Genomic DNA, 72089 nt, shown 5'->3' with positions numbered 1-72089 from the left:
CGCGCACTCCAACCGAGTGGAGGGAGGGAGGTTATTAACTCGACCGCAGCGTAATACTTTGCTGGCCGTGGGAAGATCTCAGGGAGCCCTTCCCGATGTTAAGTGACGTCGTCGCCTTCCGTAGCGTGAGGGGGTGGACACGAGGGTGAGGATGATCACGTGGGCGAGGGAAAAATTGATGGGCTCTGTGCGAGCTACAACGCCGACCATAATTCATCCCCTTTCCCACCAATTTTTTGTTCAATTTCAGCGAATATATTTGACTTTCAATTTCAAGTTTTTTCTTGGTTTTCAAAAACGTCATCATTAGTGCCACGACCTCAAAACCCTCCGGGGCTGTATTGCTTCATTGGTGTCTATGTTACCTTTATGCCATCATGGTTTTTTCTTGCTGATTCTCCCCGATTTCCTATAAATTCTTATCTCTAATGTTCTCCCCGTTACTTAGCTCTTTTTTGTTCCATTTAAGCGAAAAATTATATTTATAATTTGTATTTTTTTTAAAGAGAATAAACATGAATATGTAAAAATATTAGCTTATGGCTGCGTCAAATCAATCTTAGGATTTTGACCAATAATACGATGAACATTTTTCGTTTTTCAAAAATGTCATCATTAGTGCCACAACCCCAAAGGAGTTTTGATATTTCGCTTCAACGATTAACTTCTTTTTTCTTTATTCCCTTATGATTATTTAATGATCCTTCCTGATTTTCCATAAGTTCTTATTTCTCACTCTCACCCCGTTTTTTTAGCTCTTTGTTTAAAATTACTACGAAAAATTTTGATTTTTAATTGGGAATTTTTTCGCTCTTCAACATTATCATCATTACTGCCGCAACCCCAAAGATGTCTTGTTTCATCATTTCATTTGTTTATATTTGGCTGTAGTAATATCTATCACGAATCTTGGCTAGGAAATATTCTTTAAATACAGAATAAGCCAGCGTTTCGTCGAATGTATTCACCACCACAAGTGGCTACAGCAAAGAACAAATGGCAAAAACGCAGGCAACATGATAAGCATGGACATTTGTACAAATTTTAACAATGATGGTACACAAAAAAAACATAATATAGTGTAACGTTTTTTATTTTCTTCTCTTCAATTGTACAAGCAAATATTGTTATTACACTTTTAAAAACAAACTCGGGAGCAAAGAGACAACCGTACGCTACAACTATTACAATCCAACTACCCTCAATCCCGCGCCGTCAACAACAATCGCCCCACTCTACCTCTGCTGCTCATTATTGTCCGCTTCATTGTCGTCCTCCCATCAATCGTCATATCCAGCCCCATGACACTTCCTATCCCACTCCATTGGGAAACCATGGTCTTTTATTGAAGTCGTTTCCTCAACCTGCCGCACGTTTGCCGGGGCGGCGCCACGTATTCTGGAGGGCAAGAATTAGCGGGTAAGTTAATTTCCGTATTGTTGAGCGCATACTACAGGTGAGTGGAAATAGTCATTTTTGTAATTAATTAAGATTTAGTTTTCATTTATTTTCGAATGTTAGTCTTCTGCATTATTTCCTTATTGTTCTAAATTAATATTTCGTGGATATATATCGCGGATTTACTGAAAAAAGGAAAATGCCGTGGACGTGTGTGGTACCGCGTTGCACCACTGGTTATGGCCACAAGACTTCGGGGATTTCGCTTTTTAGAGTCCCCAAGGACCCTGAGAAGCGATGAAATAGCTGTACGATTCCTTTTCTTGGTGTGCTAAAGCTCCAAAATTTATACATATTTTAAATTACAGGTTCTGCTGTTCCAGTGGTCAATGTCATTCACAGTGGAGGAATGAAGTAACACTGAGAAAATGCAAGATGTGCGACGGCTTTCATCAACTATTCATCATTCTCTCCGACTAAATTGAATCACTTAGAATGATTAGTAATTAGAAATAGAAATTAGTAATAGAAAGAATTAATAGAAATGTTAAATTGTGAGTACTCAAAATTTATTTTTCATGACATTACCTTGCATTGATTGTATAAATAATCTCAGTTTCAATAGCATTGTGTAATCATTCTGGAAATGTAGATTTGATGTGTGTGTACATTATATAAGTTGGAAAAATGTGAATCGTTTTCATTCTTAATACCTCTTTCGATGATTTCTTTTAATGCAGCTGTTATCGATGGTGCGTGCAACTCTCATGAAAAGTACATTTACCGCGTATTAGCAGTATTAGCCTGTGGTTTTGTCGTACTAATCATCTTATTTTTGGGCGAGGGATAATATTTCAGATTTGCCAGCACCTGAAAGTGATCAGACATCCGCAAATCCCTCGGATTATATCCATTGCACTGTTTTCGTGGAAGTTTATTCGGAAATTATTTGCAAAATCCCTTTCGTTCTTATCTTTCATATGGTATTTTACTTCCTTAAATCTCAAATTATTCCTTTGGTGAGTAGGCAAGCATCATAATAAAATTGCCTTTAACGGTAATAATGGTACTTCCGGAAATTATTCACCCTGTTCAACGATTAAATATGCCTATTCTATACCCGCAAAACGTCCCTAGGATAGAATCATATTTTTAGGTTTGCTCTGCCCTGCCATTATATTATTATCACTTGATCGAGACTCAGGAGATTAAAAACATTAACATACGTCACTTCATAAGAAGTATTTCACTTCGGCCTTGGTAAGAAGCCGTTTGCGTTTCTGATATTATATTAGTTATTACTGTTTGAAAGCAAGGAATAACATCTACATTCTTATAAGGCCGTGGAAACATGCCGATGAGCTCAGAGGCAATGGTGCGTACGTAGCTTCTATGACAACTTATATTAACGTTTACCACAAGATAGCTATAAATAATTATTTCCTTAAAAATACCTTTCCTCACTACATAAGGTTTTAACTGCTGACAATCTTTCGTTATGGCTGTAACTGATTTTACAAAGGTATGGAAGCAGACGAAGCTGAAATCCAACGCCTTCCATTTTATTAATACTCACGTATGAGAACGATTTCTACGTATTTTTCGCTATAAGATGTTAAGTGCATATGAACTTGTTAACTAGTAACCACTGTCGATGTGTTTATATTCATTTTTGCCATAAATTAGTTCATAATTACTGAAGTATTGTATACAGATACGTATTAAACTTGCCCTTCAGGATAGGTGGCGCCCCTACCGGCCTCAACGGGAAACGGCTTCATTAAATGACCATGCCTGAACGGAGAGTGTCCAGACCTTCTCATATTCTAAGACCGTGGTCATATCCAATCCAAAACAAAACAACTCAAAATAAGGCATTACAATAGACTATGTAGCATAACGCTGGCCTCGCCATTTTTTCTTTTACCACGTCATGGTTTAAGATAACAGTAAGGGAGCCACCATATTGGGAATTTGAGAATAAACAATGGAAATAAGGAGTGGAAGCCGAGCGCGGAGGCATTGCAGATCAAACGGCCGGATTGTACGGACGTGCAAAGAGAGAGCACGCAAGTTTTTTTTTTTTTGGTAGAGGGAAGTTCCAGAGTGTGGCATCGTGCGAGACATAGCCTACGTAGAAAAGGAGAATTGACCAAGGAGATGGAATTAAGGAGAGGAACGGGGGATTTTACAACAGGACGATACCCAAAAAGCTGAGGTCCCGCCAAGGACGAACACCACGCAGGCTGAGAGGATTTTCCAGACCACAGAGGGATTAACCAATCTGTGTCGTCGAATAATTGTGTTGTAACTATAAACTTTTATTTTCATATAAGATACAAGAAGCCATAAGGCAAGAGGTTTTAATCGGCCAAGAATTAAGTTTGTGATTGGTATCCCTTTGAATCAAGTAATTGGATTTTGTGTAAAGTTTAAGTGATGAAAGATAAAAAGGTGAGCTCTACGGCCTCAAGGTCAACTGGGGAATGATAAAACTCCATTGGCCGTAACGAGGGGACCGAACCATGAACGCGCTAATTTTCACCTTAAGTTCCTGGGCTGCCTCATACTTCGAGGATTTTAGTTTTACTGCGTCTGAAGACTTTTCACGGGTTTCAAACCCGGGACCCTTCGATCAGGAGACAAGCCGCTAGACCAACACGCCCTTCCGGAGGCATGCGGAAAATCTGTTCCGGAAAGTGCACCATTGGGGGAGACCTTTGAAATATGAGAGAGAGAGGCGTGGCTGTAGTTGGCGTCGGGGTCGGGCGAGGGCAGCGCCTTCTGGACTTGGCTTTTGTTATTTTTCCGCGAGTGAGCCGGCGGGCGGACGGGAATAAAATCCAATTAGCACGCATCTCCCCCACCCCCTGCCACCCATAATACACCCCTCCCTCCGTGTCGGGCGACTCCTACACCACTCCCCGCTCATGTAAATCAGAGACCAGTGAATTTGGAACAAAGCTTAAATTTACTAGCCCTGTCAAGAATTTCACTTTAATACAAGGACTAGAATCTGGCTTGAAATCAGTCAGGTGTGTTCTGGAGCAATGGTAGAACCAATTTTTCTGATCTGGGATAGACATAAAACTGATTTTTCTGATAAAACTTATGATACCATTCTGTAACAGATATGGACTGATTTTTCTAACTTTGAGGAGATGAGGATCTGATGTTCCTGATCTGGAACAGATAAGGAACTAATGTTCCTGATCTGTTACTGTTATAGAACTGAATTTCCAGATCTGGAACTGATATTACGGATCTGTTACTCATATGGAACTTATGCGTTTGCTCTGGAACGAATACGGAACTAACGGAGGAGGTAAAAAACTAAAATTTCAGAATTGGAAAAACTTTGAGCTCTATAAAAATAACTGATACTGTGTTATGCATCATATTGAGCATTCTGATAATGAGTTGGTGGAGGTCGGAATAATATTCAAACAGCCGACGTTCCTATTTTTTTACCTATCTTCACACCTAATGAACGCCAGGATCAGTGACGTTACCAAATCGATACCTCCACTGCAAAAACGCTCAACAATCGCCGACCGAATCAAATCGTAGCCACCGTCGGTGGCTACAAACAAATCCGCTCATCTAGTAGCCCAACGATACGAATCCGCTCAGCTGGCAGTGTCCGGAGCATAAACGCTCACCATCAATTCTCCAAGCTTCGGAGCTGAGCGTTTATGCTCCGGTTACTATCAGCTGAGCGGATTCGTATTGTTGGGCTACTAGATAAACGGATTTGATCCGGTTGGCGGTTGTTGAGCGTTATTGCAGTGGACGTATCGAATTAATAGTATATAAGGGTGTGGATGAAGTCTAAATCCAAGCAAATATCTCTGATTTACCAGCTGTTCTGCAGTGGCTAGTCTGGTTCCTGTCTCCTGTGTGTATCATGCCTGTTTCGGTTTAAAAGTTTTTCTCATTTTCTTGTAAGGGCTCGGTTTCATAATGCCCGATCAAAATTTTGCATAGCGGGAAAAACCGGAGTGAAAACATTCTTCCATTGAAGGTCATGTGTTTCACTAAACCAGGCACTGAACCAGGTACCTTGCTTTCAGGGACGCCGGCCTACAAAAATTATTGGGGGGGCCCTAACCGAGAATCTTGCCCCGGGAAATTTTATAAGTAGTGAGTTTTAAGTTTCTTAAGCATTTTAGAAGAGTCATATGATCAAAATAAGAACCCTGATAACTTGAATCTCGATATTTGGACACTCCGGGGAAAATCGACAACCCTGACACATTTTTTCCTCACACCCATAACGAATTTTTGAGGGGGCTTGGGCCCCTTCAACCCCCATGGAGTCGGCGCCACTGCTTGCTTTACGACAGCTTTAAAATATTTCCAAGTCCAAGTTAAGGATGTACCTTATTGGCGTGATATTCGGAGGAAAGGACGGATAGCTGAGGCCATTTGCGCTGTGAGGGAAGGTTAAGGAATGGAGGATGGAGAGAAACCCGGCGTAGGCACAAGCCTGCTCTTTTTGGAACTCACCAAAGGGATTACGGATTATCGTCCCATACAAAGGAGAAGTGCTGTGCTTGAAGTGATCTCTACATTACACTCCAGCAGGGATCGGGAGGCCTACGACAAATTTCTACCATCGCTGGGATTTGAATCTGAGACCACGAGTGGGAAGCCTACTGTCTGGCGTATTAACAGTTTACAGTCCAATATTTTAATAAATAAAAGATCGTAGCTTTTTTCCGCAAAATGTTTTACTGCGTACAACGCGTTTCGGCTCACTGATCCATCATCTAGTACTTGACTTTCTTCTGGTCTTGTACCAGATGATGGCTCAGTGAGCCGAAACGCGTTGTACGCAGTAATAAATTTTGTAGAAAAGTTCTACGATCTTTTATTTATTTAAATATGTCTAACTTCCACCAATTGAAGCCTGAATCTGTTGAACTTATTACAGTCCAATATTCTCATGTAGGAACAGATTTATAAAAATTCATTAAAATTATATTTCGTATCTGCGATTACTTTTATATCTTTTGTTATATAAATAAAGTATTGAAGTATTGTATAAAGTGAATCTCATGACTTGTGCAATGTGCATTTTTATTGTACCTTTTAAAAATTGGTTCTTTTCAAAACCTCTGTAGTGAATATGGGTTTTATTCGATATTTTCCCTACAGTCACTCTCCAGTAACAAATGATCATCTATTCCAAAGATAAATATGTATTACATTGTTGAACTTAGGTTTTTGGTCGAGTTTATATTTATTTTTCAAGCGATAGCAAAAGTTTGTGACGTTTTCCCATTTTTTAACATGCTCGAAAACGCGCTTAAAAATTTTTGTTCGGGTTTACTTTCATAATACCTCTTACTTAATTTTAAAATAAATAGGATATGCAAAAAATTATATAAATCAGTTACCAAGTTAGTTTGGCCATTAAAGGGTTAAATCCTTGAATAGGCTTTCGCGAAGTGGGGAAGATTCAGCGGAGAGGTTTACGGGAGATGTTTGGTGAACAGCAGTTTCGCAGGCATTGCAGCTAGCTTCTCCAGTTCGATGACGTGCAGAGACATGGCATCAACCGTCTTTTATACACATCCGTCGGAGTCAGACGTCTTCTCGTAGGTCCATATTGGAGATTTGAGACTTATCATTGGACCGTCTTCCCTGGCGTTTACCTTTTTTTCTTTTTCGAATTTGCCGAGCCGATTTGAGCACTCCTTCCCATGAGTTAGATAACTGTTATTCGTATTCCCTTCTGCATACATACTTTCGTGGATTTCATAATCTTTATCGCTTCCTCAGGTGAGGGTGTGGAATATAGGGTGTGTCGATTATCGCCTATCCAAGCCAACGTAAGGGTTGAATAACAGATCGAGAGAGTCTGTTTGGGTTTCAGGGCTGGTAATCTCAGCTACTACCCACCTGGTAGTCCTAGTTTGGCATTTTTATGAAAAAAATAAATTAATGGCTCATTTAATGCTACTCATATTAATAACATTACATCTGTAATCTTTATTAAGGACTATTTATTACGCCGTCAATTTTCCTCCCCTCGTTTGTTGGTTTTCTCTGTGCTATGCGAGGAGCCCTGGTGAGAATAGGTTTGGTCATAATTTAAAAAAAAATATCGATTGTGATAGAACACGAAAAATAAAGACAATTGTATGTTTTCCTTTCTCTATCCGCCGCCAGCATCTCAAATAAACTCGAAATTAGCTACTTCTCCCTCGTTAGACCCCATTTAGAATACGCTGCCAGGGTTTGGGACCCTCATGAAAAAGGCCTAATAACAGAGTTTGAACGCGTGCAATGAAGAGCTGCCAGGTACGCGAAAGGTCGTTACGATAGTCTCATTAGTGTAACTGATCTATTAGATAAACTCGTATGGGAATCTCTGTCAGACCGTAGATTGAAAAATAGACTAAACCTTTTAGATAAATTCAAGAGCAGTGTCTTTTCTAAGAAACTTAGCCATATCTTACGGACGCCAACATACGGAAGATCAGATCATAAAATAAGAGAGATAGGCGGTAGAACAGACAGATTCAGAATGTCTTTTTTCACGATAAATAAGAGATTATAACGGCAGCGTTAGAACCCATAAATAGATGAGGTTTGTTAATTTGTTAGTATGCGTGACGCCTTTTGGACCGTGTGGTGTGCATGTGGGAGTCCAATAGCATGCTGTATGCGGGTGATTGATCACCCCCTGCCAAACACCCTAGAGGTGGCTCGCAGGGTATTATGTAGATGAAAACCACGCCGAAATATCGTCGGTCTCAACCCTTTCGCAGATAAGTTGGTGACGAAACGGACTCATCCCTCTTCAGCTTCTCCTCTGCCTTCCGCGTCGATCGAACGAGATAATTATTGGTTCACATCGTGTGAGCGATTACCTCCCCACCAATGAGATGCTCTCGCTTTAGTGAAGATGGTGAACTATTACTACGATGACGTCACCAACCCGTGCAAAGTAGGCTGTAACATTCTCCTTTTGTTAAATTTAAATCACGTAAGACAATGGCTGAATGAACATTTCTTTCTTCGTAGCTAATATTTCCTTCTCTTCTTCTGAATAAATTTAGACATAATGATTTAATAAATTAAAATTACGGGTTTGAATGAGCCCATTTTGTCACTGCTTTTGCCTTGCCAAAATGTAGTGTTCGTTTAAAATGCAATCGAGTAAGAGAGAAGCTAATAATGATGTGATATGTGCTAATTTAGAATTTTATTTATTTTATAAATTAATATAGAAATAACTCTCAAGTGTCCACCTGGTTTAAACGCTCTGGAGAGTGAAGTATTTACACTGAACAAGTCAAATGGAAATTTCCAAAAATACGCCAATTTATGTTTTCCATCTGGAAATATTGACCCAAAACTTAATTCGCGTATTTATGGTCTATATTCGGAGAGGGTTTTTATGTGCTGCTTTGGAATTCCCCGTGTATCCCGGCTGTTGGTAAATTGAGGGATGCAAAAATAATGTGCTATTTAAAGACTGGAATTTAGGGGTAGTATTGAACCTGAAATAATTGGCTGAAATTCGTAATCGTATAATATATGGGGCTGAAATCAATCCAAGTGATTTGAGGCTTCAATCGACATGTCGAAGCTCAGTTCCATGAGATCAAAAGCTCGTAATGTTTACGTTTCGTTTGATTTAAGCTTATGCTAATAAAAACTTTTGCGGATGAACAGGCGTGGATTAATTAGTCTGGGAAAGGGCTGCAGCCTCTATTTAATGGGTGGACAAACGAAGGGAGGAGTATTGCATGAGAATCATTCACAATAAGGACAAGGTTATGCGGTGTTGTAAAGCATCTTGAGCTAGGAATGATGAAAGTAGGTGAGAAAAAACTTGGACAGGTAGAGCAATTCAACTATTTGGGCAGCATATTGGAGGAAAACGGATGCAATAGTAGGGGCATAAGGAATACAATTTCATTAGCAGAGGAGGTGTTCATGAACATGAAGGAGCTTATGAGAGGATCGTCATCTAATTGTAAGTTTAAAGAATTGGCTGGTGAAGAGTCTGTTCTGGAGTATAGCGTTTTACGGTGTGGAAACGTGGACACTAATGAAGGAGGTATTCGAGATGTGGGTGTGTCGAAGAATGGAGAAAGTGAAGTGGACGGAGATGAGGAGACACGACTATGTGCTGGACATGGTGGGTGAAGAGAGGCAGCTTTTAAATGAGATACCGAGGAAACAAAAGGAATGGATGGAGCGAATATTAAAATGGGGGGTTGTTGAAAACAGTGTTAGATGGTACAATATTGGGTAAGAGAATATGGTTTTTAGAAAGAAAGAAAGGGAGTAAGCCTTATTTTGAATTGAAGAGGGAAGTCAATGAAGGGAGGGGAGATGGCTAGAATACTTCTTAAGTACTCCATTGAAAACTACCTTAACCCTGGAGCGAGCGCGCTGGCGTTTAAAGTACGCCAATCTTCGAAAACAACAGCATTTCAACATTGTACGTACATTCTGGTCTGGAATGGCCTCGTCTATTCTTACAATGTACTTTGGCTGTCGATAGTGCAAGTTTTCAAAGCTCGAAGTATCGTAGCTAATTTATTTGTAGATCGGCAAGAGGAACCGACACCCATGGTGTACAAAGTACGCCGCGCGACCGGCCGTGTATCCCGGGCTCCGATTTTCTTGAATGGCCTCGTGTATTCTTACAATGTCATTTTGACTGTATATAGCGTGAGCTTTTAAAGCACAAAGTACTGTGTACTGCGACACCCATGGCGTATAAATTATGCCGCGCGACCGGCCGTACACCAGCAGTACCACCTGTGTACCTTTATATCTGTATCACCTATAATTATACAAGCTTGAACTAATTTCTAAAAATAAAGATAAATTTTAACAAAAATCGAGATTTATCTTATAAATGCATGTATCGTGGACAAAGTACGCCACGCGCCCGGTCGTGTAAAAATATCAGGCGCGCCCGCTCGAAGGTTAATCGATTGAATACGTTAATAATAACTTTTACAGATATAACCAATTACGGGCATTGTTTTGAAGTTCAACCAGAGAACGCCTACGGAGCGTGAGTTCCAGTTCACTTAAACGACTCATTTGCTCGACAACGGTTCATTTCCATCGGGTATTGGTTATAGCTTCGAGTAATAAACGGGCTCATTGAACGACTCATTTATAGGTTCAATAGCTCTCTGAATGGGGTCATTTTCGTTTGGAAATACAGAATAAACCTCCGGAACGTGAATGTGCTCTGTGACGAGAAGTGATCACTCCGATCGGGATGCTTCAGGAAAATCCTTCAAATATATAGTTGGGCGATTTTGGCCCCTTTCTCTATCACTAGTGCTTAGAAGTCACTTAAGGTGATGGATCGATAAAATTGTGGGGCAAGGCCAATGGACGGTTCAGTGAACTCAATATTAAGTGAGGACACTCATTGTCAGTGATATCTATCATCAGTCGTAAATCCTTATATTGGTTCGACGCAGCTCTCCACTCTATTCTCCGATCCGGTAATTTTTTGGCAACTTCATAAGTTTTCTGCTTAATGTCCTTCATTACCCGCTACATACATATGGGGTGTCCACCGACCGGGAAAATCGGGAACTTTGTTTGAATATTAAGTCTCTAGAATTATCCAGGAAATTTTCATGATATTTTGCTCCAACCTGGATATTCAAAATATTTTATTTCAAATTCATTTCACTTAAAAATTTTACCAGTTCAACGCCCATTCTCTGGCCCAAATGTATTTGTCGTGATGTCAAGTGCAGTAGCTGAATAGAAATTTTATAGCCGCATCGACGTGGAATGTCAGAGAAGCAGTGCTGTAGTTGGGCCGGTACGGGCGGTACGGCGTACCCCCTAAAATCCATACTCGTTATAAGCGTACCGGTTAAACTACCTTTTTAAATCTGTAAAAAATAGCCCTTCTGTAAATTGCCAATGGATTTTACGAAAGAAAAATCGGAAATGATTAATTACTTGTTCAGAATTATCTCGTCGCACAACTGGGAACTAATTTAAGAGTTGGAGTTTGACATTTCAATTGCGGACGGATGTATAATACCATAGAGTAAGTATATACTTACTCTATGATAATACGTGTTCAGCTGTTGGCAATTTTTGGTGAGTACCACCTAATTTTTTTCCCATCTACAGCACTGCAGAGAAGACAACAAAATCGAAATGTCTAGCACTATTAACCTGAGTAAGATTCAAAAGCACGAAGAATAGAATTCTAGGTGACGTCAACATCTTCTTATGAGGTCGAAACAGCTTCTTGGCTCGTATTAAATAAATTTAATTTTACATGCAATATGTGTTAACTAACCTATTCCTTGTAATGGTGTATACATAATTATAATATTGTTTAAAAGCACTGAGGTAATTTTGGGTGTTTTAAAATTCTTATCCATCGCAGCAATCATGTAAGGTTACCCTGGAATTTTGTAAAAATTTCCTAAGAAAATCGGGAATTATGTATGATTTTGTTTTACATACTAATGCGTATTTGCTGCTTCAATATTTGTTGTGGAGACAAATCCATCGTTAAATATAGCAAAAACTTTAGCTTCACAGAAAAAACTCGTCTACTACGGTAGCAAATGTTATTGGTAAACTTGACTTTTTAGCTCTTACAAGTGCGTTTGTAAGGCTAGCTTTTATTTTTCTTAAGAAACAAATAGATTTGCAGTCATCGTCAAGGTGAAGTGCATTTCTACCTTTTCCATAAATGTAGCCTTTTTCCCTTACTGCGAATTTCTCTCTCACAATCAGTGAGATGTGTATTCTTATGTGTAAGTGGTCCGTCTGCAAAATCACCGTAGTCACATATTAGCAAACCATGATGCCTTGCGCCTATGATTCCGGTGATTAACGGAAGTGCTCAGGAGTAAAAAAGCAGGTCTTTCCGATTGCAGAAACCTTCGCCTCACGTGCTCGCCGAGTAGAGCTTTGTACACTTTGAGAGAGTATACTTTGATTGGCTTGACACCCTGGCATCTCATCCGAGGCCTAAGCATCTCCGGCGATCTTCCCTTCCACCTGTCCTTCAATGGTAGTTTTCATTGGTTAGGCCGTCGATTAAATTTTTCAGCCATTTACCCGAAGTTTTCAAAATACTTCTCTTCTTTCCTGCTGTCCTTAGAACTTCACTCGGGCGATTTATCAATTTGATCTCTATATCTTCTTCTGCAGCACCTCATTTCGAAAACTTCCAATCTTGATTTCTCCGCTTTTATCATCGTCCATTCTACATCTGTCATCGTCATGAACACTTATTTTGATGTTATTTTTTTAAACACTCATGCATTATTTACTGCATTATTATGCAAGGTTATGCGGTGTTGTAAAGCATCTTGATCTAGGAATGATGAAAGTAGATGAGAATTATTTTCTTTTGATGGTACACATTTTTGTTATCTGATGGTGGCTCAATTCTGGTCCTATGACCTTAGAGACCACCAAACGCTCCTTCTATTTGCTATCTTTGTTATTCAGCTGTAAAATCAAAATGTAGGAGTATATAAAATTAGTATAATAATTATCATTATTCTTCACTACTATAAAGAAGCAAATGTCTTATTGAATTACTTTTTAACCTCAAGGGCTGTACTCCCAGCTGTAAGAAGACGCCTCTTCTTCGCTTGGGCGATTATTCTGTATAGCATTTACCTAAGAATAGTAATGTAGGTATATTATGGAGTGTCACTGCATACCGTAACCATGGGCTAGGCGTATGAATAATAAAAGTTTTCAGACTACGGACTATTTCCTTTATGTAGGGGTAGCTTTCCCCCCACCTCCTTAAATACGCCTCTGATCACTGGTACAAGAGGTTTTCAGTCTAGAAATATTTACTGCTGAATTCCCATCGCTGTTCCCAATTCTAAAATTAAAAAATCTTACAAATTATTGGTACACTATCGATTGCTGGTAGGTACGTATAAACCTACCCCTTTTTATGCTCTAGCTGGGGTTTTAAAAAAATAAGAAACTGCCTCTAGGGATAACGAAGAAAATGTCGTGCAAGTCATAAATATTTATTTTTACGGCTCCATTAAGCATCATTTCCAGTTGAACTGACAAGTTTTATGATTTTCTAAGCGAATTCATAAAAATATCAGGGCTCATAAAGGTCTTTGAGCGAATGATGGCTCCTATTTTTAGTAGCCAATTTTGTTTTGCTTTAATCTCTCTATATGTGTTTGGTTGGTAAAGGTTGCAATTTTAGTGCACTCAAGAGCTATAAAAGGCAGCGATATGCACAGGTATTTCGGTTCGGATTATTACATCATATTTTGTAGCGAACATTTATATTTGTGGGAAAAAAGATTTTCCTCCCTAGCCACCAAATGTGGCTTCAACTATCATTCCTTTTTATGAAAATAAATGCCCAAATATCTTGCATGCTTTAGTTAATAATATATAATTATTATTGAATTGGGAATTTAATGAATGCCTAAATCTCCAATTATAGAATTGAAATTTACAGCTAGCATGTATGAATACTTCAGATCATTTTTTTCATCATAGAATTATTTCAATCATACATGTATTCCGTAAAATGTGCAATATAGGTTTCATAATGAATGGAGAACGGGAGAATGGAGAACTATAAACAAATAATTAACAAGCTGATTGAAAATATTTAAAAAAATATAAAAAGCAAAAACTTTTGAGAATACGGCGCAATAATTGCGAAATAATTCATGCACTTAGTCTATCCATCGGTGTTTAAATATTTTGTAGTTTTAAATGATTGTTACGGAATAATCATTTATTTTCTTGGATTAAATCCTTGCTTTGAATAAATACGAGTTTTTCTAGTCGGTTGAAATTATAACCGTTTAAGAAGCGCATCAGCTTAATTTTCCCGTAAAATAATATTTTATGCATTGAAAGAATGTTTCCAAAAGAGAAATATCTATTCGTTTTTATAACTCTTTGACAATATAGTCTGTGTACCAAGCGCCTCTTCACAGCATATTTTGTTCTTCAAAATCTGTCCTTGGAACCTATCAATTAATATTCCCACATTAAAATCTACCAGCAATTATTATTTGCAGCTTCCAATTATGCCTTTTAATTTATACTTGTTGAAGAATAACTGAAGGGCTTCTTGGCAAACAGTTCCCATTAAAATTGCAATGAATCAAAATAATTTTTTTCTGTAAAATTTAGTTTAAGGATGAATTAAAAATCACATCCGCATTAAAATTTATTTTAAGCATATCTTTCAGCTATATTGCATTGCTTATCGTTCATTAACTTCTTTAAATTAGGAAAACTCCGTTTCCTTGCCAGATGAAGAAATTTTTCTTTGTAGATATTTGTGACTCATCATTGTTTTCATCATTTACCCTGTTGCATTACATATGCAATGATTATTATGTTAGGTAGCTAGATGAGAGCATAAATTGTGCATAAAAACAACAAATATCCATAATATGTGTATATTCATATAAAAAAACACGAATTTCTGAGCCTCATAACGCATGGTGGATGTTCTAATGTTCGGCTGAATACTGTCACCTTGGTTTCAATTTCATTGCATAAGACTTTCAATTAAGTGAGGCTGCCTTTTCGAGGCATTTTCCGTAGAAAACCGCTGCGAAGACGAATTGACAGTGTCTATTTAAATGTTACATCTGCACAGTACCCTATAAGCTTTCTCAATAGGCTTGTGGCGGGTGTTAGGACACCATCCGTTTACAATTACAAGAAGTAAAAGAAAAGGAGATGCGCATATTCCACCTAGAAAAATTGCTGTCCTTTATTTGTCGGGGGAAAAAATGATTTCCCAAACCTATCCTTTTGGCAAAACATTACTCCTTATGTTTCGAGAATTGTTTGAAATATTAAGTAGTTCGAAGATGATGTTCTCCCTCAGACAGTTATCTATTTTTAACTCCTCAAGCAATCGAAGCCTAGCACATAGCCTCCAAGTCTCTCGCGTACTCCCAGCCTTAATCGTGTGAATGCTGATAGCATTTCCAGTCCCTCTTAATAAGACAGATATTAATATTAACACTTTTATTTATGAAATATACATTACTACTTTGTTTTCTCTCGCTTGAAAAATAACTATGAGAACAGCATTCAGGAAGATTGCACAAATATTGAATTTCATATAGTGCTACGTAATTATTTTTATCCTTTGGACTTCACTCTGATCGGTGAGCGAGCTCGAAAAGTAATAAATAAGCATCAGGTCTTCCAGTGGAGTGAGATTTGAGACCATGAGTCGCTTAACTTTCACTTTTCTGGCTGGAGCGTGAGAGCGGATAAATTAATGAACGCCCTCTTCGGAGCCGAGTTGGAGTCCCAAACGAGAGCTTCCCATGATTCATCGCGATGCGCCATCCTCAATTATTCATTCGAGATCCCGTCTCCAAAAATTGCTGGTGCTGTCTCCATGTAAATTCACTTGCCAACCGGTGGCAACGAAAAAGTACAGAGGGAAGTATAAAAAAAAAACAAATGCATTAATACATAAAACAGCTTTTCTTACTTTCGCATTCGGGGTGTCTTTTGTCCTGCTCTAGCGTTTCATGGAACCATTGCCTCAAGGCCGATTTACAGAAAAAATTAGCAATAAATTTAGCTTAAGCGCTTGACGAAAAATTAACTTCACAGCTATGGAGCGATAACAGATAAAAAAATTAATCCCAACTTCGACACCTTCTGCATAACTAACTGCAAACTGCCATGCACGTAAGGTATTAACATAGAGTTGGGCAATTTATTATACGGATCAATGAATTGCCTGAAGTTTACCTATTAGTTCCATTTTATATCCATGCTGATTTTCATCTCGTGATGCCTTCTTGCTTGATTATTGTTTAGAAAATTTAAAATAAAGGCGGAAAAAAGGAGCATGAAAAAAGTGGACGCGACACTGCTCGTTCTAAAGTTTATCACCAATTTTCCGTGCATATATATCCAGGTTCTACACTGCCTTTTTTTATCAGAACACCGTTATTTTCTTATAGATACTGGAATTTCTCACTAGTTGCTCCCTTCGAATGTATTGGTAAGTTTTTCCATAATCCGACCATAGCAATGAATGGTCATTGCACATAATCAATAATGTTATCTCTTATAGTTTAGTACACGGTCATTTCCCCCATCAGAGGTGCCAAAAAAGGAAAAATCACCTCGCAACAAGTTCATCACTGGTCAACAATCCCTATATTGGTTTGACGTTACTCTTCACTCAATTCTCCTATCAGCTAATGTTTTCACACTTACTTATCTCTTCTCTTTCACATCCTTCTTTACCTGTCCCATACATTTCATTCGAGGTCTTCCTTTTCCGTTCTTGCCGTCTGCTTCTCTACATCTACATCCTCGACGATAGTCTTCATCAGGCCATCATGTATCAAGATATGTAAAAAGTTATTCCGTCTGATTTAGGTTTTTTTTGGAGCTTCTATTCTCTACTACTCTTTTTAGCACTCACTCATAACTTACTCGGCCGATTAATTTGATTTTCGCCATTCCTCTCAGATTTCGCGGAACCCTTTCATAGAGTTCACGGTGCAGAAACGGTCTTTGAATTTTTGCGCTAATGGAGGACGATGACGTTAGAAAATGTTAGATTATAACGCATTAGTTAAATCTACAGCGAAAAGCATGTTGGACACGAATATTCCCTATTCGCAGCGAGCGGCGGATGTCCGTAATAACATATTGTATTATTTCTGCGTTGAGCGACGGTATTTAAAATTATTTTAATGTTGATAAAAATTTCATTTTGCACTCGGAAACGGAATTTCAGCGCATTTATCTGGTTTCCGCACGGATGAATTACATTTGCGGTTTTCTAGAGAAAAAAAAACGGACATAGATATCAAAATTTCGGTCCATGGTAGTTTATGTGGGGCGCCCTTTGACCCAGGTATAACAAGACCCTAGCACTACTCGAGCGCGACCCTTTCCCGGACCTTTCCTCGAGTTCCATGAGATAATCGGGATCCTACGGGTAAGGCCGTCTCAGCGTGAAGTTGCCCTTTCCGAAATGACGTGTCGTAATAAATGTTATGCTTTACTAATTCTAAAAATTGAGAGTTAAATAAATGCTTTTATCGTACAACTCACAATGGACTATTATTTACGTCTTTTGATAGAGGTTTTACGGTAAGAAATAAGGATTTTTCGAAAAGTTATCAGATTTTAGCCGATTGCCTCCGGGAAAATTGGGTGCGCCGAAATTGTGGGAGGGGAGGGGGGAGAGGGTAAGGCGTCATTTTCTCCCCCCCCCCCACTCCACTTTTAAGCTTGTGCACGTTTGTGCGGAAGGGGAGGGGGAAATCAAGATTTAGACTTTTTATGCGCGAGATTCCTTCGAGTAGAACAACACTATTAGCTTTTACACCTTATCGCGATATTACGAATATCATATGTATTCGTGCCGAATACCAGGATGTCATTTCTTCGTGTAACGGAAAAAATTCTCTACAATTTTGTAAGTGTTCATTATTATTTTAAAGTATATAATCCATTGTAGAAATGAACGGTTTCTCTTATACTTTCTTTTTCATTGGTTACTTCGTTTGGTCGATAGAGCTCTTCAAACTCAGTAGTCTTCCTCTTTTTACACACAGATAATTATTTTATTACATACAACTTGATTTTTAAATTTATCGTTTTTGCCGGACCTGAACCTGGTGATTGGTCACTCCCTGCCAAACACCCTAAAGGTAGCTCAAAGGTTATTATGTACTATTAAAATGAAATGGATCGACTATGAGAGCAATGTGGAAATCCTAAGAAATAAAGGAGAGAAGAGAAGCCTCGTGAAAATCTTCGTAAAAAGACAGAACAGCCTAATCGACCATATCTTGATGACCTGATAAAGATAACCGCAAGGGGACAACTGGATGGCAAAAATGGAAAAGGAATACTTCGAGCAAAATATATGGTATAGTAAAGAAGGATATAAAACAGGAGAAAAGGGCTGGTGTGAAAAGATTAGCTGATAGGAGAATTGAGTGGAGAGCTGCGTCAAACCAATCTTAGGATTATTGATCAGTACTTATGATTATGTAGTGGAAATTCATAAGATGCTATGAAATTTGCTTTCATGAGAAAAAAAATGATTTTAATAACGTTGAAATAAATACAAAAATAAGTATTAAGCTCTATAACACCGGCAAAAAATGCATTGAAAAAGAAGGTATTATTTAGTAAGGACTGTGATCTGACTTAGTTCATAATTAAATCATGCCCGCATTAATATTGGTGATTGAGCAGAAACGAATGCTTGTATGATTTTTTTAATGTGCCCCTGTTGCTCAGATCTAATAAGTATTCTTTTTTTAGTAGTTCACATATTCCTTGTTCTTATCACTCTCCTTTTCATTTAGTATTTGAAATGAGTTCAGTATTTGAGTTTTCATCAGCACTTACTCATCGGGAGTAACAAATATACCAATAGTATGATAAATGTATCCGTTTGAATTCTCCTCGGTACTCAAATGAAATCACTTTAGTTCCATTTACTTCAATCGCTTCCCTTGAGAATCTTATTCTTACCAGATTAAAGGGGTTAAGATTTTACTTGTAGCTTGACTTTGTTTATTTATCTAAACATTTAAATCGTAGTAAAAGGTTGAGTATGGATATCCAAGTACTCCCGTTGGGATTGAAGTGCGAAGGATCAATGAAAGCACCCTAGTAGCACCAAAAGGATTATATCTAGAATTAATACGTATCATAGTATACACTGTATACATATTATATCTGTATAAAATACATGCAAATGTCCTCTACCACGCAGATAATATCTAGATATTGTACGTATTATATCTTCTCGTCGTAAATCTGTATATTATACGTATCTTATACATTTCTGATGATCTATGGTTACGCCGTAAGGATATTATTTTTATGTTCTAAAGATTCTGGTATGCATCAAGGACCATGGATCGTAAGATATGTATAAAATATGTATAATATATAGATTTGCAAATCTGTATACCGATGTATTTCGAAATCTTAAATGTATTCAGATATAATCCTTTTGGTTCTACGAGGGCATGACACAGCTAAGCGAAAATATATTTTATTTAAGTTTACATGTTTTGATTTTATTTACAATGAATAATTGTTTTATTCCACCATTTGTTCAGCGCATTCAATGCCGAGCCCAGGAGGCCGCGCTGTCGGCTCGTTATCCTGTTTAATGTGGGGATTCCCCTTCCGGTCCCCTTCGGTTCCGGTCAGGTCTATACCACGCACTCCCGAGTTCTGAGTAGGGCCGTGACCCTCCTCTGGCCCCGTTCACCCTCACTCACTCCACAGCTTGCTGACTGAGGTACCACTCGCGAAAGATATCCTCCACTAAGAGGTCACCTTCAGCCAGCAAACTGCGCTCAAAAGACCCATAGCCCCCATCAACCAGTGGCTGAAGGTGGCGATGGGACCCCGAGCCATCACCACTGCCATCGTGGGAGACGGGTTGAAGCTCCTCCTCTCCCTCGTCTTCTACGTCCCCCAGATAGCCTCCCTCCGAAATTTCGCTGGACGCATCCAACGAAATCTCATCCTCTCCCTCCACAACTCCCTCCATTACTGCCTCAGCCAGGACCGCCTCCTCCGTCTCCTCCTCCTCCTCCTGGCTTCGGCAGCAGTAAAGAACACAGTCCATATTCACTCTTAGCAATGGCTTAAGGAAAACAAGTCCACGACTAAGCAGCTCCAAAGGCCAAATGAGGAACCTGAGCAATGGTCTCCATGGAAGTCCCTTTGTTGCTGAGCGTCAGAGCCGAGAGCATGGGATCCATGGTAACGAATGAAGGGTACTTAACATGGATTGTTGCTTTCACGTGATTGAGATCTTAGAAAATTCATATTCTTTAAAAAAATATAAATGGGTATTTGGATAAAATAAAGAACTAGCTCCGTAAATTAAAAAAAATACCCACTTCAATTTTAAATTGACATGCCTTTGTTATATTGCTTTTTTATTTACTCCCATATGAGGTCATCATGAGAAGTCAGGAGCTAGTTCGATTTTGCTTCGATTGAAGTGGCTTTATATCAATTATTATTATCGGATTGCAATGAACCTCTAAGAACGTGTTTTGGTTGCTCTCATATTTTTAAACGGTAAAAGTAACTTGCATCGTAAGGATTTATATTAATAAATGCTAATATTCTTTTAATATAATTAATTGCTATATAATTTAATTGGAGACTAACTTTTAAACATCGAATTTAGAGAAAGTTCTCTTAATATCACAATTAAATATATAGAGATAGTAAAGTTTTCGCACAATTTTTACTTTTATATTAATCGTGACAAATTAAGATCATTTCGATCATTCCATTACTCTGAATTTTAAATACCATTATTAAATGTTGGAATATTCTAAATTAGATATTATATAGAACTCTCTAAGAAAATTATATGTTAGTTTAAGTATTAAGGAGTATTGAAATAACATTAAGGAGTAACTCTTACCCTGATAAAGTTTTTTCTTTCATTGGAACTGTCCAATAATGTTCGGAGAGCGCAACAATATGGTCATGCATACTACGGAGAATACAGTTGGAGCTAACTTTCGAATGACTTTTGCTCAGAAATGGTAAATCTTATGTTAGAGAAAAGAGCACAACGACAATTTTGTAGATAATTACCTGATCTACAATTGTGGCCTGGTTAATGTTTAATAAAACTCACCGTCTGGCCAAAAAATGTAAAAATCCTATTTTTGTGAACTTTGACCTTCAATAAAATGTTTTGCACCCACGGGGTCGATCGAGAATTTTCAGGATATCGTAAGAGTGGTATTCCTAACGTTCCTGTAAATTTTCAGCTTGCTGGGAATTTATGCAGGGGTCATTATCTATTTTGATCGGGCTAGTAGTATTTCGATGGCTAAGTTCTAACAACACGCTTCTCAAAATTTGGTCGGTTTGACACAGGTATCTTAAACAAAGTGTAATGACATTTAAAAAATAAAATCGAAGAAAAAAAACAACTCATTGCTTGCAAATGTATGCTTCTTTTTTCTGTTTTATGAATTTTTGGTTTTTAATTTCAGCGTACAATTAAAAATACAAATCGTTTCTTTTGCTCTCCTGAAAAATTGCTATTTTTGAGATACGTGTTGTTATAAAATAGCCATCGATATGACCACTTTATTGTTGACTCGCACGACTAATTTCGATGCATCCTTGAGTCATCTTACAACGTCGCGTCGGGTACCCCTAACCGAAATTATATCCACACATGGCGCATGGCGCAAACGTGGCGCATTTCGACCGGAAGACGCCTGGTAGGATCCAGGCGAAACTGCGGTCACCCTAACACAAATAACGCGGTGGCAACCCAAAAGATGGAGAGATCATCTTATCAAGGACGAGATAGCATAAACTATATCCTTTTCATGCAATTAATTTTGTTTCAGTCTAACTCATGATGCAATTATTTCAGGAGTGGCAAGCGGTGACGACAAATATCATCCCAGCTATGGGATAAAATCAGCGGAAATCACTGATGCTTTAAACAAACTGTAAAGTTATTTAAATAGGTTAAACCACAATAAAGGGTAGCTCTTAATTAACTAGATGAATAATTGTACCTATAAATATCCTTTAAAGTACCAAATTATTAAATATATTCCAATGCCCTTTGAAAAAAAAACATTGAATTATTTCGTAAAAATCGCGCGGTCCAAATTTCATTGGTTTATTATTGATTTCTAGAGGGCTGTAAAATAGCTAATTTTGTTTTGAAAAAATATTTCACCTTACCTGCTTTGGAATGTGTGGTATTTGGATATTAAATTCACGTTAATAAATTAAAAAGTCGAAATTGTGATTTTTTTGTCCTACTTTATTTAATTTCAGCCCACTGTGCGGCGCGTGGGTCTAGGGTTGACCAAGTGGTCCTCGATTTTTTAGCCTTATGCTATAGTAGTCACACAAATCTCTTTTAAAGGACAGGTTTTCCCCAAACAAATCGCATTTTTTGGATCGCCATGGTATATATTCTCCCGCTTTTATTTATTCGTCTTTTGCCAACTTTATTTAGCTACCCGTCCCCTTATACATACGTACTTACCTTCAATTTAAACCCGCTGCATTTAATGCGTTCCGTGCGGGAGTTATCATTCAACGAGCACGCAGCACTGAAATACTGTCACCCGTCCAAAAGCAACGAGACCATTACTTTTAATAACTCTCTCACGAGTGATGTACTGAGAAATTGTGGTCTCAGCAGAGGAAAGATTACTTTGACTCTCAGAAAAATGATATGATTATTTAAGATGGCCAGAACTGATCTTTTTTTAATTTGTCGATTTCCAATCAAGAGGAATCGTATTTGGAGGAGGTGACCCACAATATAGGGCATTTGCGCCATGAAGGAAGGAAGGGTATAGAGAAACCCGGCGTCGGCATTAGCCTACTCTTAACGAAAGGCGCCAAGGAGTCCACGGCTTCAAGTCCCATCAGACGGATGAAGTGCTATACCTAAAGTGCCCTCCACATCCACATCCATGGAGGTATCGCGCAGTCCCTGAAAACTTTCTGCTACAGTTGGAATTTGTACCAGAATCCTCAGAGCGGGAATCCAACACCTTCGCCACCGCACCAACCTGTTCCCCTTCGTTCAAAAATATCTGGCGGTGCCTATTGATGCAAATGATTTCTTATGGTGAAATAGTTAGCAAGTATTGCTCCTGATGAATGAAAATGAACTTTGTTTTTCCACATAAATATTTATTTAATCATGACCGCGGTTTCGACGCACTGCGTCATCATCAGGGTAGGAGTACATTGATGACTAAATGTACTCCTCGCCTGAGGATGACGCAGTGCGTCGAAACCACGGTCGTGATTAAATACATATTTATGTGGAAAAACAAAGTTCATTTTCATTCATCATGAGGAAATTCCACAAAGTGACGCCTCAAACCACCAACTTCATAAAGTATTGATCCGTTAGCCAGACTAGGGATCATCTCATAAGTCATACTTCAGTTATCAGCTATGGTTCGTAGCAAACTCACCATCCCTTCCTGTTTACCACCATCCTCTTCAGCTGGCACCATGACGCTTTGTAAATATCCTTCGTTATCTGATTGATTATGCAAGACGTGGTCTTCGTCTTGTGATCCAATTTCAGAGGAGCGTGGTAGTCTAGCGGGTAGTGCACTTGGCTACTGACCGAAGGGTCCCGGGTTCTGATCTCGGGTGAAGCCTTCGGACATCTCCGAACAAAATCCACGAAGTGCGAGGCTGCCCAGCCGTGTGAAATTCAAAGTTTGGGGTGAGCTCTACCATCACCTGCGTACACCTTCGGGTGGAATTACTGAGCGATTTAGTTACCCAGAAATTGCAATTTCCTTGAAGTCGGGGCTGTTCAGTAACCAGTAAATTAAAAGTCACTGGCAATTACCTGCACTTAATTCGATTTCAACACCGGTTTCAATACATTTTGTGTTATATTCCCATATTCACGTGAAAGTAATGCAAAATTAATATAATGATACAAAATCACAAATTTTTATTTGAGTTTTTGTATCACCTTCAGGTCTCAAAACGTTTCACGTGAAGGTAATTAAAAAATATGTTGAAAACTGAATGTTGTACAAAATATATTGATACCGATCGTTAAGTGTAGCTAAATTATTTCTGGAATGCTTCCGGTGACTTTTAATTTACCCTCATGTTATAATTCCACCAGAATAAGTCTGAAACAGTTGCCGCTGTGTGGGAGCTCTGCGTTATTCCGTCTGTACGTTGAATATTCTGCGATGTGTGGGCGCATCGTCTGAGATATCATAAAGCGCGCTTGTTGAATTATGTCCAGAGACGGCATGCGTTCGGGGGGCAAGTGTTGGCTCCATGGCGCCTCATCAAACGTCCGTCCGCCCGCCATAACCCTCCTCACTTCACCCTCCCTGCACTTGACTGCCTCTCCTCCCTCTAACGTCACACCCCTCTCTCAGAGATCCTGGAAATGTTTGCGAATAAAAAGGCGATGTTTGTCAGTCAGAGGGCAAGGTACGGAAAAGAGAAAATTCAATCGTACGAATTTGTGCTCCCAGCCCATCCAAATTTAGCCAAAAGAGAGAGATTCTCGAGATATCGGTTGCGCTGCGATGTGAAATAAAATTTACAATGTGCCTACTTATTAAATATTTACATGTATCATATTTTTCTGTTTCGACTTCACGCTTTTTAGTGAGTATTTCGGAGTTACAGATGCAGATATGCGGAATTATATCATAATTTTTATGATGTAGAAAGATTTTGTACCGAATGATTTGAGACAGAAAGTTTTTTTATACGGGAATATGTAATCTTACTTCATAAATTGGAAAATATATGTTAATTACAGTTAATTACATACTTTTGAAATAGGATTGGATTGAATGGAACTTAATGGAAATTAGGTGAACATTGTGGTCGATGAAGCCTAAAAATCCCCTTATTCTCCTAAAACAGGCTCCAATTGATTATAGGTAAGCAAAAGTAATATTTTATCACAAAAAATATATTTGCACATTTCAGGTCATCACTATAAAGCACGCTCCATCTTTCTGTAACTTTTGACGCATGCCTTAAAGCTTCCGATAACTTATAGACAAAGGTACCTTAAAGTTCAAAAGATTATTTCAAAGGAAGAACTACTCCAAATTACACTAATAACTTTTTTTTTCATATGTTTAACAAACGTCTTCTATGATGAATCGTTCTTGACTACGGTTTTGAATAATCGGGACTGGGTAACCCGTGCGAAAATGTTGCACTTTGACGCTATCAGGGAATAAGTTTGTTAAGGAAACGGTGTAATTGGGTTTTGAATAGATAACAAGGGGTATAATGAAGTACTTTCTTGCACTACTTGTTTTCTTGCAAAAATATACAAAACATCTGAATAAAATACAGGCAAGAGAGTTAGATACCAGCAGGAACAGTCATGACGTCATGCTACTGAATAATGGCACGGAATTCATAAAACTTATTTAATGACAATATAAGAAGTAATAATGTTGTTGTCTGTAACTTTTTGTTATGATTTTCTTTAGCACAAACGTAAATATCACGGAAAAATGCGAACTCTACAAAATGCTATTGTACATACAACTGTCCATGCGAAAAAACGTGTCATGGCAAGTCCGGCTCTCTGAAGAGCCTGACCCTGTGTTTTATTAATTGTCATTGCAAAGGCCACTTTGATTGTGAATTGTTCTCTTGTCATTTTGAATGGTCGGCTTTTTTGAAGTTTAGAATAAAAAAATGTGTGAGGTCGATATGCCTCGAGCGAGCAACCGATATGGAAAAATTGTTTGAAACTTTTAAGTCAAATTAATGGGTAAATAGTGAAATTTGAGATTGAGATTGTATTTTTTGTCTGAAGCTGAAGATTCAAAAGTTAAGAATGATGTGTCATTTATCACTGTTGGTGCAAATTTAACGGAACAAAATACCTTTCTGTAATAATACATATGATTGATTAGTAGCTTATTCGAATTATAAAAATACTCTATTACCCAGTTCGAGTTATTTTTATAAGTATTTTAGCTTGTATTTGTAAAATTTACACTAAAAATAAGGAACTTTCCTGATTTTTGATAGCATTCCCTCAGTTACATTACACATAAAACTATGATTTATATCTGAAACGTTCACACAGCACGGAATATTAATTGGGTTGAAGGTTTTTACGATGAATCTAAGTTTGATTTTCAAAGTTCTGGAAATATGCAATAACAAAATCATTCATTTGATGGTGATTTTTATTGGCTTATATAAAAAAGAGGTTGAGAAATCCATTGATTCTTTTGAGGAAGAATTTTAGTTATTCCTCGATTAGGGGCAGGCATTTAATTATAGGGAAAAAACATACTATATAGGTAATATCTCATGCCTACGACAGATATTACTATCAAATCATTACTATTTGATGAAAATTTAGTGGATATTTAGAGCAATTATAGAATGATATATTTAAAATATTTTCATTTTTAAAACAGTTAAATTATTCAATCCTTTTTTCCCTTAAATTTGTTTTTAACGAATGCATATACCAGCCATTGGTATTTAGTACAAGCAATCTCTTGCCCGTGGAATTTGATTTCCTCTGTTTAATATGCATAAATACATTCGCATCCGTTTTTCCGTCCTCAGGGTTTCATATGGTAGAGAGGAGTATGTTCTCATGTAGATTTCGTTTCATCATATCCGGTGCACCTATGATGTACTTTATGGATATATTGATATTTATCGATTAGTGACCTCCAGATTTCTCCGGGGTATTATGGTCCATTTGCGCACAATCTGAGAAAGTTAATATTAAAAACATAATTTTATCCTTTTGAGTATGAGTCTCAAGGATCACATATTTGTTCCTGAACAGTTTTATTGCTCCCTAGGCGCTATTTCAACATTTGTATGTAATAATATGAATAAAAAATACAGTTGGTTGCATTTTAATGACCCATTTCACTGATATTTTTGTAAACTATTGTTAGACCAACTTTCGAAGTATGAACGCATTTGCCATATTGTCAGTCACATAGAGCTTCCCTGTAGTGGCCCTCCTAAGTCAATAAATAATCTCTATAAAATATCGTAATGTGTGACAGCTTTGGGCAAGGATGACAGCCTGTGGTTCCATTACCTTGCACGGTTGGAACCATGAGGATTTCTAGGAATTCTTTTTCCTGCAATTTTCTAATACATCAATCTGTCTTTCTCCGCTTCTCCGACCTCTTCACACCTCGGATTTGTGGTCTCTCTCTTTCTGACTTAATATAATGCCTGTTGACATCCGCGTCATTAATTTTCGGTATTTTTCGGCGAGGGAGACGTAAACGTATCCAGACCGGAGTTTTACTAGGAGTGTTCGCCAGTCGTCCACCACGATACCAGAGAGTCTAAAAGTCTTTTTTTGAACACCCAATTAAGGATAATGCATATTACCCAAACACTCACGAACTCTCCTGCCAAAACTTCTGGTCTGGAATCTGGATCCACCTCTGTCTACTTCGCCGAAAATAAATCCAGTGGAAGTTTTGCAATGACTTATTTAACTAATATTCCAAAAATAACTCATTTGAATTCTGAAAAGTTCGGGAAGAATTGAAGAATAATATTTAGCGTTAGGCTAACCAGTAACCACCTCACGGAAGAATCTTGAGGTTATTGAGACACCATTATTTCTTCGCTTCAGCGAGAAAGACGGAGACGCATCGTCTGGAGCCATAGCAATGATGAATCAAATAATGTCGGTGATAAAGAGGACGTATTTTGTTAGCTGACTGAATTATTTTCTTTTGCTATATTATGTAATACTCTGCTTTTTTGTTAAAAATGTAACGAAGGGTCAAATTTTGATAACTATGCTCATTTTTTTTGTAAATTAAAATGAGGCAATGTTTTAATCCTCTATCACCTATTTCTAATCGTTTAAGCCATCATGATTAAATGTACATTAATCGAAACATAATTCCCTGATAAGAGAATGGAACCACGGAACTTAAATTTTCTAGACTAACGGGCAGGCCATTGCGCTAAACAGATTCCTCGATTCTAATGGTAATTGAAATAAACCTCATTAAGACGATGCATCCTTTCATCTCGATCGATTTCATTTCATCTGCTTTTATAACACATTTCTTCTTAATAACTGACGTTTACATCTCCAAATTTTCTGAGCGTGTTAGTCAGGCGACTTTCAGCATACAATGTACGTTCAGAAAATAACTGGAATTTTAGTTTTTTGAAAAAAAAATATTAATGCGTCCAAGTGATTTTTGTCGCTTTCAAAATAGTCTCTATTACATATTATGCACTTATGCCAGTGCTTCTTCCAATCCTCGAAACATTTCTCAAACTGCATATATCCATATTAACTCCCTAGCCTTTAGCTCTGACATATATACTTGTAAAACGATAGCCCTTTAAGATTATCTTTATTTTTGGAAATAGGAAAAAGTCACACGTAGTAATGTCTGGTAAAAATGGAGGCTGGGGCATTGTTACAGCATTGTTTTTGGCCAAAAAAAGAGCAATGAAGTGTGCACCAAAATCGCCGAGGTCATAAAAATACGTCTTACCTTAGCGGCTGGCACACACAGAGTATTTTTTTTAGATTTTAGGTTCTCAGCTTGCAATTTATCCATTAAATCTCATTGGGGAATAATTATATATTTAAAAACGTCCGTAATATAATTTTATTAATCGCATAATAGGGTAGTTTCCTTCATCAAAGAAAACGAAAGGCATTGATTGCGATTCGTTACCCATCATTATTGTATTTTCATAATATACAAATTATTTGGTTTTAGAAATACCGGTTTAGACGAATGGCAATGGTCAATTTTATCCTCCTTTTAAAAAGGCCAGATTGGCGCCCATGCGATGCCACTCCACGTGACGTCACAAGGACCTAGTTTCTATACGAGTAGATAGGAGTTTTACATGGTCTGATATTACCAATGCATGCATGAGGCACAGAGCTCAGGGAAGCATGTCTTAATAATCACCCATCAAAATAACCTAAGTTCGGAAAGTTTCCTTCGTTTGATAGGGTATTAATAATCCTTATTTAAGCCAAGCGCTACCTGCTAGCAGGGTACTCCGCTACCTGCTAGCAGCCTGCGTCGTATCAGCGCTCCAGCCTCGCCTCAAGGTAACCTCACAGGGTGGCAGCGGGAACCAGAAATACGTCACACGGACTTTTCCCATCATTCCTACTAAGCCGTCGCGTTTTCGCGCGCTTGAAAATTTTCACTTTTCGTTTAATCGCGAAAAATAGATATCGTCATTCGATAATCTAAACGCGTGAAATGCGTACTCCAGGAGTAATAATCTTTCAATTTAGGCAATAAAAAAATAATAGGAAACCACCCTATTATTTACCAGCTTGCCTCTACTCCACGCATCGCGGTAGTTACGAAGCAAGCACTGTTTTTCAAGAAATCAGCCACCATAAGAGAGTCGACCAAAGGTAAACTGCCGTATTGTGCCTTATAAGTCAATTGTCCTTTGTATGTCCTTTCAATGTCCTTTTTAAGTCAATCAAGATCTTAGAAGAACTACTTTAAAGCTCGACGACGATTATTTACTTCGATTTCTTGCAATCAAGGCTCTCATCCCTTAACGAAGTGGTGTACCGTGCATGACGTCAGACGGCGTTTTGGGTCACATGACTTCAATCGAGATTCCAGGACTTTTAATAAGCACTTAATGAAGTATGTGGTTTACTAGGAAAATTTTGGCTTATATATTTGGACTTGAGAAAAAATTTTCCTTTCAATGAAACTTAGTTGTATGGTGAACAAATGTCATGCATGCTCCCTGTTGAAGAAGGAAAATAAGTTAATTGACAGTTTTGCCAGATTTAGCGGGAACAGTGGTACTACAGCTGTCTAAATAAAACATTTTCAACCAGGTAATTGCATTTTTTTCAATCTCAATAAAATTATTACCGAGCATGATTTTAATAGGTCAACGATGACATTCTACGAGGTGCGTTCCTGAAATACAGAGAATTTTATTTCCATGAAAAAATATTAATTCGTCCACATTATTGTTGTCACATTCAAAATAATCCTTTTTACCTTACTCATGGAAAACTCACCACAGGCATTTGTTAAAATTTCAAAAAACATTGTTTCACTTGATTTGCTGATCATTTTTTGCTTTGCAATCATTAAAAAAATTATTTCTTTTAATAAACGAAAATCGCCGAACTCACAAAACACTTCTAGCCTTAGCGGCTGCCACAGGCAAAGTAAACTATGATTGCAGCTGAAACTTTTACTATAGTTCAGGGGCATGTATACAAATATAAAAAAAAATGACTATCAGACTCAGACAAACAGACTAGATGTATGAGTTGAGTCTTAATGGTGGAGGAAAATCAACACAGTTATCTACATTGGGGAACCGTGAGGAACCTATTCCTAAGCATATTGATATATTACATCTGACCAGAGAGATGCCTGCTTCTGACAAGACAGTTCTCCAGTGTGTAATGGAAGTGGATGGGAGTTCGCCTTGAGAAGCTGGCAGAGAAGTTAGTCGCGTGTGAAGATAATGGCTCTCAGGAGTAGCTGATGAAAGAACTAGTTTATTTAGAAGAAAGAAAGTATGTGAAAGACTTGATGACATTAAAGTCGATGCTGCTGAACTCAAGACTGCTTACATTCTTCATGTTTAAGCTTCAATAGGGCGATGAAGAAGTATAATGATTTCTAAGAGCCTTCCCTAGGCGCCGGATTCCCTGATTCGCAGTTGGTTTCACATCTTGCGTGACCTCTCCGCAGACGTCAGATTACGTGGGATCGTCTTTGGGGTCCGATACATCGCCACCATCGCTCATTAGGCATTAGGTCGCCCGGGGCAATATTTCGGTGGCGCCAACAACAATCCGAAACGCGGTCTCTGGTGACAAGTGAACGCCGCGGTGCGAGCGGGATTTCTATGAGCCCGCCTCCAAATCGCTTCATCATCCCCACAAAGAAGTCCTGCTGGACTCTCCTTAAAAGCTATAAGACCTTCCTCATTCTGGAAGTGCCTCTCATCCAATCTTATAGCGACGGACTATTCATCATTCGCACGAGGTATATGTACGCCGTTAGGCCTTGGAGCGAGGAAATGAGAGAATAGTAATCGGGAAAATATATCGATATTACATCACCCAAACTTACACTCTGTGTACAGCATATTTCAAACCTGCCACGTGAACGGTGGTGAAACGCATATTCATTTGCTAAGGGAACATCTAATCTGTAGAGGGAATAGAATACCAGAACTTCGCTTTTCCGGGCCACTGCGCAGATTAATACTATGGAGGATTTAGTGCTTAAAGGATACGAAGATACCTTAAAAGGATGCCCATCTCCTTTCTCCTCCAATCATTTAATACTTATAAGCCATTAAGACGAATAAAAAGATTTCTCCTTCTGCCTAGGCTTGCTGAAATTTCAATTACTTTGAAACCGGACAAATTTATCTGATTGAAGACGAAATAGTATAACGCTAAGATGGATTCTCGAATCCTAGTCCCCATGTAAGAAGTAAACGACGCTATCCACTACACCACTTCACCTCGGGAGAAAAAGGCCGCAATTTTTTTATTATATAGGGCATGTTAAAAGTACCGCATGAAAAATAATTGATTACAGCCAAACTGAGGCGCATTCAATAAAACCACTGCCAGTTGCGAGATGCGTTCGGCATTCCGAAATTTAAAAGATAAAAAAATGTGGCATTGGAAAAGGCCTAGCAAGGTACGCGGTCTGTTTACACGGTTTAAATAGTTTTCACACGTTTTTTTCCTGAACACCCATGCTGCAATACTTCTTTAAACAAATGATATTAGTGTGTAGCGTAGATCACAATCTGCAATCAATCTATTTTCATATAATATTTCCAAATCTCCCCAAGCGATCCTCTTTCTTTATTTCATCTTTCTTTTCGAGTCTTCCTTCGTTCGGGTTTTAGGCGGTATTATTTTAGCGGGTTTTATTCACGGTAGAGGAGGTGGATGATTCTCGTCTCATTGTTCTACGTTTTAATGCAGAAAGTAAATTCAATGAGCATTGACATTATGGAGGGTTGCAAGAGCAATTAAGGGCGTTTTAGTCTGTCGAGAAACAAAAAGTGCGATTGCGAGTGGGAGAAAGGAAGAGCGTTTTGGATATCTCGTCCTGCGCGTCGGAAAAAAAGCACTTGAGAAGGGGGAAGCACCCAGTGGGGGGGCGTTGGATGGAGGGGGAGGGTTGACGTGAGAAGGGAGGGCGTCATAAATTAAGGGATCGGACGAGACAGGGTAAGGGGGAAGGAGAAGAAAGGTGAGACCCTTTGCCGAGAAAGAGACAAGATGGCGCGGAAAATGGTGGCGAAAAGAATCCCGGAGGCGGAAAAAAAAATCTGATGATGGGGGTGAGGTATGGTAGTTTTCCATTCTTTCCTCCCCGTCCCCCAAACGCCCACAATGTCTTTCTCCTCCCGACGATAACTACTCCATTTTGCCTAAAATATACTTTTGCAAAATAGCACAGTCATAATTTCGGTTTCATGTTGCTAGGAATGGGAAATGATGGCGGATATTTACGGCATTTCCTCTAAAAATGGGGGTATTTTGAACTCGAGATGCCACATTTGACGTAGAATAGGCCTATACTTTACGTTGATCTGAGAAAACACTGTAACGAAAATTTAAAATTTTGAGACACAGGTTAACGTTGGCCAGTAAAATTGGCAAAGGACATTAGGGGATCCGGGTTCGAATCCCGATCAAGGCGGATGATTTTTTTACTCTGTGGATCTTTCGCACGATTGTGCATTGCGGGTGACTCCCGTAAAAGTTATCACCGCGGCTAGTCCCGGTATACTTTAAAAAATAAAGAAGCCTTATTCCGAACCCGGACAAAGGAAGACGTGACCATTTTGACCATTTACTTCAAACGTGACCATTCTGGGTCAATATGACCTGACGAGAATGGTTAAGCAACTTTATCTCTCGTGGCTATCTAATAATTAATTACGACAAATCAATTCTCAATCGCTTCGTGGCTTTTGAATCTAAAAATCATACGATATGATATTATTCTTTTTTATGCGAATTATTTTCCGATAACTTTCATAATTCCCTTTTTTCGCGACCCTTGATTTTAGAACAGCGATGGGTTGGGGGTGAAGAAAAAAGATCATCTGGACGAGTGAAAAAAGGATAAAAACACAGAAAGGGGTCGCTGGGGTGTGGTGGGGGTTAGGGGAGAATAAATCCTCCCCCCCTCCCTTCTAACCCTTCAAAAAAAAAAAAAGATCACATCGCCAGCGTTGACAATTGCCTTTTGTGGGTCTAGGGGAGTCGTCGTCGGCCGGCACAATGCATTTGGGCGGACAATGGTGGACCACGGATATGAGGAGCCATTCTCGGAGATTAAGGGTGACATATTGATGACGCGGCGGCGAAAAGATTTGAGGTGTGGTGAGGCTCTCCTCTTCAAAAGAAGTAAGGAAGGAAGGGATGTGGAAGCCTTCTTCCTCTTTCCTAAGCTTAAGTGCCGACCTCGGAACACACTTACCCGATCTATAACATCCGCGCTATTTATTTTTTTTTGCCCCTCCTATTTTCTCCCGTTCAGTTTGGGGCCAGTGCCAACGCACTTGGTCAACACGCCCCCAAAGTTTATGCGTGCCGCGGGAGGCATGTGCTAACAGTTTTAGTGTAGATTTTCTTCTCGTCAATTGACGCGAATTCCATTGTTGTTCTCGCGATAAATGGCTGATCAATACTCGGAGGATAAAGTATATAAATGTAAGTGAGGCAGGCGAGGTGGAGATGAATGACATCCTGATTTCATGAAAGAGAGAGATGGAAATTTTCCACAAATTTATTTAATGATGTACGAAGCGCTTCGACCAATCAGGTAGTTCTCTAGTACAACTTACCTGAGAACGATCTGGTTCAATGTACTTGATAATACTCATTGTATTCGAGGAGTACCTGACGGTCGAAGTGCTTCGTACATTATGAAATAAATTTTTGGAAAATTGCCATCTTTCTTTTTCTTTAAATCGATAGGGCAAATGTGAGTTATTATGTAGATTTGGATGTTCTAAGAGTGAAGTTGAATTTTATTTAGCCACCACAGATTGGGAATAATTTGCCTTGCCTGGGATTCGAACCCGGATGCACCGAATGGGCGATCTTCCTTCTTATTTCCTTGAATGTTGGCAAGTGATTTTTACACCGCGGAATTTGCGCACTCAACTTGTACCTGCGTTCGAAACGTGGGCCTGGACAAGATTGGATGAAGTGAAGTGGACGGAGAGGTGGAGGAATGACGAAGTGCTGCACATAGTTTTGTTTTTTTCGATTCCTTGTTCCCAATTTCCTTCATAGCTTCTTCGATATACATAATGAAGATAGCTAGTGTTTGGTGAGAGGAAGAGGAACGACGAAGTGCTGGACATGGTGGGTGAGGAGAGGCAGCTTCTAGATGAGATACGGAGGGGATAGAAGGTATGGATGGAGCGAGTGCTAAGCGGGGAGGTATATTGAAAAGAGTTTTATAAGGTAGAATGTTGGGTAAACGATGGAAAGGAAGGAAGAGAAAAGGATTTTTAGATAGAATGAAAGTGAAGAGTGAAGAGGATAGAAAGTGAATTGAAGAGGCAAGCCCATGAAGGGAGGGGAGACAGTGTGACAACTTCTTAAATACTCCATGGAGACCAACCTTAATAAGTAGAACACTTTCAAAAACCTTCATACTGTGCTTGAAGGTGACAGAGAGTTACCCCGCAGATATACCCCACTAGATTTTCCCGAGTCATTCCATTGAAAAATTTATTCAACCTACATTGATGATTTCATTTTTTCCCAAATTATGGTTCTTTTCATTTTCGAAAATGGATCGGGAAAAAATAGAATGATTGCGAGGAAAATAGGGTTTTCTGTGTAATATTTCCTGTATTTATGTGAGGATGTACAGTGTACAGTGTACATTGTACACATCAGCATGAAAGCTATTCGCATGCCGTGCGGTTGATCACCGTTATTTACTTTTTTGATGCAAGGGGAATGAAAAACATACCAGCCAAAAAAATTTATTCCGATTAACTCGGTTTTGGAAAACTTAGAGAAAATATTGTCGATGAAACACGATCCTTTTATTAGCGAGATAATAATTTTTAGTGAGTTTCCGAAAACTGAGATACCAGAGGATATTATCCGTGTAGGTGGATCTGGCCCTTAGAGGCAGATATGGGTAAGGAGTTATTCGGACGTATGACACTGGCCCGTTCTGATTCAGCTTGGGTTGATAAGACCCTTTCCCGGTACGTGGCCTTTGTTTTAGGAAGGTGAGTGACCGGCAACCATTGTGGATTACGTCTGTCAGCCACGGCGTCAAGTCATCCCATCCATCGCAGCCCATTTGCATTCAGAAAGGCAATAGGTTCAAAGGTTAATGGCTAATGGTAATGTTTTTCATTCGACCTTGATTGTGAGAGAAAAAATGGTGCCAACATTCGAACGACCCTCAAACGTTTCGGCAAACGTGCGGTGAAAACCGGTTTTAAAAAATCGGTTCATCGGAAAAACCCAGTTCAGTAAAAACATCAGTGCAGTAAAAAGTAAAGAAACAGGTTCAGTAGAAATCGGGTTAGTGTGGTGGATGGAATACAAGAGAATCAGGACCCAACGGGGATCCTCTGAGGGTTACAACACACCGGGGCCGGGACCCAGAAATTCAACTGATACGCCCGCGCACCCGGGGAGGGGAGTGAAAGGGAAGGATAAGTATGGAGGAGCCGCCGCGATGGGAGCCCTCAGGAGTAGGGATTGGGATGGAAGGGTGGGATAGGATATTCCCTCGCCGCTATAGAAGCGACCAGGGCCCACTACTAGCGAAATCATGATTTAATGTTTCTACAGAAAGGAAACAATGTCCCATGAGGAAGGAAATGTCTACGATTTTCCTTAGATAGGTGGATGGAATACATAGAGATCAGGACTCCTAGGTGGGTCCTCTGAAGGGTACAACGCATCGGGGCCGGGAACCAAGTCCGAGACTTATAAACCCGCGCTCCCGGGGAGGGGTTTGGATGGGAAGGAACAAGGAAAGAGGCGCCGCCGCGATAGGAGCCCGTCGACGCCTCTGGGGTAGGGAAAGGGTTGGAAGGGATGGGACGAGGTTACCACTATAGAAGCGGAAAGGGCCCACTTACTAGCGAAATCCGGCATCAGACATTAATGTGCCAATGATTTTGGAGGATTTTCCTATTAAAGAGAAAAATCCATCGATCAAATCGTTGGATGGAAAACAGTGTACATTGTCGCGGCAAAGAGGGGCCCATTTGGGGTCGTAGCAGAGTCATTTAGATTGCAATCAAATGAAAATACTTAGCCACGTTTATGGTTTTTGGGATCGCCTCATGAAAGAAGGTATAGAAATAAAGCTGGAGGAAAATAGCTTCAATAGATATTCTGGGTACTCCATCAGCAATACCTGGATGCACGTTATACATGCGAATAAGTGAGAAGTTCGCGAGGACGAAAGTCCGAAACTAACGCCATCTAGCGTCACAGAGATTGTCAATCATGATGCAGTTGACCTTTGTTCGTTATTACATTTAATGAACATAATGTATTCTTGAAAAAATGTCATGCAAGAAAATAGATTGTTTCATAAGTAACATATAGGTATGATAAAAGAATTGGCATCATGCTTTTTAGTTTTTTTTATGTATTTTAATTAACTAAATTTATCGTAACAATGAGACTTAGCAACCACAAGCAAATAAAACAACATTCAGCCCTGCGGATGAACCCTGAGTTGGAGCTTGAAACGCTGGCGTTATGGATAAATTAACCCGGTGGGAACCCCGAGAAGAGTTTACCCACGCTTTCTCATCGCTATCATTTGCCTTAATAAATGCAATACAGATATTTTTAAAGAAAAATATTCAGTGCAGTGTGAGATAAAAGATGACACGCACATAACCGCATTCCCAAATAGATTAATGTGTTGCTATTTTTATTCCGATATAAGAGGATAAAAAGACTATGGCGCATTGCACTGGGTTTTACAAAGCAATTGGGAGCTCTCACAGCACTAGCATGAACAGCAATGCGCGTAACGAAAGGCTAAAATTTCTCTCTTCTTTCTTTCTTGTTAGTCTGCGCTGCCTTCGTCTACAATAACCAGCCATAATTACCATGTTCATATAAAAATAAATACTTATCTCAATTGATATTAAAATATTTCCTCCATTCGTTATTTTAACTTTCGGAGGCCCCTTCACGAGCAGACGATATTCCTTTCTTTGCTCACAATCGCCAATTTACCACTGTGATCTCCTGATAATACAAAAATGTACAACATCATTCACATTACTGACTATGTCCACATTCCTCATTAATTCGACATGTCAGTAACGGAAATTTTTTAAAAGATAGCTCTGCAATTTTCGTCATTAAAAGACTGGCAGGACATTCTCAATTGCTTGTTGTATCCCTTCATTTTGTTACGAGACCACGCCCACATCCGCCGCGTGGAGTCCCTGGAGGGAGCCGTTGATTGTCGATGGCTCGCCGACTGGACAAAGGCGTCATCTTGCTCCAGCCAGCCAGTCGGGCTAATTTGCCTCGTTAATTGCAGGGGAGATGCGAGTGCGTAGAGGCGGAAGGAAACTACATATTCATGGCGGGGAATTGGATGGCGCTGTCCGTGATGGATGATGCAGAAACTCAGGAGAAAGGAGACTCAGCTGATGGTGAGCGGATTGTATTCGTCTCTTGTTTTTTTCATTTTGTATGTATGCTGTGATGTGCCACCACAAATATTAGATACAATAGAGAATCCTCAAGTTGTCCAACATGTCTTATTTGGTTACGTCACTTAATAAGACGGGCAAAGTGGAAGTGATGCCGCGATCTCATATCGCGAGATTTTAACCCTTTGAAAGCCAACCAATTTTATAGGTACTATGCTAAAAGCGCCGTGGAATTTTTTTCTGGTTTTGCAGAAGGTTAGGAAAAAAATTGGTGTAAAAAACAACCAAAGGTATATATTAAAAAATTATTGTAAATCTTTAATATATGTGGATATGTGGTTTCACCTTTTTAATATATTATTTGACGAATTTTTGGTAATATGAGTTCATTTTTATAACTAAAAGAAAATATTTAATGTTAAAATAAAATGAATATTGAATGGTTATTGAACTATCAGCATCTAAGAGTGACATTGCAAGAGGTGCGCTATCGCGTTTCTGGCACTTTTCGCGAGAGATAGGTGGAGAAAGATGGCGCTCCCCGGCACTCTAAGGGTTAAGGAGATTCCACCCTGTTCGAACGGCTCAAAATAAATATTTTTCATGAATTTTATAATAAAATGTATATCAATGGCTAAGATTTAACAACACGTATCTCAAAAATAGCAACTTTTCATGAGAGAAAAATAACGATAATTTTTTTCTAATTGTACGCTAAAATTAAAAACAAAAAATTCATAAAACGAAAAAAGAAGCATACATTTGCCAACAAAGAGTTGTTTTTTGCTTGAATTTTATTTTTTTAACGTTATTACACTTTGTTTAAGATACCAATGTCAAACCAGCCAAATTCTGAGATACCTACGTGTTGTTAGAACTTGGCCATCGATATATTTCTTAGGTAACATTCATTGACGTCCAAGGAGTACATGTACACACAAGTACGGAGCTTAGAAAGAACAGAGCTTAGGGAGAGAAAGTACAGTAAATTTGTAACTATTACCTCTTCAAGCTTCATGAGCGAACTCTGCGCCAGTTTCATGAAATCAAAATGACCTGACTTGAATTACTGAATCTATAAGGTAAGAGCTCTAAAGTTTGTATGGTGATATGTTTCATTTAATCACAACGCTTTTAGTGTAACGAAATTTACATCAATTTTTCGTCTCTGTGACGTATAAAGTTTAATGTTATTCAGCAATTTTAATGATACTTTTTAAGGCTGAAAGTTTGCCCCTGCTATTACATTTTCATCTTTGTCCAAACCGGGAATGATTTAAATAATTTTGTCTTTTACCTTGCTAGTATTTTCGTTGTGTTGTACCTTATCTGATATGCATTTCCTAGTTTCAAGATATGACCATGTAACCAATGGCCAAATATCTTGTTTGGGAAATTGATATTACATGTAATATTCCATTGAGTCATTACTATAATAAAGGGGTATAAAATTAGGTTCTTTGATTTATATTTAAAATCGCTGTGAGTTTTTTGATAGCTCTAAGATTGATATTTTTAGCCATTTGTTACCTCATGCATTATTACCTGCCAAAGGGTTTTGTAGGTCGCTTACGACTTTTTTGAATCTGAATGTTCTCGAGACCTCTTAGAAAGCCAAAATTGGCAGGAAAGTATATTATTTATGCTCAACTATGATTACACCATCTTACGCCGCAAGGCCATTTGTGACCACTTCACTTCATCTTACTTTCTAAGTAATATTCGTGTTTTCCAATATTATATGTGCATTAATATTGTGTTCCCGCTATATCTTCCTCTCATAAGTTTTTACTCCTATATAAAGGGTATCTAATTCATATCTTGTTTCCTTTTCCTAACAGGACAGGTTTCTTCCTAATATTCCATCCTTTATTCCTTTTCCCTACTAGCATTACTTTCCTTGCATTTACTTACTTTTCAAACGATATTTTTCGCTGCATGTATTTTTTTGTTTTCTAAAACATTTTCATTTTGACTATTTCAACCAATCAATCCTCGAGTATTCCTCTTTCATATTTCTCAGGATTTTTCCTGCCGTAATGACTCGCGTTTTTAGAAGAAACTCCGCATTGCTGAGCCATGGAATTAAATGAGTGATCTTTGACAAGCGTAAAGTTTACCTCGGAAATCTAATAAAGTCAACATCGCCTGAAGAGAATTGCAATCCAATCGAATCACGTGTAGTAGAGTTTGTGAAATTTAAACTAGGAGGACAGTACGATATCCATGTGTACCATTTATTCTAGAAAATCTAGTCTTTCTTACTCTTATGCGTATCAAATTATTCCTCTACCTTTTTCACCTATAACCTATACCTTTAGATATAATTTCCTCTATAGAAAAAATGTTTGAACTATAAATATATTTATTTATTTCATCCCATTCTAATTCGAGTAAGCAACTAATCAAAACTTCAACAAAAAACAAAAAAATGCAGAAAATGATGCTAATTCCAACCGTGAAAATCTTATTATTAATTTCTTGTCAAGTATTCACATTGCCCTTGAGCAAAGCATTACTTTCACATGATCCTCATTTTCCGCCTTACAATATCCTTTTTTAGAGAGTGTCAGTGGCCGGGGTTGTGACTGAGGGTGGGAGCTTGGTGAAGTGGTGTGGGTGGGTTGGTGGAATGGGGTGGGTGGGAGCAGTAAGGGATAGGGAGGCAGTTTACGAGGATATCTGGTTACACCTCGACTAATTTAAGGAAGACCCACGCAGAGTGCAAAAACTTCCCAACTTAACAATGCTGGAATTTTTTATCCGTATCCTTACGCTCTTAATCAGAGCTCGGGTATGATCTTAAATTTCGAGAAAATATCTGCTCGTTACTTTTGCGAAAAAAAAAACTTAGGGTTAATTTTCGAGAATTCATGGAGGGCATCAAATTCCAAAATTTTTGCCAACGGTAAAGTTACCGTAAGTAGCGCGAATTTCGGCGTTTGTGCATTTCCGCTATGAACTAGACTCTTATTAATACTGGCTAACATCGATCAGAATGTATTTTTGATTTTGGCTTTTATATATAACGATTGAGAAGTTTTATTTGTTATATTTTTCATTTATTCATCAATGTTCATTATTTTTCCTAGTGCACTTGCATTCATTGTCATTCTTAGTGAGGATAAAGATATTTAAGTATCGAATTATCGAGGTTTTCACTTTTTATAAGCTCTTAGGGCTCGTAGTACGTCAGCAGACTGAGTGCGTAGCCACTGATCGGAAGATCCGAGGCTCAAATTCCGTGAATCTTTTACACACCCCAAACAAAATTCATTCCGTTGAAAGGTATACCAGCGAAAAGTTTATTAAAATGCACCGTCGTATTTTTTATAGTAACTACAATTTTTAATGATATTTTTCAATTGCTCCTTCAATTTATGACCTGGGTGTTACTTTCGACCCCAAATTCTCCTTTGCTTAGCTCTTTAATATGATATAATAATCAGAGGCCATGTCAGTCTAATGGGTTCTTTGCAGAATCACTAATATCAGTGATTCCATTTCTCTGAACGCTATATTCAGTGGCTGCATTATCCCAAACCTCGAGAGGTTCGGGTTGGTGTGGTGGCTATAGTATAGGTCTCCCACCTATTAGGCCCGAGTTCAAATCTCGGCCGCGGTGCAGATTTTTCGGAGACTGCCCGATCCCTACTTGGGTGCTTTGAGGGACCTTCAAGTGCAGAACTCTGTCTGTCGGATGGGACGTTAAGCCGTTATCTCCCTGGCACCTTTCGTTTGGAGCATGCTATATAAACGCCGGGTTTCTCTCCACACTTCCTTCGCAACCCTTTCCTACGACGTAAATAACCTTCGCTGTCGGTCACCTCCTCCAAATGCCAATAATCGAATGCGGACCCGTTGTCTAGGTGTCATTGCCTCACCCTCCAACTTGAAAATTCTTGAACGCCCTTATACATAATTTATTCATTTAAATTGTCCGACAACGCATCCTTCACCTCTGCAATTCGATACCTCCACTGTATAAACTCTCAACAATCGCCCACCGAATCAAATTTGGATAAATCCCATTGGTCGATTGTTGAGCGTTTTTGCAGTGGATGTATCGAATTATTCTCGCTCTGAAGAATGTCTACCCTTTTATTAGCCTAACTACCCACCAGTAGGGATTTTTATGAACTTTTGTATCATTTACACTGCCTTTAATGTTAAGTTCCGATCCTCTGAAATACTATCACACTTTTCACTCCACATCCCCACCATTCGTAACAACCACCCACAGCACCTACCTGGATTCCATCTTTCTCTGTCCCAGAGATCACTTTTTTGACAGACTTCCTACCTTTTTGAACACCATTTCGTCAGCCAACCCTTCCGTGGATCTCACCACACCTTTCAGAATATTCAAGAGGCAGCTTCGCAGACCCTTTTGCTCCTGAATTTCAAGCTGCATTGCATTTTTATCGTTTATTTTGTTTAAGCTGGAAATATTAAGTTTCATATTCAATTTTGAAGGCCAAATTTACTGTTTTTAACATTTTTCTTTTTTTAATCTAGAGTTTCCATATAAAATCAAAGACGGAAGGTAAGCGCTAAAATTGCTCTGATTTGAAAATCTGGTAATATACTCTGCTAATTGGCAACAGAAAAATAAAAGTAACAGCATGTGTAACCACTGATAGAGGGTGATAAAAATCAATTTCATCCTCTTGTCCGAAAAGAAATAGTATTTGGAGTTGCAGCCAGCATATGTATTTATTTTATCCCGATGTGCGGCAACGAGGCAGACGACAGACAGCGGAGTTTTGTGTAGTGCATAATCATAAGGATATATTATCGAAATAAATCGCGTTTTTTCATTGATAGCCCTTACCATAGGGGACACCAAAAATTCAGGAATTCATTCCTCGTGACAAAATTCCTACCACTTCCCCTGCTTACCTTTCAGTGAATGATTCTGCTTAGAAATAAATGTGTTTACATAGATAGTAATAATTTTAATAAATTTCATCTTTTAAATAATTTCATTATTAACTTTTTCTCAAGTCATCTGTATCGACTGTGTTGATGTCAAGAATGCATCGTTTAATAAATAAATTTCTTTTTGACTACTTAGGATTCAAGTCCTCCCAAGACTTCACCGTATTTACCGCGAATGGATTCATCTCACTACTATAACGGCGTAAAATTGGTAGAACGCGGAACTTTAAGCATTTGTATGAAATTCTGCCGAAGCTCCTCAGGGTCGTGTAATATATAGTTTTATTCACTATTCGACTACAACAATGAATCACTAAACAGTGTTTAAATGTAAACTTTTAGCTTATACGCTCGAAAGAGCGAAGAAGAACACAGGAAAAACTATGAGAACGGCGAAACGGTCGTGTTCTTCATCTCGTCATGGGAAAAATATTTGATTGGTACACTTCATTATATTTTTAATATACAGAACGACATCATCGCAATACTAATAGCTTTAAAAAAATTAAAATATTACCAATTATTTGATTTTTTTTAATGGCCGAAAGGTTGATTTCATCTTCATTTCATTTCAGAGGTATAGACATGAATATCGAATTTAAGAATACTATGTGGAAAAATTTCTTTCCAAAATTTTCATGTAAGGAAATGCTGATATAGTTCTTAAAGCCTTAAAATAAACCACGGAGACGAAAATCGCCATTTTGGTAGCGTGCATTGTCGTAGCAGGCTACGGAGCAGAGGCAGACAACTCCATGGGGCCTGAGGGGGCCCGAGCCCCCTCAAAAATTCGTCATGGGTGCGTGAAAAAAATGTGTCAGGCTTGTCGATTTTCCCCGGAGTGTCCAGATGTCGAGATTTGAGTTATCAGTGTTCTAATGTTGATCATATGACTCTTCTAAAATGCTTAAAAAATTAAAACTCACTACTTATAAAATTTCCCGGGGCAAGATCCCCGGTTTGGGCCCCCCCCCCAATATTTTTTGTAAGCCGGCATCCCTGCTACGGAGCCATGTTTTTGTGAGACATAAATGGTCAGTCCAAATATGAATATCATGAGAGGAGAAACTTAGCCAAGGAGCCCGAAAGAAAACATTCCGACGGCAAAACATATACTTGGACATGAATTTCCTCAGTGGATTCCTTCCGGTATGGCTTTTCTCCCTGGAGGTTGACCCCCGTTTCTCTTGCCCGGTAGCATTCTTGTCTCTTCTCGCCTTGTTAGCATAAAGTCAAAGCATGCAGCTTGTCTCATGAGCCTGCCTTCCAAGTTTGCACCGACCCAGCCCCATCAGTATAACGGGGTACATGGGTGTCTACATATTATTGAAAACGATAGCATGTACTTAGCTTGGAAATCATACAGGATTTTGTAAATCCTTTTGCCAAACTTAATTCTACGAGAAACTTTTTGGATAAATATTTGATGAAATTTTATTGTTAATGATTTTCTTTATCTAATTACCTACTTCTCACTTGTTACATGAATGCTTCAATCGCAAAAATTACGGATGCTCACTTCTTATTGCAAACATTACTATGGCGCGTCGCAGCGAACATGCTGATAACGATTGAGGTTGAATAAAATTATGAAAGTATGTAAAAGAATAACTCCAATAGTTTATATTCAAGCATTCCCTTACTATTCATGTTTTTCAGTTAATTCATGCAAGGAAAAATGAAAGTAATAAGAAATATTTATTGGGTTTTCCACCGGGCGATGCTTTCGACGCTTTTATAAAGTACCTCTCGAAGCAAAGCCCAAGAAACGTTTTTGCATTCAATTCATCGGGGAAATTTAGAGTCGTTCATAAACACAATTATCCCAGTATATACGTCTCAATTCCATTTATTATAACATAGTTTCTAATTGCATTTTAATATAATTTTCATGATTCACCACTCTGGCAAAAAAGTAAGTAATTATTAGGCATTTAAAGTTTTTTATAAAATCCTTATGATTATTTTTAGCTAAGGTGACTTTCACGAGGCTGTCACAGGAGATAGTATTTTCTGATTTTCATTTTATTTTAGAATGGCCATCCTGAAACTAACGTATGCAGTAATTTCTCAATTTGATGAGAGTAAACTTTATTCAGAATATTGTTTTATTACGACTTTTAAGGCATATATTAAGGTTTTCAATGCATAAGCTCCATCATCCGCTCCTCACTTATCCCTTTTCGTGGATGCTTGTGTTGTAGTACTTGATGAAGAAATTGAAGACAAGGAGGATAACGAGGAGTGTGATTCTGATTCATCAGTTCTCAGCATCCCTGCCTCTACCAGGACCTGAAGGAATATTTGCAGTAATAATATCAAATAAATCTTACTTCAATAGGTGAATGCGTAATATTCGCTATTACTACAGTTAATTTAAATTTATAATTCACATATTTTAATTCAAATTTGCTTTTCCATATATATATTTACTTATTGATTTACTTACTTTATAATGCAGGTTCTAATGGCAGTATGGAATACTATAGTAAAATATGTTCAAGAGTTATGCGGTGATCATTAAGTAGAATATGAAATACGAAACAATAAATTAAATATATGAATGATAATTTCAGGCTTAAATTTGCAAAACTTTTCCATTATGGAAAATAAAAGAATAAGGTTCAATTGATGCATTAAAAAAAACACGACCTTGGTTTCATGACATGGACCTACTTACTCCTTCAAAGTTTATTCTTTTATTTTCTGTAGTAAAAGGGACGCCTTGAGCTTAAAGATATTCCCCGAAAATTCTGGGACTATGCAGCATTAGACGCACCTTTGAGGTGACGCCCTGAGAGAGTTGAGAATGCTTTGGAGATAGTTTGATGACAAAAATTACACTGCATGTTCTATGGAATCATATTTTAAATGAGATATAACACATGGATTATGCCATGTCAACTAAATGCAAAAAAGTAACGTTTTCAATCTGAGCCTCACCTATTCCTTTCAAATTCAGTGCATTCAGTGACCCTTGTAAGTAATGAAAAAAAAATTCCATTCAATAAGAAAGTTACAAGACACAGGTTGGGAAATTTTGTGCAATTTTTAGAGTTTTTATCCATTAATTAACAACTGTCATTCCATCATAAATGTATATGCAGCATTTATATTTCCATTTTTTTTAAAGGAATGTGCTACAGTTTAATTTATGGAAGGTGTCTTCTTGTTTTGGTAAAAATTCATAACTTTAGGCTTATTGATTGAAAATGCAGCCAAATAGACCACTTCGCATATCATTTTAAAGTACCATTCATTCCCTTTTTGAAAATGTATCCATAAATTCTCTACTATTATTACAAATATTCGATTTATACCTATGTATCAATAGATAACCATGCCCAAATTCACAACAATGATGTAGCGTAAATTTCTTTTTGCTAGTTTTAAAACTCTCAAAATGGTTTCTTGCGAAAGCTTCTGTGGTAAATGATTGATATGAGTACATACCTTTAATGGGCTTTATCCCTGCTGAGGGAAGGGAGTCAGATATAAATGGGTCCTAAATATATCTTAACGAATAATTGTTATCAAATAATGACTACAGTGAGCCGAATGTTAAAAGAATCGGTTGGAGTTGTTTGCATCAACTGGCACGTTGAATTCACATTGGAAGGACTCAGTGGCGCCGACTCCATGGGGCCTTAGCCCCCTCAAAAATTACTTATGGGTGTGAGGAAAATATGTGTCAGGCTAGTCGATTTTCCCCGGTGTGTCCAGATATCGAGATTATAGTTATCAGGGTTGTAATGTTGATCATATGACTCCTCTAAAATGCTTAAAAAACTTAAAACTCATTGCCTATAAAATTTCCCGGGACAAGATCCCCGGTTTGGGCCCCCCCCAATATTTTTTGTAAGTCGGCGTCCCTGGAAGGACTCCCATGTATGTATATAATAGAACAATGGAGCTAATCTTACCTTTGGTTTCATCTGAGACATTGGAACGGTTGACAGGGCCGGATCGGCCGTTCCATCCATTTTCTGCCGGAGCAACTCCCTCAAGTGCCTGCAGTAGTGCTTGGTCGATAGGGAGTCCAGCTGATCGCCCCAGATCGCCTTCATAGTTATCAGATCCATCGGTAGGTCATGCTCTTTGTGCGGATCCAATTGGTGGGGAGGTTTGGCGGCATGCGGTTTCAGCTGCTCCTCGTATTCCTCCAATCCCCTGGCTCTCGGCACCGCGCACCCGAATGCCACTTTGGGCTTGGCCGCCTCCCTCAGCAGTGCCCTGTCCTTCTGCACACGATTCCAGTCAATCCTCTGGCTACGCATCAACGACATGGGGATGTCGAGGCCCTTGGAGATGTTTTCCGTGCCGCCCTCTTCACGTAGCACTTTGGTGAATCCGTCAGACCAAGGGGCCGTGAAGGAGATGCGGAACAGGTCGGAGACCCACTCGGGGTCCGTTAGATGGCTGAGGTCCTGCGTTTTCACCAACTTCTCCATCTTGCTCTGCTCCAGTGTGCTGTCCGTCTGTCCGTCAGAAGCCTTCTCCTCCAGTATGTTCTTGGATTGCAGGGCATCCGAAACGGTCGTGTCCACTTCGTCCCAAGCCTTCACTTTCTTGCAGAACTGTGCTGCTATCTGATGTGAGATTAACAAATAACCAAAAATATATACATCAAACTTAATGGTGCAAAAACCCCACAGAGAAAATATCAGTCACAGGATTCAGGATTTTTTCACCTTGACCTTCTCCGTGGAATTTTTGCACAATTTGTGCATTGTGAGTGACTCAGTAAAGTTTTCACCATGGCTTAAACGTGGGGTTTCAAACCGTGGCGCCAACTCCATGGGACCTTTGGGGGCCCGAGCCCCCTCAAAAATTCGTTATGGGTGTGAGGAAAAAATGTGTCAAGCTTGTCGATTTTCCCAGGTGTGTCCAGATATCAAGATTTGAGTTATCAGGGTTCTAATTTGGATCATATGGTTCTTCTAAAATGCTTAAAAAAATTAAGACTCACTACTTATTCTTATACTTAAAGATTCGTGGGGCAAGATGCCCAGTTTGGGCCCCCCCAATATCTTTTGTAAGTCGGCATCCCTGGCTTCAAACTTAAATCTTCATTGAGACTTTTGCGGTCCATGGTTGATAAAAAATAATAAACTTTTTCGAGTATTACTGCTTGGTTTAGGTTTTCTCCCGAGGTTTCTTGATCCCTGCAGATTGCTCCTTTAGAGGTGATTGGGCTGCTTTTGGTGTGGGTTGAAATATATAATCTTCAAGTTGGTTGGTTGGGTGCGATACCTATCACAATCCATTAGACACATTCCCCCATCCACATCCAACCCACCAACTTGAAGACGATATATTTCAACCCACACCGAGAGCAGCCCAATCACCTCTGAAGAAGTGACCAGAAGGGTCGTGAAACATCTGTATAAAACCTGAAACACATGGTATGAATCGAAAACTTATCATACAACAAACTGTCTGAGGGTTAATCATGTGAAATTTTTCCATTGTGGAAATGAAACAAAGCTTACAAAATATCAGTCATGAATGTAAATGGTCATGCGACCTGGATTTCATTACTTTGCATATTATCTCTTCAGGTGACATTACATGGTTTCCATCAATATAAACTCCAAGGAGTGTATATTGGATTGAAATCATGTCATGCGACCTGAGGATAATACAAATTAATGAAATCCGGGTAAATTCATTAGTGAAATATTGTTAGTTTTGTTTTATTTCCATTAATAATCATACATATAAGCAGTAACATGTGGGGACTTCGAACCCCACCAAAACATTTACCCTTGTGGTGATTGCCCGCTGTACTTTACGGACCTTGTCAAAAAATTGGGTAAATTTGAAGTTTATTCTTGAAATTTCAGGGAATTAAGAATAAAAATCAGAAAACAAAACAAAAATATGATTTTCATGAGGCTCTTTTGACAGCAGTTGTAAATTGTAATCAAACAATAAATAAAACACAGCCTGTACTTTCAGTCAGAATTATTATAAAGGCTAATATCGCAAAAAATGTGATAGTCAATTATAATTTTTTTCAGATTTATAGGTGAAATAGGAGCGTTATTTATTAAACTGGGAGTTTTCCAAATTAGGATACTGCCTAAACAAGCAGGGTAAATAGGATATTGATTAGTGGGAATACATACAACACTGTTATTATACTGCACCATTGAATAAGGAATTACTTTTGTGGTAATGCATTATTGCATTCAGTGGCTCACAGTAGAATGAAGATTTCAAATATGCTGTTGTACATTTAATTGGGGTTATGAACAATTAACACTTTGCGTGCCATGGACGTAAAATTACGTCTTTCCATTTAATTGGCTTTGTATGCGTGTAGCTGTAATATTTCGCCCGAGGTACTTTTCTAGTTTACTGCTTAGTGGTTCTCTTTTTCAAAAAATCAACTGCTCGATGGAAAAAGAGTTCACTTTATGTCTTGAGGACGAAAAGTCCTCTGTAGCTACTGGCATCCTCATCTTAGGTGACTTAGTGTGAAAATTCTTTGGGCCAATGGACCGTTTGTTGAGGGTGTATTGACCCTTTTTGTCATCCAGGATTTATAATGCTTAGCTTGGAACAATGCTTTTTTATGATTTTTATGCTTTAAATAGTTCAAATTGAGAGTATTAAAAAAATTATTATGCATGTTATGGCGGTACATCATATGTAGCAACTTTTTATTTTTCAAAAATAGTAGGTTTACATTGTTAAATTATATGTTTAAAATTAGCAATAAATGTTATTCAACTCATTAATAAAGAAGAGCAAAGTCCATTTTTATTGAAATGCACATTGATATAAATATGTTTTTGATGCTAATGTTTTAAAAAATGTACGAATATTGTAAAAATGGCTGGATTTTTCCGTAGGGCTTTAAATTTAGCAGCCGGCACTCAAAGTGTTAATTAGCAATTATTGGCATAAGATATAGCAAATTATTATCACATGTAAAGCCTTCATCTAACATTCCTAACATGCAGATCGTATAATTTGAATAAATTGTGACCTGAATCCATTTAAAAAGCAGGTTTCAATAATGTTCATTTAGCAGGTTAAGAAAATTCCATTGTAAGTATTTCCTATTTAATGTTATCCATTACAGCTAGATGAAATCAAAAATGATATGGGTATAAGATTTAACCCTTTCGAGACGGTGGAGTTCTTGCCTTAGCATGACTGCTGTACTGAGCCCCGAGAGATTCTTCCATCCCCTGTGTACAGAGCATTTTTGTAGGACATTCCTTAAGAAGGGAGTTGCAGATAGTCACACACCCTCAGCGCCAACCTTTTTCGACCCTTCCCAGCGGGAACTCCGAATTATCTCGGACTCTGAGGGTAGTTGGGCTCCCTCCTTTCAGGGTTTATAACCCCAGGGGCGCAGTTAGAAATCAAGGCTAGGGGGGATTTCAGGCGCAACTACCGTATAAGCTTGTGTAAGAGGCGCACCCCTATTTTGAGGATCGAAGCTATAAAGAAAAAAAATTTTGCGACATTTTTTTATCCTATCGTGCGGTGTTGCAGACGTATGCCTGGAATTTCGACAGTTATCGAAATGTCCTCTTTCAGTACTATTTGAAAGAGGAAATTTTGATAACTGCGGCGGCACAAGAGGGAGTAGAAAGAGTTCCGATCCTCTCTTTGCATACGCCATCGCTCTACGTTGCTTGTCCTACTCACGAACAATTTTGTTTAAAAGCTCTCGCAGGAGTATTGCAATAGAATTACAGCCGTGGAAAATTTTAAGGCAAAACACGACAGGCAAATGGCATGAGCTTTCCCAAGAGATTGAACAACAATCGGGGCAATCTCAGCGCCGTAGGATAATAACCACGTCGTAGATTTAAGGCCCCTTGCACACGCACCGATTTTGGACGGCCGGTAAAATATCGGCCGTCCACATTCCAATAGTGAACAATGGGAGAGCATTGGAGCTTGCACACGTACCGACCACACGCCGGCACCGGCAAAATGCCGGTTAGCTGCCGGCTATTGTCACTGTGGATCGCCGACGCCGGCTCAAAAACTTAGCAACGTATCGTTTGACCGGTAAAAATCCGGCGTGTGTGCAAGCATCGCTTCGCCGGTAAAATATCGGCCAATATTTTACCGGCCGTCCAAAATCGGTGTGTGTGCAAGGGTCCTAACGGAACTACACTCGGCTCTCCATCAGCTAATGCCTCTGCCTTTTTTTCCCTTTCCGAGACTCCACAGGAAAATATCAAGTTACAGGGGAACAATGGAAACGTATTTCATCCCTACCCCATTCCACCAACTGACCTTTTACCTCGGTCTACCAGGTTCAATTCCCCGAGTTTCTGGAGGTCAAATGCTACGTGAGTCACCTTCTGAGCTCGAAGATATCTCGATATCTTTCAGCAATTGTATGACACGCACGAGGTTCTAAAAAGATTTAGACCTAACGCGACGTATATCTTACAGCATTTAAGTTTTTTGAGCTCTAATTGATTGACACAAAGATTTATAGCTAAAATAAGGCTACTAATATTCAACATAGTCCAAACAGCACAATTTCGGAAGAAACAAGCGTAGCATAAGCGCATTCAAACAAGACGAGACGGACAGGAAACTCAGGCAACGCAAACTGCGTATATCACATTGCTGCGCCGTCGCCCCTTCGCTTTTAAGGCAACGACGTCATATGCAAGATCGGACGTGTTCTTCCCTTGCTCCTTCGCTCGTAGCGTTAAATACGGAGGGGAGGGAGCCCTCTTCCCCTCGACCTCTCCTTCAGCGCTCTTCACTTTCATTTAGCATTTCAGATTTCTTCTATCCACCATTAAGTCCAACAATGAGCACACTCGTTCGAATTTTTTCAACCGCAGGTTTTGACACCAATATTACTATATGCAGTATAAATGCCGCGGGATGCCCACTCGTGGTAATAAATTTAGCGCGCGCTCCGGGGCGAATCACCCCGCGCGATATTTTCAATGTTCACCTCTGGGGTACCGACGTGACGGCGCGATGCTTGCAAGAAATTCAAACAGGAGCATTTTAAAAATACGTCACTAAGGGAGAAACTCCCCTGCCTGCCGCTTGATTTTGACCCAGGGTTTCAGATGACTGACTCACGCTGAAAACCAAGGCCACTCAGTTCCCCTTGAACTTGCAACCGGTGAAGGGGAGGGGGGGAAGATAAGAAGTTTGTGTAAGAGGCGCACCCCCATTTTCGGCTGCAATATCTGGGAAAAAAGGTGCGCCTCTTACACGCGCTTATACGGTAATACTGGGGTGTCTGGGGGTGTGGTATACCCGCCAGGGTAATCGGGAGGTGCGGGGGCCCTCTGCCAGAAAAAATTATGGTAAATGGTTCAAAATGTTGTTTTACGGCCTTCTAAGGGATATTTTGTTAATACTCAACACTATTCTCTAAGCAATATTAATCCAATTAAGTAAAATAGACTTAACTTAAAAATTTCTCTGAGCTCTGGGGGGGGGGTTTTATCCCCCAAAACCCACCCCTCGCTGCGCCTCTGTATAACCCTACCAGTAGCATTGGTTTGCGGTCAATCAGGCTCTGCTTATATGAATTAGCTATGTGGATATTTGTTGCTTGAACGTAAATTGCAAAATTCAAATTGAATTCCTCGTTTTATTCTGAGAATTGTTTAATTTTGAACGAGTCTTTACCATCACGATTAACGCATTTAATGCAGCAACAATTTCCATGTTGATGTTTATACTGAAATCGAGATGTGAGTTAATGTTTATCATAGAATTTCATTTAAAAATTGTAAACACTGCTCAAAAGACAAATAATTCAATTCTTAGTTTATATTTTTTGAGAAAGGACCAAATGTTTATTTTGCAAAATGACTGGATGCACAATTGTATGACCGCGGTCCCTTACTGCTAAGAGAGGTAATATAAGACGAGGGGTCCGGGTAACTGTTCCCGGATTTCGAAGGTGAAGCCTAAGCCCCGCAGTGTTGGCTCCCGAAACAAAGACATCGCACACCCTTGACCATCATAAAAGGGGGAGAGCTGGGAACGTATATATTAGGCATTCTTTCACCTACGTAAGAAAATCTTCAAAAAAATTTGCGGCTTTCGTCACGGGTCAAGAAACGTCCAGACGTATATTTTCGTCTTTAGTAGAGAAAAGGTTAATGAAAAGAAATAATAGTGAATAAACTGCATAAATAAATGGTGAAAAGTTCAAATATAAATACACATGAATTGGAAATTACCCTGTGTATTTCTTCTTCATTTTCTTTTTCAAGACTTTCCAGCTGCATTTCTTCAATGTTAATGCATTTTTCGGCAAGCCTCTTTTGCTCCAATATGTACTTCTGGTATGGACTTTTTTCATGAATTTTAGGCAAATCACTGGATGTTCTAACAAGCATTGGAGGAAACAAAATATGTAATGAAATGATTAGAGAAATGACTCTCGGTTGAATCTTAAAATAGCAAAGCTTCTTCATCCACAGTGATAACTATGAACTTTTTATTCAATATAGGTACCTATGTGTATAACACAGGGGCGTAGCCAGGAAAATGTGGGGCATGACCCAGAGGGTTATGGGGGAGGAATTTGGTGGATATGTGATCATTTTTATCTATAGAAATACATACATATGTAACACATTATGCTACTTTGGAATTTAAAATTACACAATTGATGGTTAGTCAGGAAGCTGTTTTGCTAAAGCCTATTGGTGGAGTAGAATAAATTTATTCTACAGGTTAATATTTTTATGCTAAAATTAAAAATAATTAAAATTTGTCTAGGGCAAATGCCCCCCTATTTCCCCCTGGCTACACCACTGGTATAGAAAATTTCAAAATTCACCTCTTTGCAGTCGGTGTTGCCTTGTATAGAGTTGCAAAGCTGATTGTAGAGGGTGCTATTTGACTTCTAGAGACACTTTTCTTGCCTCCATTGAGAGTCTGGGAGGAATTATTGTCCTGTGACAGGAAGTTCACCCATGATGTGTGTAATTTGCACTCCTGAAGACCCAGAAACATGTGAGAGAGTGGAAAAGGAGTATGACATTAACCCTTTGCAGTATTTATACAACTAACACGTTCACTACCGTTTCAGTCATGATCAAAATGTATACTTCATCCTTACGCCATTTTGATCATAATGACTGAAGAATGAGTCACTTTTTTGGCCATTCATAGCACGCTGTTACTCTCAGCTACTTTGGTGCTGCCTGTATGATGTGACCGACACATCAAGGGTGCAGCTAGGAATTAAGGCTGGGGGGGGGGGGGGGTTTGGGTGCAACTAATGCCAGAGTTTGTGGGGGTATGGAATACCCACCAGGATAAGCGGTAGGTGGGAGATTAATAAATTGCGGAATTTTAAGACAAACAGTTCAAAATGGTGAGTTTTACGGCTTTCTGAGGGATATTTTATTAATCATTACACTGTTCTATTAGTAATATCAATCCAATTAAGTAAAATGGATTAAACTCAAAAATTTCTCTGAGCTCTTGGGGGGGGGGGGTTTAACCCCCACAAAACCCCCCCTCACTGTGCCACTACGACACATCACACGTAGGCAAATGCACACAAGAACTCAAATGGAAAGGATTCAAGTATGAAAGCGAAAGATAAAGGAAAGGAAAATACTTTGGTGCAATAGGTGAATTTGTCTAAAAATCTGCAGCAGGCAACGTGTTAACTGTACCAATTGATCCTTGCGATGGAAGGTACTTGAGTCTCATCATTTGTAGATCATATTCAAACTTTGCTGTGTGATAGAAAATGACATTTTTAGAGATGAGTGGTTTTAATAGAGCAACCAAGGGGCCTTAGTGTTAGAGATGTTTTCAATTGAAAGTATCTAGGTAATAGAAAGCACATAGATCTATGCAGCCTTTAGCACCACAATAGTGCAATATAATGGCAACGCATTCACATTCACGGACACACTTGTACTCCATTGCTTGGCTCAAGGAAGAGTGCAGAAGGAGCTATATTGTTATTATGGTGTGACATTGTTGTGTTGCAGGCAAACTTGCCCGCATGGTATATATGTATCATCCCTTGTTAGAAGCAAAGGTGCAGATATCAGTTGCTCTTCAACATGTGTCAAGCATAGCCACAGATCAAAAAAAATCCAGCAAAACTGCTGAGATCCTTAAATGGTTCACCATTTAGAAATCAATATTATGTGAGACACCATATTTGCACATTGCATGAAATATGTTAATGGGTGTAATGAAAGAAACAGTATTAACACTCTCCATACTGCTGGACTTGCACTAAATGCCCTGCACAAGCAGATTCAGGGGGGGGGGGCACGGGGACCCCCCCAGACCCTGGAAAAATACGCACGACGAGCCTCATTCATTTAATTTCATATTAAAAAAATAATTTCATATTAAAATAAAGAGGATATTTCATACAGTAATAGTGATATGTTGTTTTCATTCTCAAAAATGAGAAGACCGTTTGCCTATCAGACCCTTGTGCCCCCCCCCCCCCCCCCAGAAAAAAATTCTGGATCCACCCTTGATGCGCTGCCCCGCAGTGAAGGCTTTTTGCATAATGTGTGAGCCTGTAAATTGGAATACTAATGTATTTTTATGAAAATTTGAAATAATAAATTGATGTCTGTATAAGTAATTCCGGACCCCCCGTACATCCCCCCTGGCTACGCCACTGGGTGTCACCCACACCTTAAAGAAAACATTTTTTTTTTCTCTTTTGTTGGAATGATATATGTTGTGTTCTTTTTACGATAGGCCAACTGAAATAAATTGATACCTACTATAATTACTTCTACACTATAGACATAAATTTGACAATGGGAGAAAAATATTCAACTGAAGTTTTCTATATAGGTTGTTTGATATTTGGTCACATATTTGATGTCAACTTTGGGTTTCAAGGCATGTAATATCTAGTAATAGTAGTAATAATAGTAAACATGCTGAATGTAATGTTCTACATGCCTAAAGAGAAAAAAAAAATTTTACAATTAGCTGCCTGTCAATTTTTTTTCGTAAGAAAACCATTGGGAGCAGATAACTCTCTTACTTTGTGCTATCTGGGTAATAAGCTCTCAGGTAAGGAAAAAGCTTGGGGGTAGTCCAATGCGTTGGAAGAGGAACGTGGAAGGGTGCGTGGGGTGTAGGTGACACCCCAGGACATTTTAACTTGTTCCGATCCCGAAGTAAAATGGAATTTTTATGGGATACTGGCAATATTTTGATCTATAATGTATGATACTTGACGGTATAAGAACTATAACAACACTGTAGATATATATAGTGGGCATACAATACGTAGAAGAAGAACGATGGGGTGTCATCTGTACCCTGCATGCACCCTTTCCCGGGTTAAATGTTTTTTTCAAAACAGGTTACTATATAGTGACTATTAGTCATTATAATGACTGATTGGGCCTTAATATGGTTAGCTGCCACAGTTTCTCTTTTCTGCCTATAGTTCTTTGCTGCATTATGACCATTTCGACTCTTATATCCTATACTAATGGCTAAAATTAAGAAAATTTTCACTGGCGTTATAATTGCTTTGTTAAAACAAATCTAGAGAAAATGAATGCCTACATGTTTAAACCTTGGATGATTACTTCGATCCTCAATCATTTCCTGCAGAGTTGGAATTCTTCGCGAAACAAATTGTAAATTATTCTTTGTGAAATAAGTCCCAACATTTTCTTCTTTTGGACCACGAGGTTTCGATTTTTTAGAATTATATTTGTTCTTTTCAGACTATAATAAAGAGGAAGCCAATCAGTTATTTTATACAGGACATTCAAAATAATTTCAAGGCTTTATCTTTAGAAGTTGTACACCAGACTTACTTACCATTTTGCAGAAATTTAACGCGGGTTTGATCAATAACACCCTCACACAAATTATTATCCCATAACATTGGCAGAAACAAACATGCTAGAAATGTAGATGCACTTGAAGTGACGGTTGCTAAGGAACAGGCAACCCTCGATTGTAGTCTAAGCAACCGAATTGTCGTCAAAGTCTAACATGATCCATATGCCCATCTCAACATCTCAATGAAACATGCAGCAAATATAAATGTATAGGCAATGCTGCATTAGCTAATTCGATATTTTTTTAGATGCTATTCGACAATAGCTATGAAATTCTGTCAAATCGATAATTCATTATCGGATGCATCGCAACGGAACTAATTACTGTGAATACATTTACTGTGAATAATGCATTTAAAGAAATCGAAAAGTTAAGGCGGAAAATATTATGACGTAAAAGTAAAGCATCTGTGGCTATCTTTTTGCTCATTGCGAGTGACTTCGAATAACCCTTTTGAATAAGCGGTTCGCTTTCCTTCGCAAATGTATTTCGCTTCGCAGCTGTTTTTGTTTTGTTTTGGATTCATTCGTGGTGGTTATCTGGCCGAGGTGGCCGAGTGTGGCCGAGGTTTCGTTGGATATGAGGTAAATTAGAAGTTTTACAGTGTATTTTTTAAGGGAAGAAGTCAGATATAGGTCTGTATTATCGTAGAAAAATATTTACCGCTGTAATTATTCCGTATCATCGGATTCTTTTCTCAGTGAGGCTCATTTTCTATAGTTTATTTGTATGGAGAACCAAGTGTGTACGTATATAAACTTCTGTACCTGTCCAAAGCCTAATTGCCTGGTTTTGAAGTGGGTAACATATTTAATTTAGTTAATTCTTTAGCCACATTGTGTCCGTGAGAACAGTTTGACCAGATGTTAGTTCAATTTTTTAGGAGATTGGCCATCAGTGTGGCTTGTGGGTAGTAGTAGTTTGCCTGTCCTGTGCAACAGTGAAAATTGTTCATACTTTATTACATTAGGTGTGATGTTACTCAATTTAATAGCAGATTGTGTAGGTAAAATGAATAGCAATTTTGTAATGGTTTCGTAAAACACTACATACTTCTCGAGGAAGGTTAAATTTGTTTATTTCCTACGGCAGCAATTTCTGTGTTCATATGATTATCAATAATGAACCGAAGGAAGCACAAAATGCGGGGGCCGTTTGTGTTGCCTCGTCTTCTTCATTTAAGACTTCCTTGGAAAATGCTAATGTATATTGCCTTCGGTGTAATGGTGCTAAAAGTCATCATGGAAGTAAGTTTTTATGGAGACAGGCCATGGTCAAGAGATAAATTGGGTTCGGAACGCCGCAAGGTTTCTGGTCCTAGGAAAGTTAGAGACTTGGAGTTTGTGGCGGGAAAATTCTTAGAAACGGCTCACCCAACGTCGAACAACAGTTACTGCCACGAGAGATGGTCTTTCCACAGAAATCTCATGAATGCCACTGGGAGCCCAGAAATGGGTACCAATGGTCCATATCGAGTTCTGTACGATGTGATTCGTGGGAGCGTCGATGAGGGGGCTGCAGATTTAAAACACAAGAAAGGAAGTGCAGTAGGATGCATTGGTCCTGCTGCTGTTACTTACGTTACGCATGCCACCCCAGAGTTTTTGTATCACATTGCTGAGTTGCTAGGGCGTTGGGAAGGTCCTTTAAGCGTTGCTGTCTTCGCTCCGGGGACGGATGCAGGGATCGCACACTATGCATTGTCCAGACTTTGTCGTTGCCTTCTTCCTCAGCAAGCTCGTCGACTCTCGGTGCACCTGGTGTATCACATAAGCCATCTCCCTGTTTTACCAGAGTCTGTTTCGGATAGTCTGGATGAAAGTGAGAGGAGCCAATGTGGACCTCCAGCTGTTCTAGGCCACCCAACTTATCGGACCAAGATGGCTCTCGCATATCCCGTCAATGTCGCCAGGAACTCTGCTCGCTCTGGTGCAAGAACCCCTCACATTTTTGTCTCCGACGTTGAGCTTCTTCCAAGCAAGGGTCTTGCCACTCAGTTTTGTTCCATGCTGAGCAGGGCTAGCCGCAAGCAAGACATGGAAGGCGTCCAGAAGAATTGGGTGACGGATCTCCAAATTCCTTTGAAAATTCCCTTGCCTCAACCAGCTGTGAGTAACAGCGGAGGGACGAGGAGATTAGCCTTTGTAGTGCCTGTCTTTGAAGTGGAGCTTGGGGAAAAAGTTCCCGAGACCAAAGAGCAGCTTCTAGCTCTTTTGGCCTCCGATCGTGCCTTCTATTTCCACCGATGGCAATGCGTGCATTGCCAGAAGTTTCCAGGGATCCACTTGTGGATGGAGGAGAGGAAAAGCACTCCTGGGAACCTGCAGGTTCTTTAACCTCATGGATCTGTCTAAATGTCCTGCTTGCTCTTTTCATTTGGACCCACAGTTATTTTATCTGTGAATCCGTCAGCCTGATGTAGCATTTGTAGTTTGTATTTTTATTTATTTTTGTCTTTCATATTTTGCAGATATAAAGTCTTATATATTTTAAACATATACAGTTTTAGAAAAACATTTTTATGTTAAAGTAAGTCACAATAAGAATGATATGTTGCTTTCTCGGCCTGTCAACTGAATCAAATGGTCTTTGGTCTTCCTTATAGTGAATTGCTTCATTATTGTCAACGCTTCTATCAGCGACTTGTTGGTCATTATCCGAAGTACTGCAAAGAAATGACTCACAGTATTCCAGGCAACGACCAACAAATCGCTGGTGGAAATGTCAACAGTATTGAAGCAACTCGCCTGGTATAAGACCTGAGAAAATTTCGTTTAAGTCATATTAATTTTAGTCGAATATCAGTGGCTAATATGTTAATTTCTTGAATAATGTCTAAGGTGACCTAACTTGCATTCGAAGACTCAAAATTCCATCAAAACTCTGCAGAGGAAAATATCTTGGTAGTTCAAGTGGTAGAACACGTGCAGCTAATTCGGGAGATCCAGGTTCGAAATCCAGTCTAGGCTAATGATCTTTCCTCTGTGGAATTTTTGCACTTTATGTAACACTTGTGAGTGACTTGGTGGAGGTATGCTGCTGGATAGTCAGCGTCTATTCCTTGAATATTGCCTCCAATTTCATTGTGAAGGTAAAGGCAACTGTTTATTTCACGCCAAGTCCATGTGGAAATTATTTTCTTGGCTTTCTGTTATAACTTATTTATGTTACTTTATCTTTTTTGTTCAAAAGTTTACATTGTATCTGCTTATATTTGTATGCCTGTCTGTAGAAATTTATTCAGTTTGGCTCCAATTTATTTCCGCTTATTATACCTCCATGCATGTGAAAGTTTTTTTGAAATGGCATATTGAATGTTTTTATGTTACTTTTTCTCGACTTTTTCTATGGAATTTGATGTTTAGGGATGCCAATAGGGGTGAAGCTCATATGGCATAAAATATTCTCAACCTCTTATGCTTTCTTTTTAGTGCTTCAACTATTTCTGGTTACATGTATGATTCTGAAATAGGCATAATAATTATTTGTTTTTTTTTTTAGAATTCTTGCTGTTATTGTGAAACTTTGAATCAGTAAAATTCAAATTAATTTTGCAAACAATGACATGCCATGGCATGTTTGTATTAGTGCTTGCTGCAAAAATTACTTATTGGCATTTAATTTGTCTTGGAGACTTAGCTATGACATATTTGTATTTGTGCTTTCTGCAAAAACAAATTCTAATTATGACTTTAAGGGCTCTCACGCACTGGAAACTTTTACAAAGCAACTATTTAGTTGCTTTGTGTTTATATAAACTATTTAGTTGCTATGTGGAAGTTCAAATGAAACACATGGCATTGACTGTAGCCCCACGCACGGGTGACTTTTTAGTAGCTGCAACTGCCGTGTGTTTGATAGGGACTCCCTCAAAGCAACTAAATAGTTGCTTAGTAAACTTTGTCAGTGCGCAGGGGCCCTAATTTTATAAATTAGGTGATTAATTGTTGTCATGGTAGTTTATGGCATATGATACTAAAATACAATCGTTGATTAATGTCTTGAAGTGTATGCGTAGCAAGGTTTCCAGGTTGACCTCCGCGTCGATTCATCTTCAAGACGACAGTTTCGCCGGCGTTGCAGCTAGGGTCTTCAGGTACGAAGATGCTAGCTGCAACGCCGGCGAAACTGTTGTCTTGAAGATGAATCGACGCGGAGGTCAACCCGGAAACCTTTCTATGCATGCTGCACCACCCCGCGAAAGTCTCCATCAACGTCTTGAAGTGTAGTTCTTCAAGAATTAAGTGCAAAAGTTTTGGCCAATGTTTCAGTATATTTTATACCGTCATCAGGACTTCTTTGCAATGAATATGATTTGAATTTATTTGCAATGAATGAATTAGCAAATAATATTCATTGCAAAAAAGCCCTGATTAAGGTATAAAAATATACCACAGCGTTGAACAAAAATTTAACATTTAATTCTTAAAGACCTATACTCCAAGACACTAATCATCGTTTAAAATTGAAGTCAAGGGGAAGAAAAAAACTCGATTTATCTAAAATGTGAAGAAATTACAAGCAGAGAATGTTCTTTTCAGAACCTAAGTGCTACTTGTTTTATTTCAAGACATAATAACTTCATCATCACAACCTGCATTCACATTTGTTGTAACAGAAATTGTATGTCACCTCATGGTGATTGTACAACTCTTGTAATTGTAATTGCCAATGTAAATGAGCTGTCACTGGCACAAAATGAGACTCATGCAGTCCATTACTATGGTTTGAACACTCATTTAAAGACTCCTTTAAATAAATAAAAGATCATAGCACTTTTCCTCAAAATCTTTTACTGCGTACCAAAAAAAAAATTGTGGAAAAGTGCTACGATCTTTTATTTATTTAAATGTGTCTAACTTCCACCAATGAAAGCCTGAATCAGTTGTACTTATGCATAGGCTCCCCTTATCTCACAATAAGAATGGGTATGAATCAGATTCTTGAATGCATAGTTTACTTAAAGAAGTTCCTTGGCAATCACCATTTTTAGAACAATCTCAACTGTAACTTTTAAAAAGCATCATGATTCAACAATGTGTCGAGTGGTTTGATGCAGCTCTTCACCCTGCTCTCCTGTATTGTAATCTTTGCATATTAATGTATTTCTTCTCTTTTACATCCTCATAACTTGTGATTGTTACTCACTTGGGACTATACTTAGCCGTTCTTCCCATCCACTTGCCCTTAAATGATAGTCTTCAACTGGCCATCATGCCTCCTGATGTGGCCAGTTAAGATCTCCCATCTTCTCCTTAGGGCTTTCAGAAGACTTCTCTTTTCTCCCACTCTTCTTAGCACCTCAGCATTTGTGTACTTTGTAACCATTTAAAAGTTTTATTTTATTGACCCATATTTATTGCAATGTACACGCCTCAGGTTTCCTTGATTGAAATGTAAATGCATCTGTGATTTTACTTACAGCCATTGGTGATGGTCCGAAGAGAGTTTCCGTATCACCGATGGGAACCAATTTATATCGGAACAAACAGGGAGCCCCTCTACAGTGAAGTACTCACTTGGGAGGGGAAGCAGGATAAAATGACTCAGGTAATTTTTAATTTCCGAGTAATGGAATCTCCACCAACCATTGGTTATGTTGAGATGAATCCTCAGGCTTCCAGCCTGGTCAGATTTTCTGTCCAAGTTTCAATGGCTAACTCAGCCAACGTCCTCAGGGCATTCCTTGAATCTGGGAAGCTTACATAAGAGAGACTGGTGAAGCTATCGAAACTAGAGTGAAAGAACATAGATGCTGCATTAGGCTAAGCTATCCCAAAGAAATCAGCCATCACTGATCTAGTGATGGAAAATGTGGATCAAAAAGGATTTTTAATCAAAATGAAAAGCTCGAATTTTCAACCAAAATCGACAGTTTTTTTAAAAATACAGTTCGTTCAAATATGCTTATTATTCACTCGAAAAACAATGAAAATACACTTTTTGACAGTGGAAAAATATCCGAGAAAGTCCACTCAGAATACGTGATTGAAGTTTCGGTAAAAATTTATAGATGCACAAGTTTTGGGATCACTGCTTGGAACCATTCGGCTTCATTAAAATTTTTAAGATAGATCAACTGACTATCAGGGAGCTCTGTCCAAGGCCTCCCCTTTAGTTTCCCTGTAGCTTCTTCCTAACCTCACCGCATCTGTCTACTTCAGCCTTCTTCTTCTTCCTCCTCTCTTTTCTCTTTCCACTGTTAGCTTGACTACTGTACAGTACACTCGCGATTATCCTAATGGCTAATGATGGGGAGAGACGGCATGAACAATCGGAAAACACGGATAACCCAAACTATCACTTAAATGCCTTGCAATGTTCGTAATTTACCTAAAACAAACAATATTTTATTATTTATGCAGTTATTCTGTTATTTTAGAGTGCTAACCGGACTCGATGAGAGCTTTCTTTGCCAGTCCGCAATCTTTTTAGCGGAGTGCGGACGTGCACTGCGAGGCTTGGAAAAAAGAAACACGTTGCTCCCAGGAATGCAGCTAGTGCACCATCGCTTCCATTTTACGAAGGGGATTCTAATTGAAATAATAAGCCCAGTATATCCGCATTAATGCAGTAATTCCGATGATATTTTGCATCTGATTTTATTTTTAGATAAAGATTGGGAAAAAAATTGAGCGAGAGTGAAAATCATGCACGGATAATCCGCAACCTGGATAAACCGCAGCCGGATAATTGGGAGTGTGCTGTGTTTAAAATCCCCCCTCTTAAAATATGCCTGATCCAATTCCCCTTTTTATGCAGTACAGTTCTCAGCAATGTTCTTTCCCCAACTCTTTCCAGCACCTCCTCATTACACACTTTATTATCCACCCACTTCACTTTCTCCAGCCTTCTCTACACCCACATATCAAAAGAATGTATCCTATCCCTATCTCTTCTTCCCAAGGTCCACGTTTCACATCCACATAACAAAGCACTCCACCCATACCATTGCACCATTCTCTTCCTCAGCCCTAAGTTCAGGCTGCTGTTCAACATAACAATAAAAACTTTTGACAAATTCACTCTCCAAACTCACGAAAAATTTAAAAATTTAGTCCCTGTTATTTTATGAACACACCTTGGTACAGTCGGATTCAAAAGTATTGCAACAAATGGAGCGGCGCCACTTTCGCTGCAGTTTGGAAATCGAGTTTCGGCATTTTCTATTGTACCAGTGGGAGGGAAATTTGAACAGCATTCCCACCTCCCGTAATATTTTTATAACAACATCGTTAAAGTGAAATGTATGCGGGATATGTGCAATGTTTAATACCAAATAATTTATGCAGCATCTGCTAGATAATACATCTACGTTCAGAACGTCAATTTACCTTCTCTCGTAAGTTGGCCGATCCGTCGAAGTATATTGTTCTACAAATAACGCTGAAGCTATTCGATCAGCGATAGCGAATATAACATACATATAAAATATCCGCCGCAATATCACAGTAAATATTGCCAGTGAGTGTTTAAAATCAGCTTGATTTAGTGACACTAGAAGACCGGTTCATTCCTTGCCTGACAAAGCTCGCAATGAATCCACAATGAAGTCAACGTGGGAGATGGACTAGTGGTTAAGGTGAAGACTTACCACGGCAGCAATCCCAAGTCGGCAGTTTGAACCTCTGCGGATCAATTTTTTTCAGTGACATAGTATAGCAGTAACATTTTTTTCCACTTTAACTCATATTAACTTAATTAAAAACTGCTGCCGTATCAAAATTTTGAATAGAGAAAATTCTCTTTTTGCTTTCCGCGGATATAATTTACGTTTTTACCGAAATATCAGTGCACCAATAATATGGAAAATATTTCAATGAGGTAAACCGCTCCATCAAGTCCTTCTTCGTATTACCCGAATATTCTATCGTTTTCAATAATATGTAGACACTCACGAGACCCGCTTAATTGTGGGGCCGGGTCGGAGTAAACTTGGAAGGTTGGCACATGAAGCAACCTGCATTCGTTGCCTTCGCGGCGAGCCGGCGAGGACGGACACGGACGCGACTGAGCAACTGATCCTGGAGTCAAACTCCAGGAGCAAGTGCCCAATCGAAATTAAGATTAGCGGATGGAATGTATTGAGGTAATTCGCGTCCCCACAGACGTTGGGCTGTCTGTGTGTTTTCTTTCGGTCTCCGTGGCGAGGTTTTTCCTGTCTTTGGATTCATATTCGGACTCACCGTTTACCTCTCATCACTACGTGGCTCCGTGGTGGAGAGGGTCTATACTGAGTTCTGTAATTTCTTTAATATTCATGCGAAGGATCGAGTCGGACGTAATCATACTTTTTTTCCATTTTTGTAAGATGTATTCTTAATATCAACATAATCTATGCAGGTGGCTGAAGAAAAAATCAGCAATGAATTTTTAGACGAATAAAGGTATTAAATTAATGACTCTAATTTGATATTAGTGACAGGTAGAAAAAAATTAGTATTTTAACTCTTTCACTTAAATATCCTACGTCTATAAGTACTTTTCATATAATACCGAATGAATATTATCCATTTTTCCAACTTTTAAATAAATTTTAAGTTATCATACCGAAACATAGATATTTATTGGGAAATCTATTGCCCTTGCCTTCGGATTTCATTCCTGGCAACTTAAGGGAAACACCACGGCCGGCTCATTTCTCTCACCTAAATGCATCAAATCTAATCACGGGTGAGCATTATTAATAAGTTTGAAGATATGGATGCATCAATTTTGGCCATTAGCGTATTATACTAACAGTATGTCTTCATCATTTTAATACACCTCCTATTATTGCTATTAATACCCATGAAGCCGCCTTAATAGGCGACCGGCGGGAAGTATTGGAACACCAGCCGCTTCCATATAAAAATGCCTTTACCGCGCGGGTAAAAAACGAATTCTCACACCTATCCGTTCGGCAAAATACCTCTCTTAATTTGTTGTTTCTTTCGGACCCAGAAAGGTAGTGGCCTTCTAATATCATGTTCTCCGTGTCACTGTTAAAGATATCCATTCTCATTTGCTCAAGCAATATAAGCTTCGCTCTTAGTCTCCGGGTCTCGTGCAGCTGCTAACCTAATGCGCTAAACATATCTGTAAAGCTTCCTGAACACCCGTGGTAGTTTTTGACTAATCTCACAGCTTGTCTTTGTGTATTATTAAGTTAAACAATTAAGTCTTCCTACACCGCATCCCATATCCTCGTTGCATATTTAAGATATGATCGGATGATTGCGTAATAGAACCTCTCTTTTCATTTATCGTCCGAAAATCTTCTCTTATTACGCTTGACGAATGCTAACTTCTTCAGGGCTCTTAAAAAATATTTTTTTTTGTGTGTTTCCAGCAATAGGTTACAAGAAATCGTAACTCCTAGATACTTCACTTCATTTGTTGCCTTTTCGTTTACCCCAAAAAATGCCCGAAATTAAATATTCCGTTTTGGTTTTACAGATGACTCTATTCCAATTTTTAAGGCTAAAAATTTTACCCTGTGATCACATATACCGTCTATGAAATCGATCTATTTTATCAACTTAGGACGGCGTGCCGCGGCGTGCTGATTAATGATCTAATTTTTATTTCCTCTAGCAAGCTTATCAGCTACTTGTGCAAGTGAGTGATTTATTAGTGCGTTTACTAAGATTTCGGATATTTATATATTCCTTGATTTAGGGTTTAGAGTGTAAAAATCCAAAATTATAGACGTGGGATTGAAAAAGTAAATGCAGATACTTGATTTCCTAATTGGAAAATAATATTATTTCGTTGATTAATTGAGCACCAAAAACTATCTAATTTAATATAAGTTAAGGCGCTGTGTATTTTAACTGCTAGAAAATTCCACCACCTATTCCATCGCGTCGATCGCAGTTGTAGATGTAATATACTGGAGGTAAAACTTCGCTGTCACTTATATCCTTCGTAAGTTAATTCTGTGTTCCTATGACCATGTCTACGTCCTGAAATATTTACTCCATTTTAGCACTCTTGTTTATAACGCTATAACAATAAATTGCGACAAAGTTAATGTCATATTTTTTGCCTTTCGGTTGGTTCTTTTGTTCGCTAATGTGTATAAATGAGTGTATCACTCTGAATGTTCTAATTAATTTAGATATAATCGCTTTCTGTGAAGTAGGACCTTTGGAATTATCGTTATTTAATGAATTTTACTTCTCCTCGGTTTACTTCATGTGATGTAAGGAATTTCGCAATGTGGACTACTTCGGAGGCTACATTTTGTTAGATGGCTTTAATCGTTTAAAAAATTCACTACTGAATTTTTCTCGAGTCACCTGCATAGATTATGTTGATATTAAGAATACATCTTACAAAAATGGAAAAAAAGTATGATTACGTCCGACTCGATCCTTCGCATGAATATTAAAGAAATTACAGAACTCAGTATAGACCCTCTCCACCACGGAGCCACGTAGTGATGAGAGGTAAACGGTGAGTCCGAATATGAATCCAAAGACAGGAAAAACCTCGCCACGGAGACCGAAAGAAAACACACAGACAGCCCAACGTCTGTGGGGACGCGAATTACCTCAATACATTCCATCCGCTAATCTTAATTTCGATTGGGCACTTGCTCCTGGAGTTTGACTCCAGGATCAGTTGCTCAGTCGCGTCCGTGTCCGTCCTCGCCGGCTCGCCGCGAAGGCAACGAATGCAGGTTGCTTCATGTGCCAACCTTCCAAGTTTACTCCGACCCGGCCCCACAATTAAGCGGGTCTCGTGAGTGTCTACATATTATTGAAAACGATAGAATATTCGGGTAATACGAAGAAGGACTTGATGGAGCGGTTTACCTCATTGAAATATTTTCCATATTATTGGTGCACTGATATTTCGGTAAAAACGTAAATTATATCCGCGGAAAGCAAAAAGAGAATTTTCTCTATTCAAAATTTTGATACGGCAGCAGTTTTTAATTAAGTTAATATGAGTTAAAGTGGAAAAAAATGTTACTGCTATACTATGTCACTGAAAAAAATTGATCCGCAGAGGTTCAAACTGCCGACTTGGGATTGCTGCCGTGGTAAGTCTTCACCTTAACCACTAGTCCATCTCCCACGTTGACTTCATTGTGGATTCATTGCGAGCTTTGTCAGGCAAGGAATGAACCGGTCTTCTAGTGTCACTAAATCAAGCTGATTTTAAACACTCACTGGCAATATTTACTGTGATATTGCGGCGGATATTTTATATGTATGTTATATTCGCTATCGCTGATCGAATAGCTTCAGCGTTATTTGTAGAACAATATACTTCGACGGATCGGCCAACTTACGAGAGAAGGTAAATTGACGTTCTGAACGTAGATGTATTATCTAGCAGATGCTGCATAAATTATTTGGTATTAAACATTGCACATATCCCGCATACATTTCACTTTAACGATGTTGTTATAAAAATATTACGGGAGGTGGGAATGCTGTTCAAATTTCCCTCCCACTGGTACAATAGAAAATGCCGAAACTCGATTTCCAAACTGCAGCGAAAGTGGCGCCGCTCCATTTGTTGCAATACTTTTGAATCCGACTGTACATTCTATGCATATGTTATCACTTGTACTGGCTGGGCTGAACTTTAAAAAATTTCCATCTGATACAAACAAGTATATTTACGTGTTAATTGTCATATTTTTTCCAATGAAGTACCTCCAGTTTTACCGACACTGAATGTGTAATTTATTTGACCATGGATCTTTCTGAGGTGAGCTCCTCCCTCACCCATCAACACCAACCTTTGGGTTGAGTCACCTGCATGTATCAGCATGGAAAGTCAGGGAATTGCAGCTTAATGATTAATAAAGAAAAGATTTTGCTATGTTCACTTAGACTTTTAATTAAGTGCAATGCGTTTGAATGCATATGTGCCATCATCAGGTACGCTCTCATGGTGTACCCAATCATGATGGAATTGAAATGCATTGTAATCAATTGAAAGTCTTAAGTGAATACATATTGCGAAATCTTTTCTTTATTAGTCCTCATAAAATACTCCATGACATCTCGTCTCACACCGTTTCATCTATTCATTTTGATTCATGGTTGAACGGAAAAACACGGTACAGTTCCACATAATTTGTGGTGCTTTCAATTAGTTTTGATGGCTATGTAACGTCATTCTCAAGACAATAATTCTGTGGAACTGTGTTTGTTCTACTATGAATATCTCCTCGTTCCACCAAGTCATGCCAAACTCAGTTGATTTCATTAACGCAATGTTTGAGTGGCCACCCTGATGACGGAAAATCTTTTCTTTTGAAGAAGGATTTGGTGCTTTCGGGCGAATGCTGTTGATGAAATCTTCACGGGAAATCAGCCGGGTAAGGATGGACATTGCTGCCAACGTTTCAATGGCCTTCTCTGCCATCGTCTTCAGGGCGAATGATGGACCTGGTTATTGCCGGGCTTATGTACACCGTTGGGGAGGTCAAGTCGTCTGTGATTGGTCAGTTTTTTTTTTTAGGGTTCTTTCCTCCTCTCAGGTTACTCATTCTTTTTGCCATGGGGTTCCACGATTTGCTGAGGTTGAGGCTGAGGTTAAAAACAATCACACCATCAAGTTCAATGAAACCAAAATCCTCTGCAAGGCAACGGGATATTGGGAACGTCTTACAAAAGAGGCGATCGAAATACGAATCGCAAATAATAAAATGAATAGAGACGCGGGTTTCAACCTCAGCAAATCATGGAACCCCATGGCAAAAAGAATGAGTAAGCTGAGAGGAGGAAAGAAACCTAAAAAACTGACCGAAGATTTTATCAACAGCATTCGCTGGGAAAGCACCAAATCCTTCTTCAAAAGAAAAGATTTTCCGTCATCAGGGTGGCCACTCAAACATCAAAATTAATGAAATCAACTGAGTTTGGTGTGACTTGGTGGAACGAGGAGATATTCATAGTAGAACAAACACAGTTCCACAGAATTTTTGTCTTGAGAATGACTTTACATAGCCATCAAAACTAATTGAAAGCACCACAAATTTTGTGGAACTGTACCGTGTTTTTCTGTTCAACCGTGAATCAAAATGAATGGATGAAACGGTGTCAGACGAGTTGTCGTGGAGTATTTTATGAGGATTAATGAATAAAAGATTTTGCAATATGTATTCACTTAGACTTTCAATTGATTACAATGCATTTCAATTCCATCATGATTGGGTACACCATGAGAGCGTACCTGATGATGGCACATATGCATTCAAATGCAATGTCCATCCTTACCCTGCTGATTTCCCGTGAAGATTTTATCAACATCTTCTCTTTTGCTTCGGAACAGATGCACCAGATGTGCTTGCTGGGTTACCGTTTTGTGATTCTGGACAGAGCTTTCCTGGTGCACACCCCAGGCGTGAAGAGGCCGCAGCCGCCTCGTTCGTTGCGCGGCCAGCCAGTCAAGGTGGAGCCGCTGGACGAGGGAGCGGAGCGACAGAAGGAATGGGTCAGGAGTCACGAGAAGAGGAACACCCATCTCTATGAGATGATAGTCGAGTCCATGAATTTGGCTCACCCTAGAAATCCTAGGTGTAGGTCCTAAGTGATGTAGATCCAATGATACTTAAGTGTGCAAGTATGTATCTCTTCATTGATTTGAAGATCCTAGTCCAGATATGTCGTGATAAAGACTGCTAGTGTAGTGGATGCCGGGAGGCCGAGCATTCGTATGAGTATTTTCTAAGATATTTGATCTCTAAGTTATATTTTTGGTAGGTTTTATCTGTCCCCACTTGTCCGTCTCTTAAAAGCCATAGCTCCAGTGATATGTATGGTATGTTTTCTCACTTAACACTGGGTAAATTTAGTGATTCCTTAAACCAGTTCTTACCTATGATAATGGTGCTCTTATTTTGTTGTGATTCATGATTTGTCCTCTTCCATTGTGAAAACTCTTTAAGCTATGGGTACTATTAGACTGTGACTATTGAATGTGATGATGTAGTGGTTGCAAGCTGACAAATTTGTACATAATGAAAGAAAGTCTACCAATTTTCTTCATTCCAGAATATTTTGGTGATAGCATTGATATTGTTGAACGATAGCTTTATTCTGTGTCCAAAGTCTGTTGTAGTTGTGATCAAGAAGGAAGTAATCATGTTAGCAAAGATATGAAATCCAGTGATAGTTTTTTCTCAAGAATAAACTTCTGGTTTTTTTTAAAATTAGCTATGCATGCATAATTTATTTTTGTTTGCCACAAATTTATTTTCTATTACACATTTGGCCATATTTGATGTGTTCAGTAGCCACTTGAATAATAAGTGGGAGATGACATTTCCCCTGAAATGTCATCTCCCACTTTATTTAGTTAATACATAGAAACTAATTACAGTGGAACCTCGATAAAGCGAGTACGGGCTATTGCAAGACCCCTGCCATTATGAGAGATTGCAGATGCACCATCAATTGACCCTATGGTTAGAATGTAAAGAAATCAATTTTTATGAGGCCCTGTTGGTGTTGGCACTCACCATAGCGATGGTTTCCACCACCGGAAAACTTACATCAAGACTCCTTAATCTCTGTAATTGCTAGTGATCTGTTAGAAATGATGTTAAGGGAGTGCTCAGTCTCAAATTTAGGTGGTAAACTGTCGTTCGCTAAACAATTACATAGTTCATTTTGGTGAAAATATTTTGGCATTAACATGCGCGAATGCTTGATCTTCTTTTGTTCCTTGAGCGGTAGGAAGCAGCTAACAACACACCCGCACATCCGTGAGTCGCCTAAGGAGAGAGGATTTGAAAGGCAGACACCATGGCCCAAAAACGGAAAACACTTAATCTTAGGGAGAAAATTAAAATAATAGATCAGTTCAAGAGAGGCGTGTTGTTTAAAAGTGAAGTGGGCAGAAGACATAATTTATCTTCCTCTTCATTGTTCAGGGTTTAAAAAAACAGTGTGGGAGGGCAAACCATTACAGCAGAAGCGCCTGAGGGATGCTGAGCATGAAGAGTTGGAAGACGCTTTGTTCGCATGGTTTTGCCAAATTTGATCTGCAGAAACTCCCATGAGTGTAGTATGCTTGAGGCTAAGACGGAGTATTTTAGCAAGAGATCGAGCATGGAGAACTTCAAGTGCTCTGAAGGTGTTGGCTCTGCAGATTTTAAGTGTGAAAGTCATAAAATTACTGGTGAAGCCTGCAGTGCAAATCCCAAAACCGTGGAAGAGTGGACTCCAATACTAGCGGAATATCTCAAGAAGTATTCCCTACGTGATATATCTAATGCGGACAAAATGCCACTGTTTTACAATCTACTCCCCGAAAAAACCCTTGCAGTAAGGGGTGATTCTTGCAAAGGTGGCAAGAGGAGCAAGTAGCAATTAACAGTTATTCTGTGAACTAATATGGACAGATCAGATAAAATTAAACCAATGGATATTGGAAAGTGGGCTTGTCCTAACTGTTTCAAAGGGATTAAGAAACTTCCATGCACGTATGAGTATAATTCCAAAGCATGAATGACTGCTGGACTTTTTTCTCTGTGGCTAAGGGCGTTCGATGCAAGAATTGTTGGTAAAAACAGGAAGGTCGTCTTATTTGCGGGCAACTGCCCGGCCCACCTAAAAATCGGTCTTAGGAACACGGAAATATTCTTCCTGCCACCTAATACCACTAGCGTACTCCAGCCACTTGACCAAGGTATAATAAAATTGTTGAAGCATAATTATAGAGCTATG

At 38.8% G+C, this 72089-nt stretch overlaps 2 protein-coding genes across 2 annotated transcripts; one reads left to right on the top strand and one right to left on the bottom strand.

Moving 5' to 3' along the window:
• Positions 1 to 44415: 44415 nt before the first annotated feature.
• On the bottom strand, positions 44416 to 56844 carry LOC124162519. Its single transcript, XM_046539087.1, has 6 exons — positions 56386 to 56844; positions 56125 to 56289; positions 53390 to 53547; positions 52785 to 52932; positions 46506 to 47171; positions 44416 to 44874 (listed from the first exon to the last, which is right to left on the bottom strand). Exons 1-6 carry the CDS (start codon positions 56386 to 56388, stop codon positions 44752 to 44754), a joined length of 1263 nt encoding a protein of 420 aa, XP_046395043.1. The 5' UTR covers positions 56389 to 56844; the 3' UTR covers positions 44416 to 44751.
• A 155-nt stretch (positions 56845 to 56999) lies between these two features.
• Positions 57000 to 70974, top strand: LOC124162518 (beta-1,4-glucuronyltransferase 1-like). The gene is made up of 3 exons (XM_046539086.1): positions 57000 to 58736; positions 61834 to 61959; positions 69691 to 70974. The coding sequence occupies exons 1-3, from the start codon at positions 57531 to 57533 to the stop codon at positions 69946 to 69948; spliced, it is 1590 nt and encodes a 529-aa protein (XP_046395042.1). The 5' UTR covers positions 57000 to 57530; the 3' UTR covers positions 69949 to 70974.
• The last annotated feature ends 1115 nt before the right edge of the window (positions 70975 to 72089 follow it).

The sequence above is a fragment of the Ischnura elegans genome, chromosome 7 (assembly GCF_921293095.1).
Source record: "Ischnura elegans chromosome 7, ioIscEleg1.1, whole genome shotgun sequence".
In the NCBI taxonomy this organism is placed as follows: Eukaryota; Metazoa; Arthropoda; class Insecta; order Odonata; family Coenagrionidae; genus Ischnura; species Ischnura elegans.
The sequence above is the reverse complement of the archived record's forward strand: the minus strand, read 5'-3'. Positions and strand labels throughout refer to the sequence as shown.

Coding starts and splice junctions, on each gene's coding strand:
- LOC124162519 (XM_046539087.1), bottom strand. Junction 52,933..53,389: donor GCAACACCGACTGCAAAGAG/GTGAATTTTGAA, acceptor AATGCTTGTTAG/AACATCCAGTGATTTGCCTA. Junction 44,875..46,505: donor TGTCTCAGATGAAACCAAAG/GTAAGATTAGCT, acceptor ATATTCCTTCAG/GTCCTGGTAGAGGCAGGGAT.
- LOC124162518 (XM_046539086.1), top strand. CDS start 57,531: ATGAACCGAAGGAAGCACAAAATGCGGGGGCCGTTTGTGTTGCCTCGT. Junction 58,737..61,833: donor GCACTCCTGGGAACCTGCAG/GTTCTTTAACCT, acceptor TTTTACTTACAG/CCATTGGTGATGGTCCGAAG. Junction 61,960..69,690: donor AGCAGGATAAAATGACTCAG/GTAATTTTTAAT, acceptor GCTTCGGAACAG/ATGCACCAGATGTGCTTGCT.